General features: G+C 30.3%; 3 protein-coding genes across 4 annotated transcripts; all 3 read right to left on the bottom strand.

Moving 5' to 3' along the window:
• Positions 1–23,501: 23,501 nt before the first annotated feature.
• On the bottom strand, positions 23,502–32,089 carry LOC131847057 (serine/threonine-protein kinase STK11). Of its 2 annotated transcripts, XM_059196504.1 has the most exons (7): positions 31,323–32,089; positions 30,425–30,610; positions 29,780–29,916; positions 27,192–27,380; positions 26,029–26,189; positions 25,472–25,530; positions 24,159–24,235 (listed from the first exon to the last, which is right to left on the bottom strand). In XM_059196504.1, the coding sequence occupies exons 1-6, from the start codon at positions 31,866–31,868 to the stop codon at positions 25,472–25,474; spliced, it is 1,278 nt and encodes a 425-aa protein (XP_059052487.1). In that variant the 5' UTR covers positions 31,869–32,089; the 3' UTR covers positions 24,159–24,235. The 2 variants fall into 2 exon arrangements, with proteins under 2 accessions (XP_059052486.1, XP_059052487.1); XM_059196503.1 differs by lacking the exon at positions 25,472–25,530 and having other exon boundaries at positions 23,502–24,235.
• Positions 32,090–33,210: 1,121 nt separating this feature from the next.
• Positions 33,211–39,081, bottom strand: LOC131847021 (lambda-crystallin). Its single transcript, XM_059196461.1, has 6 exons — positions 38,987–39,081; positions 36,350–36,537; positions 35,062–35,252; positions 34,419–34,594; positions 33,554–33,718; positions 33,211–33,463 (listed from the first exon to the last, which is right to left on the bottom strand). The coding sequence occupies exons 1-6, from the start codon at positions 39,028–39,030 to the stop codon at positions 33,259–33,261; spliced, it is 969 nt and encodes a 322-aa protein (XP_059052444.1). The 5' UTR covers positions 39,031–39,081; the 3' UTR covers positions 33,211–33,258.
• A 3,746-nt stretch (positions 39,082–42,827) lies between these two features.
• On the bottom strand, positions 42,828–54,415 carry LOC131846922 (protein yellow-like). The gene is made up of 8 exons (XM_059196340.1): positions 54,350–54,415; positions 48,358–48,794; positions 48,069–48,190; positions 47,302–47,528; positions 45,553–45,667; positions 45,102–45,182; positions 44,163–44,273; positions 42,828–43,007 (listed from the first exon to the last, which is right to left on the bottom strand). The coding sequence occupies exons 2-8, from the start codon at positions 48,785–48,787 to the stop codon at positions 42,867–42,869; spliced, it is 1,227 nt and encodes a 408-aa protein (XP_059052323.1). The 5' UTR covers positions 48,788–48,794; positions 54,350–54,415; the 3' UTR covers positions 42,828–42,866.
• Positions 54,416–57,774: the final 3,359 nt, after the last annotated feature.

Below are 57,774 nucleotides of genomic sequence, written 5' to 3'. Positions count from 1 at the left end.
GCAACCCAGTCTGTAATAGTAGATTATGGGCTTATATTAATTACTGGGCATATATTAAAATTTATGCCCAGTGCCCATACACATTTATACGTTTACACAGCTTTATAAATAGAAAATTATAGTCAGTTAATTACTAGTGCTAGCATAAGTTATGTTTACTTCGTTATTTTCTAAAATAGAATACAAATGGGTAATGCTACAGTACTTGTTGAAAATACAGTACTTAATTAATTGAAGAATAATAAGATTGTATAATTACATTTGTTTCCATAGTTTGCAAAAATATAACAGAGAAAGATTTCACTGACGTTTCTAAAATTTTTGTTGTAGGTAGGTACACTCATGCGTGATTTATTATAAAAACTATAACGAGTATTATATGATATTTTTATTAAATGTAATTTCCTATTTAAATTAAGTGGATATGTTTTTTTTAATTTTTCAAATACCGTTTGATTTCTACGATCTAAATACATTACAGTTGTCCTCATATATCTTTGCATCGTAAATATTTATGCGAAAAATTCTCATAAATCCAATGCCGACCTTGTTTTGAAGATGTTTTCGTACTCTATTTAATAGTTATAATATAAGAACAAGTTTAACAACAAACATTTTAGATCTAATTTTGATACCCGAAATACATAATAACAAAAGATCATGTGGAGATAACGTTCTGTTTATATTTTAGTTCCGTGATGAAGTCACTTCATGCGGAGGTTGATGTATCATTAGGAACAATTTCAGGTCAGGCAACACGGATTTATTGCTTGTAGTTTTATAAATAGTTTGTTGTTGATGTGTCTGGAAATTTAAATAAGTAGGGAGTCAGGTTATTGGCGATTCACTGTTTAATATAAAACTTTATTAACTTTTATGATATTACTAGAGTTTCTAATCTGAAACAACTAGTAAAATCCACTATTATCACATTTATTGACTTATCGAGATGAGTAGAAATTCTATCCTCATTTCATCGTATGTTTGACATATGTATGTTATATTGCATATAATAACAATAACTTGAACTAAGTATATAATACATATACTCGTAATACGGGAAGCTAAACATTGTTCAGCTGTGCTGGTCATTAATTCTAATAATTATAGTCAATAAAATCTAATATATATCTGAAATACACTGAATACTACACAAATAGGTCACAATTACAATTTTAAAAGATGTATGTCACCGTAGATTTCTTGTTAATGATCTAGATCTGAGAGATATATTCTGATCAAAAGCAAAATTTTCACACGGTCGTTTGGCTGACCGAAGAATCTATCAGCCAAATTGCAGCCAATCCTAAAATACAAAATTTTAAACTAATTAATTTTACACATTTTCTATGGAACATTTTATAAATGTTAAAAAAATTAACCTAATGTTAATGCATTCTAGTTAAAAGAAAGTAATTATTGGCAAATTATCTGTTGTTTCAAATAAACGATATAACACTCGCGAACTCAGAGACGCAGATTTATTGCATAACTGTAAATGAGTTTTACACAAGTGCAACATGTACTTATTGTTCATTGTTGCTTATTATGAGAATATTTTTGAAAGACAATAATTCTTGTGATTATTTTTGGTATCTACGTTTAATGTAAATTTGAACTAAACTATCATATGTGGAATGTTGACATGTGAATAGCTTTATCTAAAATTATATTGCAATGGATAGCATATTAATAATCAATATTTTTTTTATTATCTATAAATTAAAAAAAAACTCTTGGATACAATTCAGTCCTGAATTCTGTGATTGTCCTTTTGAAGTATATTAACGTACATATGGAAATTAATTGGTTAATGTCATTGTTTAAAAAAGAAACATGTTCAACCAATACCTATAAATGGTTTTACGCAACCATTGCAATTTCCAACGCATTCATTCAAAACAGACAAAAGCCGATGAGTTTCGTCATTAGTAGAAAAAAAAACAATACATCATCAAATATTCCCCAACAGGTTGCTATACTAAGCTGACCGATATGCTCCGTTTGTTTACTCTGTCTTCAGGCCTCGATCATATACCGTGAAGAGTTTTTAGTTCACGGCCGTATCTGTATCGTCGTCGACATCCTTATTCAAATACCATTATCAGATTCTATTGAATTCCACAGAGATTTTTAATTTCAAATCAAATCGTGTTTTTAAAATATTAAGTAAATAACTATCATGTCAAATAAAGATAAAACGCAGACTCCTCAGAATACTGGCCTAATATTATTGTACCTAGAAGTCAATTAGAGCAATGATATGGCAATATAAGTAATGATAAAAAAACTCGTAATGCTATGAGGATACTTTTAAAAATATAGGTAAATAAATCCATGCATATTGTAAATACATATATGTTCTTTATATATTAAATCATCGACACTTATCACTGCTTCAGTGGCAAAGGAAGTGCAAACTTCATAAATTAGCGGAAGGAACTTGTTCTGCTAGAGTAAACAAAGCTAATGCAACGGAATTAACAGAACGTAATAAAAACATTCCAAGTGGAAAATTATATAACAGATTATTGTGACGCATATCTAAGTCATTAAGATTAAATAAAATAATGGTTACGCGTGTGAATGGAGTCTGGTATCTTCACTGACCCGCGTTACCTATTTCCTATTACAGAGATAACGTGACACACATTTTAATTCCGCCATTAATTAATAGATAATGAGTTTTTTCAATATTAAATTATATCCTTAATACTTAAATAAATAATTAAATAATATTAATAATAAAATATTATGCTAAGGTGACCGTAGTGTTAGCTAAACTGAGTGTTAGTGCCACGTTTTTATGGATTATATTTCTAAATAATAAAAGTGCAGATAAGAAATATAAATATATTTATAGTATGTGAAATCGCGATTACTTTTTTAATGTAATTGGAAAGTAAACTATCTGATAACTATCCACCTCATGGTATGTGTAAACATGTACTCCCTCTCATCAGTTGCCATTACGGAGGATATTTTTTTTATTTATATCAGGCAACTAGGCCCATATTATAAATACCTTATAGACTACCATATATAATGCCTTGGTATTCTGTAACTTCACTGATTTATCCCATCCAAAAACTGAGACATCATCGTACATCGTACTCGCAGACGACTTTGTAGGAAGTCTACCACGGTTAATCAAGCATTACTTGAACAATAATTAATTTAGACATTTAAATAGAGTACCTTGATCTTTTCTGTTCTGTTCACAGGTCACAAATAGAAACGTTTGATGTGATAATCAATTTAACACTTTTTTATTACATATTACAAATTTCTACTTTATGTCTAAATTACTCGTATTTTATAAGGATAACTGTGACTTACAATAAAGCGTTATTAATAGATTGATTTATTACGGTAACATTTAATCAGTTATAATTGTTTCTTATAAATAATTCCTTTAAATTAAAGTGTATTATTTTTAATAATAATAATAATAAATAAATAACCTTGGAGAACAACGCCGTCTAGTCCCACGGTAAGCAGAGATTAAGTTATGGGTACTAGACAGTTTTTTTGTAAATACACATATAATATACACAGACAATATTTTTTTTGTATTTGCACGGTGCGAGGAATAGAACCCACAACCATCGAAAGTGATGTGCTAAACCGCTTGCTAACAAGGCCGTCGGTGAGTCGAGATGTAGTTTTAAATTATACATAGATACCTAAATCCGGGTGAGGTCAACATAAAAACCATTATTATATGTAACTAGAATTAAATTAAAATTACATATAGAGTACGATTATAAATATAACGTCTCATGTTCAAAACGCTAATAAATATTAATAAAATGCATTAATAAAATGCTGGTAAATAATAATAAAAATACTAAATTGCTAACATGATACTGCTTTTATATGTATTCCATTATTTTCTTTCGCATAATGACATTACTATTGTGGCCACTGATCCTTCTATGAATGCTTATTGCCTAGTTTCCACGAGGTTACATTTATCGCAGATCAAAGTGGCATGTTTAATCTATGGTTCTTGGGTACTCGTACATTATAGTACAGCCTTATATTCTTCTCACGTCATGTTACGAGTATTTGCAACAAAGTTGTTAAGACAATAAAAATAGACAATAAAATTTTATTTCGTTTTACTAAACTACGAGTATATTTTTTAAAGTTTAATATATCACTATACTGTTTTAAAGAATTTTAATTGAATCGACAATTCTAATTTCTTTAATCAATGTAGAATCCTATCGCATATTGCTGGAGACCTAATATTCGGTTTTGTACTGTTGTTTCACGCATACATAGTCACGTAAAGAGTTAAAATATTTTATACAGAGTTATTAAAGAAAATTGATGCCATGTATGCATATATATCAATACCTACGGTTATTTGTGAATGTACTTATAATAGTGCAATGGTTTACGTTGTAATCATGACGATTTAGAGAAACAAGGTTAAATAAACAGTTTTCTAATACAAACAACCAACCACTTACAAAATCTTTATTAAGAATTGTGTCAGTTGTGTACGATTTAAAACTTTAAATCGTACACAACTGACACAATTCTTAATAAAGATATTAAGTAAGTAAGTTCAATAACTATTGAACATTGCGTAGGCCCAAAAATGCTAATGATTCATCTCAAATATTACAAATAACTACAATGCAGCACCTGTGGGTACATTATTTATATTACACGATTAAATGGGCGGAACTTGGGCGGTTCATGGCAATTCTAGATTTGCATATAATACAATTTCGGATCAATAACATCATATTGTATAATATTACAGTGACTGACACCTATTGTTTGAGAGTAAACTGTAGAATTACAAAAAACTGGGCGACAGGTCGCAATAGATATTATTATGGTTACGATGGGTTAAAGTTCACTTATGTAACTTTATGTGTCGACATAAGTTTCATTATATTATGTCATTATGGAGTTGCTTTTTGATTAGTGTGAATGAATATGAATTATGTAAAGCGATTGCCATGAAAAATGAACAGAAGCTGTTGAGTTTGGATTGTTAGATGTTATCTAAACGAACTACTGAATATTAAAAAGACAGAGTTTCCAAACAATTTTAAAAAGAGATCACAAATCTAAGTAGGACCAAAAGATTCATTCAATAAACTTTTCTTCCTTAACTTAAAGGAATGTACTCGAAGAAGTTAGTTACTGTACCTTTAAAAACATACCATAATTATTAATGAAATCTTTGAAATATGTAGATCAAGAAGAGTCGTTAATGAAGTAACTGCTCTACACTATTTGACTATTGCAATAAATATTCAAACACAGTGATGATATGAGCTTACTCAATTTGCAATTTCCAAATGAATACTTTAAAATAAGTATATATTAAGTAAGAAATAAATGCAAGATCTTTGCTAAATATATTAACTTAATAACCAATGTCAAGAATAAACTAGTAATTGTTTCAGAAATGATAAAAAAATTTTTTTTTGAGCCAAAGCAGGTATAGAATGACTAGGTAATTAAATTACAGTGGGCAATTGTTTATCCTGATAGTGTTAATTAACAATGAGTTGGTACATAATTGTTGTCATGACACAATGAAGGTGTTCGGTGCTTGATACTACTTACGCATTGTTGAATAGACTATGAAATAAAGAGTAATAAAATATATATCTGTTTACTAAACTGTCAAGAACAATAACGTTTAATTATTAGTAATAGTGGTTACCTTTGTCCTTTTATGAATTAAATATAAAATTTTAATAATCTTGTTAAACACATATGTACTATCTAACCGTCCTAAGCTGTTTCATATTAATTTATAATATTAAGTTTTGTTACGATTAATTTTATTATTTGAGAAATAATATCGGACTTAGGGCGTTTGATTTGAATCGATTCTGCTTATTCCATTGAGATTTACTTTGTTGAGTATGAAAATATCAGTATGAATGTTGCATTTAAATTTGTTGAAATTGTTAATAAATATACATACCTAACCCACTCAAAAGTGTATTAGGAAGTGTTTCATTAAATGTTTCTTTTTAAGTAATTTAAGTAATTATTATATACATGAAAAACAATATTTACGCAACATATAATAAGACACTTTTCTTTAAATGCTTGCTCGATAATTAAGTCATTCAATAGGCATGAAATTACAATCATCAGTATGAATACGGATTCAACTGTTGCTTAAGCTATCAATCAATTATTGTATTATACGGGTACAATAGCCAAATTTGTAAATAAATACCAGGTATACTATAGTATTATGTGTGAACACAATAGAAGAGAGCGGTATGGACTTCAGTCAATGACCTTGCGGGTTTATGTGCGCGTTCCTCTTCATTATTTAGCCCCGGATGTTAATGTTAATTTACAAAAAAAAGATTAATGATGTGCACTAATTAGCATTAGATTCAAGTGTGGGAAAAGTGTAGCTCTATATATAGAGCTAATATCAATACCGCAGTATGTTGTCTGCTAATGGACATTCTTTGAAATTGGAAAGGACTTACAAAGGTCAGAAGACTTAAAGATAAAAAGCATAACTATTATGTTTATGATTCATTAATTTTATTATAATTTTATTACGTACATTATGTATGTATTTACAAAAAAATGAATTTAAATATTTCTATCAGTTGTTTAGTACCCATAACACAAACTCTTCTTAGCTCGAAGCTACATAGATGGCGCTGTCTGAATTGTCCTTATAAAATTATGACGATGATATATGATGATGATATGATGACGGATGAACTAATACTCTAAAAAAAAATAACAATGAAATAATATTCAGAGTACTTTATACGGCACAATTTGGCTTATATTAATATATTTTTTAAATTTTGAAATAAAGAAATAAGTTTGACCATGAAAATGACCAAGAAATTATCAAAAGTTTGCCGCAAAATGCAGATCGGAATATTAAAGTTATGTGATGTTATTGATTTCAAAACTATACATTTAGTATACATTCATATTTCGCAAGCATGGTATCGCAGTAGTCTTAATTGGAATCATCGTCGTAACTAAAGGCTTGGCTTCCGTCTGTATACATTAGAAGTCAATATGCCCTTTTTTGTGTGGGTTCTAAATAAATTTCATTTTATGGCGATTGAATGAACAGAACTTGTCTATGAAATTAAAGGAAACTTCACAGCTGTTAGCTTTTCTTTTATTATTATTGTAAATAAATATAATAAACACTGAATATATTGCTCTATAGAAAAAGTGAACATTATTAGGAGAATAATATGAGTTTTATTTACTATGTATGAATTAAAAAAATAATACAATAATTGAAACGTTTATTTCATGTTTTTAATGGCTACTTTATAATACACACATGTGTTCCTAATATACTAGAGATTGAATTTCCTTGTAGTGTTGCTTTTGAAATATTCGTTGGATTGGAATGTTAGCATCCTACTGATTAAAGGTCACAACGAGGTCGAAATGAAGATGCTTGAAGGTACAAAGAGCACACAATGGGAACATTACAATTATGTAGAAGGTAAATTGTATAACAATATTACTATAGCGTGAACTGTTAAAAGTTTAATGGATTTTTAAATGGTATCTTTATGATACGTTCAATTTTCATTCGATCTGACCTCGCGTTTTATTTAAATTGCTTCCCCTGACTAAACCACAGTGTTCTTTCAGTCAGAATTTATTTTCTTTTTTATTATGTTATGAATTTCTCATAATTTTCTTTTCTGAAATAAGATCTTTTTGGGACTGAAAATCTTTTAGCAGTGTAAAATTAATAAAATTTTAAATTATTTCACACAGACACCTAACTCAGGTGACCTACTTATATTTTCTACCGCATCTACGTGTGCCTAAGCCGTAAATTGTGCAAGATGTACCAAATTGGACTATCACTTATCCAGCACATCAAATAGAGTACAACAGCGAGCGAGTTCGTGGACGGTCACGCGAGATGACCCCAGCACATCTCCAGCCAGACAGCTTCGCCCGCGGCACTGACGCAACTAAGTATAGCACCTTAGGGGTCAAATATAAATTACGTCACTCGTTAAGTTGGAGGGGTCGACAAAATGTGACATTTTACACAAAGGGTTGGTTTTTACCAGTCACAAACTAAAAATCTGGATCCCTCCTCCTTCTACAGCCTGTTACGAGGGATTTTACCTTTTAACATTTCAAATATGTCTGAAATTGGCGTGATGTAATTTATAGATCGCCCCTTATAAATGGCTAAACTCTGTACAACAGACTTTAGCCTCTTATAAAATACCAATAACGTAAGTAATAAAATAAATATATTGTGTAATTACAGTTAAAAATGTATTTTCTGAGGTATATTCGGACAAGAGTGCACTACAAGGTATTATTTTTTTAGGTATTTGGATTGATTGAGTTACAAATAAAAAATATTCTAATAAGACATGTAGTAAAAAATGCCGGACATGGATATCTAACCTTTTGCTAAGGTCAGGGAGCAATTACGTGCAATATGTTAAAAATATTTTTTATTAAAAATATACAGAAAAAAACTAATTCTCTAAAAGTTAACTAACATATTTAAAAAATAAAACCAGTTATTAAATATTACCTAAATCCATTCTCTTTTTTTTCGACACGTCAATAGCTAGGAGCTGCAGTTGCGTATATGTACATCATTTAAAAAAAATATTTACCTTTGTGCCGACCGATAAGTATAAAAGTGAAAATACTCTATTAATAATACCTATATATGGCAGTACAAGTGAATCATGCAATATATATAGTTAATTTCAATACAACTACGTATGTATAGCATAATTTAACTCCCCACGACGAACCATCAATGTACACCGCACAATCCGGCCTCACATAATTGCATGTTACCAGCATGTATGTATCTAATAGCTTCCATTTTAATAAAGGTCTTCTAAACACTTTTCAGACAATTTACGACCTATTGATGCACGCGACTATCCGAAAAAAACATTGTTTTCGGCCGCATTGCAACATGTTGGTGTTTGTTGTCGATTATTATTTAACTATAAGAGACAATGTTAGTCGCACGCCGGTTCGCCAAAGCTTCTCACGGCTGCCGAAGGTCGTGGATAACTTTGTTCTTACAACACGCTAAATAATTTGATTTCATAACTTTGGCGCCCCGAGATATACTACTTAACGAGAGACCGCCGCAAATATAGATACGTTTTTTCGAAAATTGCGCGTGATCTTTGACATGACATGACTGTGATGAGATACCTTATTGACAACTATATTTTGATTTACAAACAACTTTATGAAGTTATAAATTACAGAATGTTCAATGTTAATACAATAAATGTAACAATAAAATTATATACACTGTGGTCAACTATTAAGTATATTTAAATGTCATATCCCCTCCATATTTATGACTGTATACTGTACATAGCATTATTATAAAAATATTCAAATCCTCACAGCTGACTAATTTATATACTCTTATCTTAATAAAGAATTTTTAATATCTACCCGTCATATGCCCATTTTTAAATATGCGAATATAGAATGGTGTATCTGCCTGCGCTAATGGTATGATATATGCTGGCGAGACACAAGGCGAGTACAACTGGAGGATGATAGGATGAGCGTGAAGACAGGTCAGTTAATCCATCGAGGCATAAATTTACACCAGGAATTAACAACGATGGTTTCCAGGGAAGATGACATGGAGGTTACATTTACCTGTTGTTTATTACACATTACATACATTAACCTAATATTTATGTAAAATAAATTTTCATAGGTTTAGAAGAAAAATAAGTCAAATGTAATTTAGAAAGCTACGTAATATAAGATTTTGTTGAAAATTCGTGTCGGTAATGGTGAGATCGCAAACTTGCAAACGTAAACATAGGACGTCACGCTCCAGCTGTAACGTTGCAAAAAAATCTAAGCACTTAGTGCCTTCATCTGCAATACTTTATTACGGCACGTTATTATAAACACCGATTACACGATTACATTTTACATGGGAGAAAATGCATTTTTTGAAAATTAGTCGCGCATTTTATTCGTATAGGTTAGGTTGGTTGGTAATTTTTAAAAACATACCAGTCTGTTAATTTAAAAGTTAAAAATAAATTTCCAAATAAACAAGACTATCAAAAATTACCCGTAAACTTTCCTTCAATATACATCCCTATTACTGAATTGATCTACATGCTTATCCATAATAATTTAAATACTTGATTATATGATTATATCTACCTACATTCTAATCTTTTAATTCAGTACGTGGATAAATTACATGGGAGGTGATGGCCCTCATACAGATTGTACATCTCTTACGCAAACCGATGTCAGTACGTATGCGATAGACACGTACGTAGATATCTGAATAATTAATTGAACAGTTAGTATTAATTACTTTTGAAGTTGCTTAAACTTAGTGATGAGATTATTATTATTATTAGATGTTGACCGTGATAGATATCAAATAGATATTTGAAATAATGAACTGAAGAATTATAGGTGTATGCCTTACAAGCATTTTATGATATTAATGATGTAGGTACCTATATTGGCAATTAGTAACATTTAATGTAAATTAGATAAAATATTATAAGAGTTTATATTGGGTAAATTGATAATAGTATGACATATAATTCATATAATGTAGACATCGATATAATTTTTACATTAGATCCATACAATTAATAAGTACCTACTTTATACAAAATATATTTATATAATTGTGTAATAATTGTATTGAAGATATTACATATTTTTAATAAACCTTGTTTATGTAAAATTATAAACACAATAGAGAAGAATGCAGTAACTCTGTTAGGCGATAATACTATTATGTCTGTATGTATTTGTATTTATCTTAAATACTCCTCAAAAGTAAATATTGTTCTAAAAATTTCACTATGGGACAATATACTATAAAGTCATCACGAATTTCTTTAAAATAATATTCTTTAATTTAATTGCAGATAAAAAATAAAAAAATGCCCGGCTCTGAGGCATTTCTTATTTAATCTGTCTCATTATTATGTCAGAATGATCAGAACAGACAGCGCCAGACATTTAAATAAGCATTCAATAACACCTCTTAATCCCTGAGGGGACAAAAACCGCAAGCCTATAAATTACTTATTAAAAGTTGATCGAGATTCACGGCATTACTGCATTAACGTAATGCCACCCAGCTTGTCCCCTAGGGGTGGTTAGATAATATATGTACTGACAACCAGAAATATATTAGTTTAAAATAAACATTGCAAAAGTCTGGCTACCTAACTTTACTCATTGTTTCTTGATATAGCATATATAACTGGAGATTTAATATTTTCTACAAGTAATAAACGATATAATAATAATATTTCTGGACAATTAACATAACGTTAATATAAAAATATCATAATATGCAAGTATATATACATGTATAAATATATATATATATATATATATATATATATATATAAATAGGAAAAATAAATACCCAGACCAATAACCATACTCATGAATACTATATATATACTAATATTTACATTGTGCAAGGAATCGAAGCCGCGTTCATCAGAAGTAGGTAGTTGCATATATATGTATATATTAGGTATATCTGTATATCAACATATCCTTACAGTTAACATTGTACAATAGAGCATTCTTTAGTATTGTAATAGACTAATTAGTTTACTCATCGTATTATACATCCAGCACCTAAGAGGCGAAACCCATGATATTTATTAATTTAGCAAGTTAGCCTTTTTTTGTTTACATTTACTGATTTCATTTTGTTTATATATGCACAAAATCATCAATTTTAATGTATTCTTACACGTTCTAACTGTCTGAACATTATCCACTCTGCGAATTACTAAAATGTAAGGAGCAGATTTACATTATTTGCATATACTTACACCTATGAATAAATAATTCTTGCTTATTGTTTGTACTCAACAGTAGGCTTATCGCGTTCGATATCTAATAATAGATAATACATCTACAATAGAACATAATTACGTGACAAATACAAAAATGGTGATACAATTTAGAACTCGTCTGTACAATTCAGTCAAAGCGCGCTTTCACCTACGGTAAATCACGAGTTCGCGGCCCCCACCCCAGCAGACGCTTCCGCAAGCATCGCATCACTGCAATGCACCTAAACTTTGACCTGTAGCCCACACTGGATATTTATATCTTTAGTTTGCTTTCGATTAATAATACTACATTGAATTAATGATCAAAATACATTTTTCATTTATGTATTCCATATAAATTAGTATTAACTAGTAATTAGATGATAACACAACACATAAGTTGACAACAAATAATAATACGATTGACGATTTAATTTATTTGATTGACGCATTAAATCGTCAATCTTCAATTATATTCTAATATATTAGGCTCTAATTAGGCTATTAATCTATCTATTTATTTCACTATTTGATATGGCGTGTCGTTGGAATATAAGGATTCGTTTTATTTTTTAATAATTTCTCATATTACCTTCATACAGGAGTACTTGATTAAAAATAAATAATTAGTTATTACTTGACCATACACATAAACAGAACAAAAACTTAATAAAAATAATACTAGTAGTTAGTAATACGTTTATATTTATTACGTGTATATACATAAGCTTTATTTAAGTATATAAAGCATACATTTGCATTATTGTCTCTACCTAAAGCCCTGAAGCCACTTATTTAAACACACTTAGAAGGTATTTGGGGTCAATTGCTTATGCAGCATCAAAGAGATAAATATCTTACTAACAAATGTCAAGTATATACAACTTAAAATTAATGGAAATAATATATTGTAAATATGCTATGACACAATCATCAAAGTTCTTTGGAAGTACTATTGAGGTCGTGTACTTACTGTTTCAATGTAATAAATACCATCATAACATATGTAATCAAATGTAATTAATTGCGAATATTTATAAGTAACGTAGCTTTTAGATAACTATCTAATGTGATATCTGTTCAAGACATAATAACCTCTTTCTTGTTTTGAATTTGGGATGCGTAGCATTAATTTGTTTTATGGAAAAATATTAATATGTGAAAATACCATTACGGTGTTTTATTTAAACTTATTATTTTATAGAATATAAGATGGCTGTATCTGTTATACAAATGTGAGTGTAGCATATAATTATTTTTCTCTCTTACTAAAAAATAAATTTAAAACTGAAATGTATACAGTTATTACGTGTAAAATTGTGTGATTAAATCTACAACCTCCTAAGTTCAATGCTGATGATGACGATGACAATCCTATGTGGTGGTGGCGTTGTTGGTATAATTACTAAAATTTATATCACAGATATATTTCTAAATTTCTTTGTATACTGAACAGATTACGATACAAGTAGGCAATCCATATAACAGCTGTGAGTCTTAATTATGAATTTTGATATAAAGATAGATTGTATCACGAGGACGAACACAGGTTGTCTTTAATCTCAACTAGTTTTTTTTATAAATAGCTAATTAAGAATAGAACTCATTTAAAATTATTTGAAATAGTACAATCCTTATTTCAATGCACGAATTATTCGCACGCGATTCGTACACTGATTGACTCATTAATGAATTTTCAAAGAGTACAATGATATAATTCTTGGAATGAGAGTTTACATGAATAAAGAATATAGGTAATCACATGTATTATGATAATTCGTAGGATCGAATAACATGAATTCTTATTATTGAATTAAATATGAGTACGTACTTTGCATCTTCATATTTTGTCTATAAGAAATGGGTACAATAAAGTTACTATTTTCGTCCGAATTTTTCTCCGTTTAGCACATATTCTATACCTGTTTGCACTACCAGTTCTGGAATTTCTTGCGGAAATTTTATATGTACCTACCTATATTATCTGCATGTACAAATAGTTATAAATACGATCTCCGTAACAAATTACTCGAAAATTTTTCATGACGGACTAACTGGTGCCCCGCCTGCATTACGCAGAGGTGTGTACCATTCCATTATCATCCATTAAAAAAAACCCCTGAAGCAGAGCTAAGGAGAGTTGTGTTATGAGTAATGGACAACTAATAGATATACTTAAATATGGTTTGTAAAGACCTACACAATATACTTAGGAAACAACCTGGCCAACAAACAACAATCAAGAATACGCCAACATACTATCATGCTCATCGAACCCGTGACCATAGGAATTCAGGCTGTGTCTAAAGCGCTACATTGCAGAGGCCGTGTTTGTTTCTAGTTTCATCTATAGTCTAAAAAAAGATAATAACTAGAATTATCTTCTATGGAACAATATGTACAAACAGATAAGAAATTTTCTCGCATGAGTGCATCGCGTTTTTGCCTTTGATAGTCGTAATGACATGCATATGCAATCGTTTCGAGACGCATGCATGCACTCTACATGATACTTCCTACGGTTCCTGCCGGATATTACTGACTTTTCATAAAATCATGACGTAGAATATTTAAATAGAATACCCATAGTGCGCATGTCGCATTAGGTACAAAGCATTTTAGATGACAATGTTTAAAATACAATCTTAATATTAATCACTTGTTTCAATTACAACATGGCTTTGAAATTACTCGAATATTAAGTATTACATTTACGTACTTTTATGTATTTAACATTTCATAATTGCTTTTCATTCATTTAAACATATAAATAATTATTTTCATAAATCAAAATGAATATAAATGAGTTGAATTTGAATATTGGAATAATTCAATACTATCTTGAATTATTTCAATATCCAAATTCAACTTATTTTCGACTTTTGTATCTAGTAGATATTAGGTACAAAATATAATAATTTTTGATTTCACTTTCACACACATCTCAAAAGTTATATATGTATGTATAGATAGAGTAAAAGAATTTTATTATTTTTTATTATAATACAAAGAACACTACAAACTATTCTCTTAACGTCTGTATCGAAATTTAATCGTTTAATACTCTTAATAAAATATTATGATACCAAATGACGAAATATACGTATAAGCAATTATTGAATAACACTAATAAACCATCAAGTTATTGTAAAACGTTTGAAGCGATTGTGTTAGTCATGTGAGACACGAAGTAGGCAGATATCTTACCAGACGATTCCACCAACATACCATAGCTATTCGTATAAAACACATTAGTTGCATAATTCTTAATTCAGTGTCTGTTGATTCTGATTAATGGTATATTACATTATATTTTAAAGATAAATATTTAGTACCTTACAGATTTATTTTGTTGAGATCTTTTGACATTTGAAATTGGATGGTTTTTTAAAACCTTCATCGCTATTACCCTAGATGGAGTAGTCAGAGGCAATGTAAAATATCCAGGTCGTCAATGTTGAATGTAATCAACTTGCCAACATTGCGTTTAGTATATTTAGAATCTAACATGATAGTCTATCTGATTAATTTAATTTGTTATCGCTTTTTACTTCAAGGAATAGTATTTTTAACCCAATTCTATATCTTACCTTATATCGATCTGGAGATGAATTACGAAATATAAATCGTACTATAGGTGTAACGGATAACTGCATTCATAAGTTACGTATATATAAATAATTAATTCATTTCTGCATTTATAATCCATGAAGCACGTTCGTCGTGCAATGTTTACGTGATGAGCTAAAGAAGAGGCGACCAATGCAAACACGATTTTCATCACACCTTTGCACAATGGTTTTATAGCTAAAACTATAAATAAACAAGACATAACCAACCGCCTCATATTATTATTTTCCATAAATTTTTAGGACAGTGTAAGGCAAACCGTTTCATAAGAAGAATCACTTGTACCTACCTAACTCGGTGCATGTATTTGTTATGTATCATGGCAAGTGAATAATTAAAATTGTAACAAATGAAGAATATCTTTATTACATAGTAGGTGCAGAACTAAGGCGCCGCCGCTGTATGTTCGCTTATAGGTATCTTTTAAATTACGCAATGGATTTTAATGCACTTTTCAGCAATTGTAATCATGTATTATTATAATCACGCGTTATAATAGATATAGAACAAGCTCAGAAATTCAAGGATTTGTACATCCTTTGGAAGCCGTAGCGTGTAATACCTATAGATACCTACATATCTCGCGTTACAGTGTTTGTGCAGGATTTTACTAATTGTACTTAATATGGTCCAATTTAATGGAGTTTTTGGGAACTACGGAGAAAGCAACGCTTATATTTGTTGAATCTATGAAAGGTTTTGTAATTTCTTTCTCTCTACTTTTAAAAAATATTTAATTAAGCGAGGTTACTTTGTAAAAAGTCGCCTGCGATATCGATGCGATAAACCTGGAATCTATTCATGTAACTACTTACGTAATTTACATTCACATTTCATGCCTTATTAAGTTAGTCTGTGAGAGTTGAAAATTATGTTACTGGCTCTGCTCTGTTTTTGCTCTAACTTTACTCTGCATGTGTTATATTCTTGGAAATTTTACATCTTTCTTAGACAATTTCATGTAGATAGAATTAAGATAGAAGTTAATCTGCTTTATCTATGAGTTCTAACAATCAGTATCCAAAATAACTTTTCCTCTAGAATAACTATTTCAATTTTAGCTTAAATAGCGTAAGCATTACAATGCTGTGCTCAACTCAAAATATTTGACATGGAATTTCCTGAATAGAAAACAAACTTCCGCAATTTCTTTTACACTTAAATTTGCGCAAAATGTAGTAGGTGTATGTAAGGTTCTCATGTATTTAAATACCAAATGCAGAAAATAACAATGGGAAGATGACGTCACACTCAGTTATCGTCAATCTTGCAAATCAATCAGGCTCACAATAGAATTGTGCAGAGTCGACTTTCACTGCGCCTTGCTCTCGTCACCTATTGAGCATCATTTATTCGCCTGAGATATTGACCCCATCAATTACCACTCCCAGACAAGCATTGTGAGACCTTCTATCAAAGACTTTAAAAGAAAATTTACTATCAATGGCTGTATTTTTATGTAATATTACAACTCTCACAGACTAGGCTAGCAAAATGCATCATTTATCAAATTCTGTTCAGAATATACGCGTATTTCATATCTATTCAAATTTTATTAAAAAAGTTCTAAAGCTACTATAAACCAAATATTAATTAAAACAGTATCACATATGGAAGATATTTTTAGCATTTGTAGATGTTATTTCAACAACCAGAACCTGTTCAATAATAGTAATCTAAATATAATAACTAAAATAATAGTTATCCAAACCCAGATAGTCTCATCTAGACCCAATCTAGACGCAATGTTTGTAGTAATGTGTAGGTGTACAACTGTACACTATTAAACAACTGATAAAATATTAACATAATTTATATAAAAAATTAAATTCAATATAGATCAATATAAAACCATACAAATATATATTATAAAATACAGACGGCTACAGTAAAAATTAAATCTTTGTTTAAAAATCATCTTTAAACAACTAGGCAGATGGCAGGTTCCGCATACCAGTAATTTGCCATTTAATGCGTGACCTCTGTCTAAACAGAGTTCCTGAGAAAATATGTAGGTAGACACGTAGCCACCTACTTATCAAAACGCAGATGGCACAACACCATAATCAATATTGCGATACGAATTCAATAATACATTTATACATATCGTACTTTTGTCTCTTGTCATTTGTTATGCTTTTTATAGCATCTCTACTTTTTCATAAAACATGACTCACCATTTTTCCTTCTTTGCAAGCTATACTTACAAGTACGAACAGTACTCTTATAGGTATATGTAATGACACAAGTATCTAATACATTATTTAAATCTAATAATGCCAATCTATTGAGCAAACTCGGTTTCAGATTTCTTTGTACATTTTGCTTATTTCTTTATGACTTTAGGTCATCAAACAGTATCAATTATTTTGATAACTAAATGTTGTAAAAATTATAAAAAGTTGCAGAATATTATATTTGAATCCCACCAATTTCCTAATGATCTAAAATAGAAGGTAAAAAAATAGAACAACATATTTTATATATAGAAATACGCGAATTATCTCAGGGCATAGCTTGTTAATTATATAATATAGGATAAAAGATGCCAGTGAAATATAACAATTAGGAGCAAGGTCCGAACAAGACTATGAGACTATTCGTTTGTTATTTTCAAATTGTTTCATGTGAGGTATCTTTACGAATTTTCTCGTATACAATTGCTGAGGTCAAACGAGCAAATGATATGGTCTTAAATAAGTAAAATAGTGTCAATGCTAAATACAGCAAATCCAAATGTTGTTCGCATTGATATAATCATTAGGTAAATGTGTAGGTACAATATATTGATAATTGAATGGCTGGTATACTCGTATATAAGTAGCTGTGATGTGCTTTTGCCGTTTATGCTTCAAGGACTTATAAACGGCTGGTAATCGTCTTAGGTATGTACATCCTTTCACGATCTGCTAAAACATGAACGCAATAGTTTAATAATTTTACTACAGAATGTAACTAGAATGAGAAACCAGCTGGCGGCCCACGTGAGGGTAAGTGGCAACCGTCACCAATATACATGCATGAACAGCACAGGGGTATAGTGTTTGTATGTGCTGCCCGTAGTTGGCACCATTTGTTCAGGCTATTCCGGAGGAATAAAATGTAATGTCTCATTAACTGTTCAGCCAAATACATGTGTTAGTAATGTGAACGCTGACCCCATTACTAATACATATACCATGTCAAGTTGACTTCCACTTAGCTCCCTCTGGAAACCATCATGATAAATGCTTGGAAAATTTGTCAAGATGCATTAACAGACATGACTCCATGCTCATTTGAACTCTGGTGCCCCGCCAGTGTAAACCGCTAGCGCAGGCGGGAGCATCATTCCATTATATATTTTTAAGTGTTTTTACTTATAATAAAAATAATTATATTATGATAGACATATGGCATATACTGCGAAGCAACTGACTGCTAAGACTGAAGTTTCCCTAGTTCGAAGCTAGCGGTAACATAACGATAACATCACGATTGTAACATGCACGTTTTGTGAATAAACATTAGAATTATTATTATTTAGAAACTTGGAGATAATATTAATTAATACCTAGTAGTATAATCTGTAGATAAATGTCTTCATATGCCATTTCGAGATGGATGCATGTACAACGCAGCGGTAATAAGCGTCTTGTGAACTAGACCTTAAACTTATCATAATGTATCTTCTGTAGTAATGTGAACAGGTACTCATAGTTAACAGAAAACATATAGGTATTCATAGTGAAATATATAGCTGTAATAAATTGCAACCTTGAACTTTTCTTAGTTATAAAAACAATAATGACCTAACATCGACAACCCTTCACTTCGTTAGCTACAAACGACGATGGCAACATTCCAATAAAGCAGTTAGTTATGTACATGTACATACGAGTATGGCTACATATTATAAAGAATACATTTTTATAAGTGTAAAGATAAATTAGCTGAAGTCAACTTGATAGGTACCTACTCAATATCCTTACAAATATCACAGTATATAGGTAGACAGTAATATGTATTTTCATTTCGACACCTAGTCGAAATGAAAACGACCCGGTCAGGAAGGCGCCTATGTATATATTACCTGTTTATTTATAGTACCTACTATTAAAATTACCGGTATGCACATCACTAATTCGGAATAATCGGAAAATTATAATATCGGGTATTGTTCTCGATAAGCATAATGGTCTAATTGCAGTTGGACCTGATATAGCGGAAGGCGTTGGTTACACCAGCGGCCGACTTCCGCGCATTGTGGCTGTGAACCGGGCCGACTGGACTTGCGACACTACAAAGCCACACACTATACCTGCCAACATTTGTTCACCTGCAATAGCGTTTAGTATCCTCTAAGTATAAGACTACAGACAAGTATAGGTAGGAATATAAATATCTACCCATACTTTTAGGTCGTCACTATTGATATGGAACCTACATACCTATACGCAACAATTTATTTATTAACATTTTCAGATATTGCCTATATGATAGTAGGTAATAATAATAAGGTACGGTTATGAAGAAAAAGATGAAGAGATTATTTATGCGATAAGACCGCGATTTGTACATTATTTCTAATTTATGTTTGTTTTAATTTACTTCTACTGTAACAAACAATTAATCTATAGATATAAATTAATTAGAAGTGTTTATTATTTAAATAACCGTTTTTTACTACATGCATATGAATATAAATACGGTACATACATCAAAATAACATTTTTTATAATTTTTGTCTGTCTGTTTGTTCCAGTTAATCTCTGAAATAGATGGACCTATTTTGACGGGAAATAATTTTGGCAGGTAGCTGATGTAATAATGAAGGTAGTAAATCGCCATAATTAAAATAAAGGTGTTTCATGAATTAATTTATTGCACAATATTATATACTTTTATATATCGGTCTTGGTTAAATTACTATTTAATAATAATAAAAAAAAGTGCTAAGGTACCATATTTGTTATGTGCGACCTAAACAATCGTAAGGTGCATAGAAATTGCAATGTATGATATGTATAGACAACCTAATTTTTTTACTAGGATCGTCATCTAAGTTACAAAAATCAGCCAGCCTACCGAGGTACTTCGTGGGGATTAGCTTCATCAGATCAGAACACATAATAAATCTATATATGTATAGTCATATACCCATGTTTTTATAATGTTAACATTTACTTAATTTCACATATTACATTAGTTGTTTAAATAAAATTTACTGTCCAAATATTAGTTCTAATAAGTTTAGTAGTAGTAGTATAAGTTTAGTTTTTAAATGCGCTATCCGAACAAATACAATGTCGCTTACATTTCATTTTAGACCCTGTCTGCATCGTCTAAGTATACATGAACTTTACCAATGTTATCATTTGCCGGACTTTCCTGTCTCCTGTCTCCATACCCTATAATTTCACGTCGGTCGGTCTTTACAAAGCAAACTGCTCGGCAGCTGAGATACGTGAGACAAGGCTTTTAGAATTATCTCGTATTTACGCTGATTAATAATAATGGTAAAATGTATGATAATACAGATTATAGAAACTGATTGTATTAAATATTCCAATAAGATATGTTTAGGGTTGTAAATAAATAATATGCAAATAACGTCATTTTCTACCTTTTATTTACAATATATTAATATTCTCTTTTTCTCCGCATTTCCGCGCAGCTTCATCAGTTCAGGCACTGTACATAAATCTGTTTTAAGCGTAAACATATAATATTAAACAGTAATCTGTAAGACCTCACTTCTTTTAAAATTAATTAATTAATTAGTGCAAAACAATGGGTGAACAACTACCGCTACAAATACTTTTGCAAAGAAACGCCTTTGGCGATATGAGATCATCTGCGCAATAATCTCATGTACATATGGCTTAGTAAAATGGTTAACCTACCTACTAACTAGCATCCATCCAACTACGGTTATTGCACAACAAAACAACACGTGTTAATTTAGCGCAGAAATGTTATTTAGAAAAAAAAATTAAATTCTACTTCCTAAAATTACCGTAATGCTTTATTCCCATTTCTTCGCAACTTGTTCTAAATTTCCATTCAACATTTGATCAAAAATAAGCCAAATAATACAGGAAATAAAAATACTCTTATTGTCAACTAGTATGCAATTTTATAAAATTATATATATATATATATATATAATAATACCAACAGTAATCAGTCCAGCAGAAGAAAATAATGAGAATAAACCATCTGTTGACTGAGATTACACATAGATAGTAATCTGAACATGTCTAGCAGGTACACTGTTACTTTGACAGATATACAAATATGGATCTTATCATCTAGACGTTAAGTCAAAAATTCAACAAACATGTAAATAGGTACAACTATGAATGAGGGCACACAATAGGGTACGTTAACACAGTCTGTATTAGCCTATTTAATTAAACAATATTTGTTCTACATACTATTAATATAACTATATATAACAAACTTGATGACATCCAATTTAACCAATTTCCAAATTAAATATACAAAAATGACAGAGATTGGATTTCATATTGCACTTCTATTAATTTTGCCTCAAAAATAACATTGGTAAATTTTGTGAGAATCTGTCATTTTCACTACTAGTCTTTACTTAAAATTAACAGACAGTATTAAAAAGCGTTGCAAAATTATTATTAATTTGACCTACCTAACCTAATGTGTTTTCACAAAATAATAATATAAAGAGTGAGGTCCATGTTGAGATATATTAACAAATCGATGCAATGGACAACATAATGCATCAGAACTGCACTGTGCAACAACAATTACACTGTGACCAATGAGTACATCAGCATTCATATTCAGTCACTACAACTTGTACTTTAAGTCAAAATAAGAACTCTCAACAGAATCATATTCAAAACTCCATTATAGTTATAATACTCGAAAATAATTGCCACATTCACACAATTCATTAAGTATGTTAGACGAAATTCAAAAGAAATGGCTTCTATATAATGTGAAGTAATATAAATCCTTCATCATAAATTTAAAATTCACTACTATATATTTCTCAATACAAAAATATATCTTTATTGCCACTTCTTATGATTCAGATGTGAGAATTCTCTATACGAGAAGAAAGAATTTACACATGCACCCATTATTGCCTCAAGAAAACAAAATGTGTGCAACATACATCACTCATTCAATCAAATCAAAACATATTAAAACAATCAGTTATCATTCATTTTGAAAGAAACAAATTATTATGTTATGATCACTCATCATAAAGTAGCCAATAGCGTCAAAATCTAACTTAAAAAATTGCCAATCAACAACAGATCGCGAATAGAACCAAGTAGATTGCTATGCCATAATTATTATGTTCTGCATCTATTGGGTACTTAATTATTATTTTTCTAGTTTTTGACGCTGTCGACTCGTTTTAACATATTAATATTATTTTAATTTCTCTAAATAGTTATTAATTAATAATGAATAGACAGGGCTAGAATGGTTGGTGAACACCGGCACATAAAGATCTTTCGCAAGTATTAATCTAATGGCAATTAAACTGTAACATTATAATAACAAGTGCCAGAAAGATTATAAAGTATCAAGACACTAAATGTATTTAAGACTTAGTAAATTAACCTAACAAAACAAGAAACATCAAAAACGTTAAAGTGCTATTATTATAAAACATTTCACATTGATAAGGTATGGGCTTAGAGAGGGTATCTATTATATAATAATATTAAGAAGACAAAAATATGACAAACGATGATTATGACGATAATGAAATTTACTCACAACAAACCAATAGTCATTGACAAACTGTATGTTTATATTTAAACAGTTTAAAAATTTAAATAACATAGTCGTTAAATAAATAGATAATCTTGTATTAAATTTCCTTGGAAACAAGTTAAATGTACTTTCAGAAAATAATCGTTCGCGCGCTGTGTTATTTCTATTCATACATTCGGTAGACAGATTTTGAATTCTATTGAATATTTGTAATGTTCTTGCTATGAATATTTTGTTTAATATTTTATTCTATGAATATTATGTTTTATAAGCATTATAATATTGCGACACGTGAATATAGCGAGCCACGATATTAACATAACTGCCAAAATACTGGTATGGTTAATTTTCATCACTATATTAATCATGGTAAGAACCCTTTAACTATGTATACTAAGTGGATTAAGAACCTCGAAAGCCTTAAAAGTTTTGTATTATAATATTTATTCTCTTTTATATTCTATTCATAAAAAAATAATGGTCATTTTAGTTTACTAACGCTGAGATTAGGTACGTGTTTTGAAGTATATAAGATTTGTCTAAAGCCGTTGACAGACATAGCTTCAAATACGCCAATAAATTAAAAATGGCTAATTTAATAAATTTTTGAGCAATATTTTATCTTTGCCATTTCATGTCGGTTTCTGTACATACATCAATATATTGACAAGTGAATGCGTAAATGTAGGCATAGTATGCTTTATTTCCGTAACATACAGAACAAGCGTAGCAAGCACTTTTTTATTATTTGACGATTTGTGTTCAATTATTTTATGAAAGGTCTTCAAAAGTGTTCAAAACTTCGAAACTATGTCTGGCGCCGGGGTAAAGAGCATGGTGGCTCTTTGTATAGTATCATTCTGGAGATCACGTGAGGCGGCAAGATGGGAGGCGTCCGCAAGAAGAATGCCACCGGTGTTTTCGACGAGACGACTCCGCGTCTGATAACTCGGCAGTTGACAGTGTTCGGGAACCACCATCGCCCAACTCTGGAACGGTCCAATTTAGAATGTATTTAAAAAATAGGGCTCTCAATTAAACTGTTCTTTTTATTGAGTTTAGTAATATTTTATCTGTCAAGGGTTTTAATGCTTGTTTTTAAACACCACAAGATTATACCCCATTCTAATGTTACAACAATGGAAGTTTTTTATGAACCTTAAAATATTCATAAATAAGTGGTATTTATGAATATTTTAAGGTTCCGGCGACCTGGTCCGGCTCCTAATTGAGTAATGAAGCGTATTTTAATGTTCTAAATAAATTTTACAATTCGTTCGCGTAACACATGGTTTTCCTACGTATGTTTACTATTCCTACGATATGTATTTGATTATTGCCTTCGTCTCACCTATTTCAGCCACAAAGCAGCTCGTTCTGTAAACTGTATTTTCGTTGCATAATTAGATAAGGAAGCTAATCAAGATAAGAAGCATGACAACTTAGTCCTCCGCAATGACAACGCATTAGTAGTCTCTAGCGTCACATGATAGTGTGTTTGATATTAATATATATAGGCGACGGTTACCACTTCAGTTACACTTTGATCATATTTAATTATTTCCAATAATTGTGTTTTGACCCATTCAAATTTCTATATCTTACATTAGCAGTTCACATAAAGCTATTGGCAAATTTTGTGAAAATTCTAAGTTACTATGCATAAAACATTTCAATTCCATACAAAGTTCCTTATTATGTAAGGTAAGGTACAAACATCACTAAAATCATGCAAGGTATTCAATAATCATGCGAACTTAAATATCTCACGAACAATAATGTCCCAAATGTGTCATTCATTATCATATGTTAATGAAATGATTCACCCAATTTCAATTATTCAGTGATTAATATTGTTCGATATTCAAGGACGGCATAGTAATTGTAAAGTCATGTTTTTTAAAGTGACTAGATGACATGATATTTCGACATCGACATCTGCACCCTCATGCAACAACCTACAGATATGGATATATAGATCACGCAACTGCAGATACCTTACCTCGCATGTCAATTTTTAATACTAAATTACGCTTACATGGATTTCGAAAACAGAAAAAATTTTTGAACGTGGATAACACATTATTGATAAAATTTCAGTGCAGTATGGAGTTTGTTACCAATAGCAATTACAATCAAGGCAGTAGTCAGGAAATGACACGCATTATTTCATACAATTTGAGGTACTTGCGTAGTCTATCTATATCTATGTCTATGCAACAAACCTAACTCAGTGAGCAAATACGAGCCCGGACCATGCCGGCTACGCGCACTTCTCCAACCTCTGGAAAATTGAGGGGCTAATAATTTAAGTCCTACCAGTATAATTTATATGAATTTAATTTATTATAAAAAAATAATTTATGTATAATATGTATTGTGAATTCCAGAAAAATAATACGCTATTTTCTAATTAACTTCCATTAACCAATATTGTATTCTTCAAATGTACAGATTTTTATTATGATGCCATACCACCAATTCTAAAATTGGAGTTAAGAATGAACGGATAACAATTAAAAATTAAGCCAATTAGCCAGATATTATATTTGTTAGCAGTAAGATCGATATCATAGTCCCCATAACTATCAAATTCGAGAATATGCTATTTGTACGAATTGACATAAGATGCAAGGTGCATACTACTGGTATTGCGCCCTTTTAGGGACAGTAACCATTAAATAAAATAAAAAGATGAGTTTGTAATAATAAAATATTAAATTAGAAATTGTTTTATAAGGAACGATAGCATTAAAAACATTATCAAATATAGTGTACTCACCGTGCCTAAGATCCCTTTCAGTAAAATACTCCTGCGCCGAGGCGTAATGTTTCTCGACCAGGTACGGTATAACAGTAGAGTTGTGGAGTTCGTCTGAGCGCCGAGACCGCGGACTCACGAGCCGCTCACCGGCCTGCAATTGCGGCTGGGCTCGTACCCAACTGTTAAGTTATACCATAATTAATTTTTGACATAACAAATTATATGTTCTTCATTGCACTTATTTACATTATTAGGGATATTATTTTAATTAATTCAATAAATAATTTAATAAAAAATGACATAAATAATTAAAACTAAATATAAAGATATAATTAAAAATTTATTAAAAAATAATTATTCAAATCTTAGATTATCAATTAAAACATGGTCTGACATTCAACTGTGTTGTTCTAGTTATGCTTTTAAATACTGAATAATTTGACGAAAAGAAAATATGATCATAATACCTACATCTGCCTACGTCCTCATTTATTATCCTTAAATAATGGTGTATTCGTCAGTCAAATAAACATAACAAAGCTTAAATTAACATAACCAGATTAAAGATACCTGCTATTGTAGTTATCTAGATAAAGAAAAGTTATTGCGCACAAATAGTTTTTACAATGTAGTACAATCATAGAATACCTAACAATACTATATTCTTTCAAATATGGGATATATTTAGTTGAATATATCCCATATATGAAAGAATATAATGTAGTATATAATATAACATATATAATAGAATGTAGTATGTAGTTGTGTAAAATAAAATTATAAATATACTTTTAGAATATATCGACATCTAATATTGCATATATTTTTTTAATTAAATAATCTGATAGCCTGTGAAAATAATAAGTACACCATAGAATGCTCTTACAGGGCGTCTTCATAAAAAGTAGAACCTACAATCCTATTTTAATTACAGAGTTTTGTCACAATCATTTAAACATAGAAACTAGTTAGTAACAAAAAGGCAACTCAGTTTAATAGCTAAAACAGGTTTAAAAGAAATTTGGCATCTTTAGTAATAAGGAGATTAGTGTCTAGAAGAAATAAATATTGAAGAAGTGCCGCTTAAATTTCTTGAGATACATTTCAAAATTAAAAAATATACATTTTGCTTCTCTTTCAATTTACTTCAATTATTTAAATTCATAGTTATGTATACATACGGATGCCTCTTAATTTGCTGGACAGATGGCCTCAATTGGGGGTCCCTTTTTAACATATGAGTGAGTAGATCCCCAAGAGAAGGTCCCAGCGATTCCGGTGGTGGAGCCGGCTCTCCACGTCCAATTGCCTCCAATAACCGATATACATTGTCACCTTCAAAAGGATACCGCCCTGTTGTCATATTGTATCTGAAAAAATAGAGGCAGTTAATTAGTATAGTAATGAGTACAGAGACATTAAATACAATTACATAAAAACATAATGGATTGCAATTTTCAGAAAAATATTTTAGGTATAGATAATATATAGAATATGACAATGACTTTGCCATTCCAATAAACTTATATTGGCTATGTAAAGTGGAAGCACTATTCATAGTCAGATCCGAATTGCAATCAATGAAAAATTATTTGGATTTTCTTCCAAAATATTTACAAAAATGTTTTTCATATTGGAACTAAAGAACTAAGGCTTAACAGTGTATAGGAAATTGACTGTTCATATTTTGTGACTAATAGTAAAAAAATATTTAATTGGTTTAGTATATTTTGTCAAGAAAATTTGTACTAATAACATTTTACGTAATGTAATAGACTTCTGCAGAACAAATACAGTAACAAAAAAATTAAGAATTTAGCATCAGTCATACAAGTAATATATCCTTGCACTTTTTTTCTGCATGGTAAACAAAGTCATCCTTACTAATATTATAAATGCGAAAGTAACTCTGTCTGTCTGTCTGTCTGTCTGTCTGTCTGTCTCGCTTTCACGCCAAAACTACTGAACTGATTTAAATGAAATTTGGTACCCATATAGTCTAGACGCCGAGGAAGGACATAGGCTACTTTTTAAAAAAAAGGGTTGTAAGGGGTTGAAAATGGTAATGCAAGGTTATCTTTATGCGGTTGAATACACACTTATTATAATAATGGCTTAACTAAAAAATTAGATATTTTGGAAAGTCTACTTTATAATTGTGTCATTAAGTCTATTTTCAAAAATTTTTAATTTCTGAATTACACCAGTATTGTACTAGATATGCGACTTATTAACGCTCATATGTCATAAATAAACATATATGTCATTTGTATAAGCAGCGCGTTGCGCGCGCAACTGATTATTGTCAATCCGTTGTCTCCTTATGAATTTAAATGAATAAACGTTTGCTCTGCAATTTTATTTTATAAATACATAAATATAATCCTGGTATAGACTATAACTGATGACCCTGCTCTTGGACAAGAGCGTAAGAACATATTATTAATATTTTTGAAGAATAAAACAACATATAATATTAAAAATGTTGTCAATACATATGAACAACATTTCCTTGGAAGAAACAACATCTACCGTTCCATCCGAGCTATTCAGGTTCGGAATACGCGTTTCTTCATTCTGGCCAGTAGAGTCAGAGATATGGTTCGCGCAAGTAGAGGGATAGTTTGCAATTTAGAATATCACATCTATTATTTTGATTTAACAAAATTTTATTATGTTATTGGCCAACTGGACCACCAATTTTCAAAAGAATTTAAAGAAATCTTTAAACTGTTTATTAAATATAAATAAATATGACATTTAAATTTGTAAATATCACATTGTCACCATTCAAGGGGTAAAATAAAATAGCAGATAAAAGTTGTTATGGAAATTCGTCATATTTGAAGCTAGAACGATGAAGCTTTTTTCTTACGCTTTTTTTGGGTCAGTTTATTTAATAAATACCTTACTAATATTATGAAAGTGAAAGTGACTCTGTCTGTCTGTCTTAAAAGCCAAAACTTCTGAACTGATTTAAATGAAATTTAAAGTCTAGATCTTGAGATAGGACATAGGTTACTTTTTAATGCTAAAAAGGGTTATAAGAGACTAAAAGAGGAATATTTTAAAAGTTTAAGCTTCAATCTTATTTTTTTGCGTATTGATTAAATATAATTAACGAAAATGGGTTGTAAGGGTCAAAAGGGGAGTTAAAATGTTGTATGCATGTATTGTCATTTTTTAAAGCTAGAAACTTGAAACACATTTTTTATAGAAAATATCAGAACCTACCGCCACAGGCCTCAGCCATAAATGGTTACAGTATAGCGACATCTTATCATTGGTACATGATGACACTAATATAAGTAGCATTAAAAAAAAACAAGAAAAAGGGTTATAAGGGGTTGAAAGGGGTGATGTAATGTATGTATGGTATGTATGGAAGTATCTTCATTTTAAAGATAGTAGTTTGAAACTTAGTTTTTGGCTGTTGATTGAATTGTATGGAATTATGTATGGAAATTTCATTTTTGAAGCTAGAACGATGAAACTTTTTTATTGGGTTAGATTATTAATATATATTTTTTATTTTTTGCTCAAGGTCACTATTTTACGCGGATATATATATATATATATATATATATATATATATACATATATATATATATATATATAAGAATTAGTATACATACTAGTAGTAGTCTGTAACCAATAGTAATAGTATCTAACCTATATAATGAAATTATATCAAGAAATTATAATAAAATCATCAATTTTTAGCAATTGTTTCGTAAAATACACAATAGGAAAGATCAGCTGCACTTACAATGTAACTCCACTGCTCCATATATCAACTTTAAACCCTGAGAATTGTTCAGCACCATTTGCAATTTCTGGTGGCTGGAAGGCAGGGGAGCCTTGACCTGTATAACATGTATCCTCCGGAGAAAACATGTTTAATTCCTAAAAATTATCAAAGTTACTTATGTAAAACTATAACTAGAATAACAATCCTGTACTTATAATATATTTAGTAACTTCAACAACCATTTTATCGTCTCTGTATTACTCTTTATAAATGTAGACTTTGACAAATGCCAGTCTTGAAAACACTTGACTTTTTCCTTAGAGTATGTTGCACATGAAACAGCAATATTATGTAAGCATTAATATGATTTGTTACAAACAAGATGTCAATAGGTGTAATATGATAATAATTTTCAACACATTTATAATATTTAATTTGTATCTACACTTATAGGTTTATTTCTCAACTGTATATTTGCACATTTTAATATTTACAAACATCTAATATATGAAATGAATGAATTCTGTAAGAATTGTGAAACCTGTTAAAAGTAGGTTCAAAATTTTTGTGATGGAATTTTCCAACTGCAGGTGTTGTTTGGTGTGAATTAAATTTAAATAACAATAGTATACTGATAGATTTCTTAAATTTATTTTTATTTACCTCTGCTACTCCAAAATCGGTGATTTTCAATGTCTGATCAAGTGTCAATAGAAGATTTCCTGGTTTAATATCTTTATGCACTACTCCTTGTCCATGCAGGTATTCCAACCCATCCAGCAGTTGAGTGAAATAGTCATGCGCTTGTTTCTGAGGAAATTTCTTACCAGGACTTGACTCTAACATATCCTGAAGCATTAATGATTAACATGTATTTTACACTTAGGAAGATATAATGGTTATATTCTTCTGATTACAATTAAACCCAATAGTTGGGATGTAGATGATATCTTCATCTCAGCCATTTGGTTGCATAATGCAGCACAGTATTGTCAGTTAATAGTATAGATTTTCCTATTCCTTTTTAAAAGTTAACCCCAAGGTTGTATACAGTATTTTTATATGAAACATTCTAAGAAAAATAATAAATTTAAAAGATTCTGATTCACAGGTTAGCTTAGTTACAAATACAGTTTTTAATTTTTTTTAAAACAAGATTTAATTTTGTTCCATGTTATAATGCAAATTTAGAATAGTCTCTAGATGTCAGAGTCTGAATTTCAAGTAAACATGTATTCTGTAAAAAACTTAACCAGCTACAACTTACCGTCTAATTTCACATACATATTTGGGTCAGAAATAGATCTCAAACTTCGTTGCACAATATTTTATTTATAGATTATTTGGATTACGATATATGAAAATTAAAAATGAAGGTATATGGCAAATATAACCCAACATTTATACCATTACATAAAGTTAACTCTACATTTAGAAAACACTAAAAAAAGGAATTAAGAAAAGGCATAAGTATTTTATTAAATGATAGACTATACAATAGTATCAAATATAAATATGATACATAATATTTCCAGAGCAAGAAAATAGTAAACACTCATACCTGTAGAACACCAACACAAAATTCCATTACAAGGTACATTTTTTGTTTTTCATCATTATACATAACATCGACTAGTTCTATCACATTTTTATGCCTTAGTATACGGAGTAATTGGATTTCTCTCTGTACATTCTGCTCTCCATTTGGTATTCTCCTCAGCTTTCTTTTCTTCAATATTTTCACAGCACGCCGACACAAAGATTCCGAATCCAACATTTCCTTCACTTTGCCATAGGAACCTTCTCCTAACGCATCCCCCATGACATATTTCCCTACCATTTTACATTTTTTCTTTTTACTTCGGTATATTATATCTGCACTATCAACTCTATGAAAAAACAGGTTAGTTTGGTCTATATTAAGATCTAACTCGTCAATTTGATCATCGTCCAGCCAAGTCACAGAGTTAGGCTCCGGACTACCTTCTATCAAAAAGTTCTCCTCACTCTCTTGCGGTGCAATGATGTTTGATACTTCATATTCCACATTTTCAGTATCTGGAAGACTTTCACTACTACTGATTTTTCTGCACATTCTTGGATCCATTATCTATCAAAACAAAACATTTGGAAAACTGTCCGATCTATGCGTGTTGCAAGGTCTTTTGTCATGAGATTTTGTCGTAGGTATCAAATTATATTTATACATATAGAACACTTTTCTTAAAATTTCCACTGACCAAAAATACTACATATTTTTTTATAAAATTAAAAGCTTTATCTATAAAAATATGAAAAATTAACGAAAGACTAGTTCGTCAAACACAAACCACCATAAGACAAAAACCACAGACGACGGACCCGAAGAGTATATATCGCACAGACAATCAAATAAAATGTACTCTGTGCAAAAAATTGACAGTCCCCCACCGAGCAAATGATCATTACGTCCAGTCAGTACAATGTTATGATACGTTATATAAGAGAAGTATTTTCATCTCCATCATGGTTGATTAGTTACAAGCTTTGTCAACTGTCGACATAGTATTGAAAGAAAGACTTTTGTTACATGACCATATGATTTCACTGTATCAATCTATCATGTTATGGGGGTATCGGTTAAGAGAAAACAGTCTATGGTATTAATTTGATTAAAAAATCAATCAATTAAAGGTGCTTCCGACATTTAAGAGCCAGTAAGTTACGTTGTGGTCAAAGTTGGAGTAGGTAGTAATACTACTTTTAGTTTTATATGTTTTTCTATTGTAGGAAATATCAAATTATTACAACTAGGTATGTCATTCACAAAATCTAAAACTATGTTCGACACGATTATGGGAAAACTTATAAATGATTATTAGGGTTGACCAGACTGAAGCAGAAGCGATATGACTCTGAAATTCTTCTTCACAATCTTATGATGATAACCACATATTGCGCTAGAGGAAATGCCATGGCGCAGAGTACTACAATGGCTACAAAATACAATATATAGAGAATGTGATGAACGATGTCGTATAGCGCAGATCTGTGATTGTCTTCGCCATCCGTTACTATAACCAACCGTCAGTTGAGCGACCATTTTTACCCAACTAAAACGAAGCAAATAGGAGGGTTATGGTGGTTATGAATTGTACCTATAATTGTACTAGATATTAATTGAAAAATATTTTCAAGAACTTATAGTGCATTTCCTAAAAATTCCAATAGTCAACAAGAAACTGTAGGTAATAATGTAAAATCATATACATAACTCGAATTTATAAGTAGGTATGTAGGAAGGAGCTAGATATACCTACCTATAGTAATTGGTAATTTTGTTTCTTTACTAATCTCCCTTCCTCCTTGTTATTAGTAGCTACCAACTAGACACTAACACACATCTAAATATTTTCATAAACTGTATCTTAGATTATTGATAGTCAATATTCAGAAATAGATCTTTATTTATTCTATTAACAAAAAATTTTTTATTCGACTAATGTTTATACACATATTTATTGCTTATACTTTGTGTTCATATCCCTTTTAAGTACGGAGAGACGAGTGAGACAAGCGTCACGCCAAGCGCGTCTCTCGGGCAGCCTTTCCAAAGGTACCATATTATTCAGTTGCTGGCAAATCGTAAATGCACTCCTATTCTGTGTCATGCGAGGGACATCGCCGAAAGTTTGGCTTACATTGTAAATTGTTTCACCATATCTGTAATGAAATACAAACGTATAAACCATCAAACAAATATATTTATTGAAAGTAGGCACTTTTTTTACAGAAATTAGATTATATTATTACCTCTCAATATAGTTTTCCATTCCTTCTGCATTCAAATGTGCTGTCTCAAACGCGCCAAGGAAAGCATATCGCATACCTAGGCCTTCGGACATCACAGTATCGATGTCTTTTACATCCACTACTTTCTCCTCAACTAGACGCCAGACTTCGTTCAAAATTGCGTACCTACCAAAAGTATATTATTACAACACAAATATAACACTCCCGACCAGTAATAGTATAATGTATTCAGTATTATAACAGATATACTACCTACGTATTTTAAAACAAACAACCAACAAATGCTAAATATGTCCTACATGACATCATTTTAATGTGCGTTTATTACTTATATCATTAATTTATGCATTTTTTAACACGAAAATGTTGATATAATTCTTTAAATAAGCACAGAATATTAAAGTTCTTAGTAACTAAGCTTCACTGCTAAAATACGGTAATGATTTACCAACTTACTTAACTATAGGTATTATATAACTGATAAAATACTGTTATGAATTGCAGCTTCATTGCATAACTATTAGTATGCAAGTAATTTGCATTGCATCTTATATCAATTCTACACCGTTATTTCTACATAGGTGAAAATCTATGAGATACGAGTTTTTTAATTTTTTTACTCAAAAAGAGTAAATTGAAAAATGAAGCAATAGATTATTTTAATTATATTCTCTTCTGACCATATCTTTGCATTAATTTATTAAGATTGCTCATTAGTTTTACGAAATTTTGTACCTATTAGGTATAAATTATAACGGTATTCTTAATTACATTGTGCAAATATTGCACCATCAAATAACTACGCAAAACTTATTGTCTTATTGTGACAACATAAATAAATACATGTCGTATTGCGAGTACTTACTGGATTCTATTTAACACAAATCCATCCAGTTCTCTTGAAAGAGATACAGGTGCCTGTCCGATTTCCTTCATTATTTCCCTGGTTTTTGCTGCCACCTCTAGTTTTGTCCAAGGTGCAGGCACTATCTCCACTAAGGGGACATAATAAGGCGGGTTTACTGGGTGGGAAACTATAACCTAAAAGGAAAAATAAAATCTATTGAGTTGAGATCGATACATAGCTACTTGATATTTACTAATTGCATATATGATTGAAAAAGTCTTAAAAAATATACTTTTTATTAAACTTTCTCAATTTTTAATAATAAGTATATTTATATAATCTGGTTATTCTCTAATACTAACATAATAATTTCCTTAAAATAAAATAAAATAGCCATGCACAGGCACTATATGTTAACGTGATTTCTATAGTGCTGATTATAAGTATCTATACAGTGGTAAGCACTTACCACTTGCCATTAGGTGTGCTGTCGCTTGTTTGCTATTCACAAGACGGTTCATGAGATGGATAGGACCAAACGTCTTAAAACTAAAGAAAAGTTGGTTAGTCAACTCCATGTAATGAAAGATCGGCTCTACCGATTGTATTATACATTAGGATGTGTCATTATTAGACTATCTATATGACTACTAAGTTTTACCTGTGACCTGTGCTTCAGATCTTCAGAAAATAATGAAGGCAATATGCAACTGGTCGAACTGGACAATATTGTTTTATTATCCACTATCGCGTCCAATTCTTTATACAACTTCTTCTTAAGATCCAAATTCTCAGGAACACACTCTTGAATAAATATAGCATTTTTGACAGTGGCAGATAGATCTGTTGAACCTGAAACATTATTTTTTGTTTCTAGAAAATAACTATCTTGAGTTTACAGGTAAGTACCTACTATACGTAAATCTAACGATGCATCCCATCCTGGATTGTCCAAATGGATACAACATATGTGATAAGTAAATATTTTTTAATTTGACGAATATGAAAATTTTTCGTGTTATTTTGAAAAAAGATACATAGTAATGTAAAATGCAAAAGGGAGAACTCCACTAGAACAAATAGACACGAAACATAAGTTTTTTCTTTAATGTCTTTTTTACAAAAGAATTATATTCTGATAAAAAAAAAATTGCATTATTTATTTAAGATAGGTTCTCCCATAAGTCGCTATATTGAGTTTTGTAAAAATAATTCAAAAATACTTAATAAAATTAAGTATTTGGAACTAAGTAGTTTCATGTGACAGTTTTATAATGTAAATTAGCCTTTAATATTTACCGATTATTTTAACGTTGAAAATTTCCATTTAACCTCTATTATTTATATTTATGAAACTCGCAGCGTGAAATAACTAACATGATGACTAATCAACAAACATCAAACATGTTTATTTGTTAATTATGTGTAAAACTTGTACAAAGACTACTCGTATAAACCTCGTGTAACCCCTACAATGAAAGGTTTTGTAGAGAATTCATTTACAACAGGATAACTAACAAACATACTATTCATGACTCTTACGTAAAGAAATACCTACTAATATAGATATGTATAATAGCGAATCGTATGTTGGTTGTATAATTTTAAGAACCTATGCTTCACATAGCCATTCTATTATATACTTATTTAAAATTTCTAATTGAATAGTTAAAAAAATCATAAGGCTTCTAAATACTATTCTAATTTACGAGTATTTTAAAAATAAAAATATATCAGTCGGTATACTTTAAAATATATACGTTCAACATAATTTTTATTAGATATTACTGGTATTATGCAAATACCTAATTGTCTTATAAATAGGTAAATATCTACTAATATATTTTACCTACAATTTTATACAAGATCCATTTGTAAATATTCTGTATATTTATAGCATATAATTTTAAAAAATATATAGTATAGTAGTATACATAGTATGTAGATACCTTTTATACATTGGAATTGCTCAACAGCATTTAGTTTGCCTCTCAATAAACCGTCATTTTGCAATGTTATGAGTTGTTTTCTGATGTCTTCAAGGGCGTCAGTAACTTGCTTGGGCACAATGTCGAACAATGTCACTTGATAACCCACAGAGGCAAACAGCATCGACCATGACCGCCCAATCAGACCACTGGAATATAAAAAAATATATAATAAGTGCCACTATTATATACAGGTGTGAATCATATTCATTACAATATATAGTGTTTATACTTTCATTCTCTGGACTGATTTATTTCTACGATAAATTATAAAAATCCCTCTTTTTTGTAACTGGTCACCTGATGGTAAATTACAACTGAGGCCTACGTACATGAATATCACCACACATATCAGGCAGGCAGATGTACCTACTATTATATTCTATGCCTATAGTAGAAAGCCATTATTCCATACTAACAATATAAAGTCGAAAGTGTGTCGATCTGCCACGTTTTCATGGCTAAATGGATCATAATTAAATTCAATAAGACGATAGATTGAATCACAAGGAAACATATATCAGCAGAGGAAATATTTTTTTAGTCAGTATATTTTGAAACTCAATTGAATTTTTTATTTTATTTTATATTCTAAGAATGATTGAAAATATAAGGATTAATTGTTTCAGTAGGCATGGCCTACGCCACTGACTCAAGTTAACTTTTTATAATTAATTGACTCGGCGAAGGATCAAACCTAGATTTTATTTATACGAAGTAACGTAAATCACTTGGGTTTTTTTCTGAAAGAATAGATAAATACCTGGCACCCCAATAAACCCTAATAAATACTCCTTAAATTGAATAAACCAGTAATAAAAGACAGGACCTTTCCTGCTATTCCAGGTTATTAGGTCATTCAATGAGACATCGCTGACAATGGTGTGCAAGTGTGTGTGCGTCCTACTTGTTTAAAGGGAATTTAATAATTCACTGTTTACATATAGACGTATGTAACATATAAAAGAATCGTTATTATTTTAAATTATGTAATATTTATTGGTACCTAATATATTAACTTATCGTGACTCCCAGATACAATTATCGTTCAATACAGATAGGTACCTATAATAAAGAATAACAACAAATGATCTCTTGTTGTTATGTCTATGTTAGTACTAATAGGTACCTATATCTAATGTATCACTATAATTTGGGCAAGAATTAAATTCCATAGGATCTTCTATCTTCTATAAATTCAATAGGAAAACTATATAGATATTAGAAGATGCATTCAAAAATCTTATATTTAAAATTCTCATGTCACAATGTCAGTTACCATACTCCTCCGAAACGGCTTCACCGATTTTTATTAAATTTTATATGTAGGTCTGAGAATCGGCTACAATATTTTTTTATACCCCAAGTAATAAGAGTTATCCTCTAGTAATAAGAGTTAACCTCTAACATTTCCTTTAATTTTTTGAACATAATTTTACATAGAACCCTAAATTTTCATCCGATTTTAATTTATATGGCAAAATAAAGTTTGCGGGGTCAGCCAGTAAGAGATATATTTTTTCACGTGTTCATTCAGATATTGACCACCCCCACCTGATATGATATCTATATATATGTATCGTTTTCATTTATGCTTACCTTGAATAGCTCAAAATAAACTTTATTGTATTGGAAGGTAAAGTGCAGTTACGCTCTCCTATGCAGCTCCACGCGGTTATTAATTAATTATCATATACAAAAATGGAAGTCGACCTAATAGATTATACTGATAGTAATGGGATCAAAAGTCCACAATATTAATATTCTCTCTCATTTCTTTAGGGTCATAAATTGGAGTATTACCTTCAAGGCAAATACAAAGCCGACAATCAAATAGATTTTGGTATAAGTAGGCACTGTGATTTTTAGATACAATGGTTTATAACACAAATATAGTCACTTATTTACAGCTAATTAGACAAGGAAGTTAGTGCAACCAAAAATGAGGAAAGAAGACAATAAAATGAGTATTGTAACATTTTCCTTGAAAACAAAATTTATTTATTTTGTAAGAATACGACTGTACCTACTCCTATATGTTATGTTAAGGTATGTTTTAATTAATTTAAATAACGTTCATTGACATTGAATATTTGCTAGGCCATGAAATTTGTGCTACATTCTTTTTTGCAGCTATAGCTATACCTATTATTATTATTATTATACGAATAGTAGGTAACTTTTATAGCTGCCAAACAATAAAAATGTATAACGTATTTGATCATAACACTGAGCATGTGGTAATGTATAGTGGAAAACTTATTATTTTTTATTTATAATCCACAAAAAATAATGACAAAACTAGTGTTGTAGAAGATTAAATATATATATGTTGGAAAATAAAGTTATTAAAATTAAATATACATGCGGACAAATACATAATTAATGAATTTAAGTAACAGATACTGAAGTAGATCTAGACTATAATTATTTTTAATCTAAACATATAGTATAGCAGTGCAATATTGAAAAGAAGACAGTTGCATTGATCTTAAAATTCAATAATTATAAATGATTGATATGAACTAAAGCTCATTATTAAAATAGTGATAGGAAATTTGGAATTAATATTTGAGACAATGTTTAAAAAGTACATACCTCCCGACGATTCCGACTTTTTCGGTTTTGTTTTTAGAAGCCATCGTGTGAAAGTCGTAGCGTGCGTTGCTTGCAATACAAAAGTATTAAATGACACCGAGGCACCCCGCTCCTCTTATAAAATACCGCATTTAACTACTTATCGTCAATGTGAGACTGTAGACATAGCTGTAGATCAGTTTCTTATTATGTAACAAATTATGAAGTTTGAAGCTAAGACACCACGATTCAATTTCCTTTGAGAAAACAACGTAAATAAAGCCATCTTTGTTATGTTGTTTTAGACTTCCTGCATGTTATCAACGTACAGTGGAAAGTACTGTATATTAGGATGATGATATTGTATGTAAACCAGAAATGGTCAGTATTTTTAACTTGATAATTATCATTACTAAAATGATATGGATATTTAATTTTTTGTTATCTGCCTTAACTTTTCACATGAACAACACTGCGGATGTCACGTTATCACGTGACCTCCGTGAATTCACTCATGCGTCAATATTTCAGAGGATTAAGATTTCATGCCTTTTATCCCGGAATTTTACTGCCACATCTGACCTTTCTACTGAAACACAACTTATAAAGAAAATTGCTTGGCGACAGATATAGACTGAGAACTTTTTACAAAGTCTATCTTAGTGTAGTAAATTCGAATTTAATAATTACATATTATGGAAACGAAAGAGTTGTGGGAAGTGGGTATTAAGTTAATTATAGTATGTTCTGTGATTTTGGATGTTAGTTCTTTTTTATCTCTTAATGGTATGTATGGATGACGGGATGGTTATTTCTTTCCATGTGGTAAGTTATATTTATTATTATTAACGTTTTAGCTGCATAATTTGGTATTGTTTTGTTCTAAATAAAATAAATCTCTAAATAGATTTTTGTTCATACTGTTATTGTTATGTATATATGTTACATACGAAACAAAAGTAACATTAAATTGTTTTTCTTATACCTTACACAAAATATATATAGTGTTCCATAAAATAAGAACAATCTATAGAATTTACATACATTACGAAACAATGTTTGTTTATGGGGGTCTTCCTATGTGACGGCCTGTTTTTTAGGGATATTTTAGGATTTTTTTTCTACGACCAGTAAATATTTAGAGCTTCAAGTTTTTTATCATTTATTAACACATATTTGGACAGTATAAATATAAAATTTCAGCTAAAAATATTCAGTCAAACTAGAGTTACAGCGCTCTGAACACCCCCGCCTCGAAAAAAAGAGCTCCCACTTCCTCCACGATTCCGGCTGATCGGCTTATCTGAAAAAAAAAAAAATGGCGTTATAATTTGTAGGCTTAAAAGCACGGAATGACCTATAATCAAATGAATATAAAAAAAATTGGATTTTTGATAGACATTTGAAATAAAAGTTGCAAATTAGGCGTTTTTTTTTTTGTTTTTTGCTATAAAAAAATCGAAGTTTTGAAAATTTTCGATTGATAATAGTTCATTCTATGCGTTTACATATATTGAGTGTGCCCTGTAAATTTCAAGTAATTCGGTCCAGCCGTTTCTGAGATACAATGGAGGAATGTTTGAAAAACACAGTTTTGAGAAAAACGCGTTTAAAGTTTCAAGTCCGTTAAAAACCATTAAAATATCAACTCACTAATCGGCGATGCCTGGTCCATAGATTATTCCTTCCTCTTCCGCGGGAACCTCTTTTAAAGCAGATTGTTCAGCTCTTGAGTCAATCCTGGCTTGTTTAACGACATCACTTACGGGCCGCTCAGAGCGTAAGATTCGCTTTTTATCCCGTTTCTCAACATACGCTTGGGCTTCACGACCAACAGGGCATCCCATAATCGACATAACTTTTAAAATACCTTGAAAACATTCATTAAAGATAATAACTGCTAAGTAGCTAGCAATTTCAACAACTTTGGGACCAGAATGAAGATATCCAAATCAAAGAATTCAAAGATTCGTTATTGTTTTGTGTCTCTGCTCCTAAACAACGAATATATATAGCTGGACTTGCGGAATTAGAGGTGGTTTATCGTGATGAAATTGGTCCAGTTCATTATTAGCTTCAGCCTTACGCCATTTACACCAACTGTCTTCGCCTTCTGGACAAAATTGATGCTGAGGGTTTTCATCAGAAGAACCAATCCACTCGTACTTCCTTTCCGTCCACTCATTATGAAAAAAAATAATTTGTAGCTGTTGCTCTCTTCGAAGTTTAAAATAACTTCGGTAAAATATTATAACAATAGAAATTTCTGTTTAAGTCTGTAGAAACGTGTCTAAACTTGTATAAACAAATATATTAATAAAAGGGAGGCCAGGTATAAAGCCGACGGTACACAATAGGCCCGGTCTCTAACTGCCAACTCACCGCTCCGAACCGCTCTTTCTTTTACCTGCTGTATCTTTAAAACGACTTCGAATTTTCTAAAATCGCTTTACTACCGTATTCTAGACATGTTAAGGGAGCAATTTATGAAAAAAAAAATCGATTTTTTCAACCCATCACATAGGAAGACCCCCTTATATATGTTCGCGATTGTCTCAAAAACAACTGAATGGGTTTCAAGCTGTTTTAAAATATTTTTTTCTGAGTGGAGAAGAGTTAGTTCGAAAAATTACATGTTATTATCATAGTACATATTAGATATAAGAGATCGCAAACCATGTAGCCTCATTCTAAGCTTGCTTTCAAATTGTATTCACTTTCTCTGGAAGAACCGGAATTTTTCCTCTAGTCTACGCAAACAAAAATCGAGGAAAATCATATACTCACTATGACCTACTATTACGGGATAGAAATTTTAATGTGATTTGTTTTAATAGTTGTTGTTTGGTGTAATTTTGTTTTAATTGTTGTTTTTTATTATTTGTCGACGGCGTTCTTTTGTTTCAAACTAAAGAGATAAGACAAACAATAGAATCACAGATACAATGGCATAACTTCAGTATCGGATTGTCTGGGAATTATATCTACCTTATTTAGTTTACATCGCAGCTAGGCAGCAGTATCTACTTCGAACATTTGTACGACATAAAGAATCAGTGTCAAACAAGGGTCAAGGGGTAAAGACCCGATAAACAAAAGTGTCTACTATATTAACCTCGGAATATCATACCATCAAATATATTTTAATTCAATTGGGTTATTTGATTATTATTTTTTTATGTATCTAATTGGAATAGCAAACAAGCTGACAACCCAACTGTGGTAAGTGGCAACATGAACAGCACCACGGAAATCACGTTATCATATCACGCACGTGATAACCCTTATAAATTACCATTCCTGAGGAAAAGGTGTTATGGCTCCTTGCATTTCTGTGTGTGTATCGTACAAGATAGAAATAAATATGTAAAATGTTTTCTTAATATTTATTTTTTCATTAAAATTAATTGTACATGTAATACTATAATTTATTCTATACTTAACGTTTTTTTTATATTAAACATTTCATAAAACATAAATATTGTTGTTGTGAACTATTTTTTGATACCGGTAAAAATATTGGTTATAATGATCGGTGGTTACACATGTCATTGAAACTTTAATTTAATTCTATACATACACACCAAATATACCATATTTTATGATTCCAAAATAATTAAAAATACACTGAAGTCACACACAGCTGATAGTGAAGCGTAGCTGTCAAATAAATAAAATAGACACATTCCGTTCTTTTATATCAAGTAAACAATCTTAGCATGTCATTTTATTGAAATTATAAACATTTACAAATAAACCAGAATAATAATAGAATCATACAAACATACTTTTTATACCATTTGTTTATATATTTTATGAAGTTTTTATTTCAATAAAAATATACATAAACTCGTAATACGTGAACATATATGCAGACAAGTGCAAGTTAAATATTGCTATATTATTGGCAAGTGGTGCCTGCAATGGCTTCAGTGGTACTAATGCTGAAAATCCTGAAGTTAATGTCATTCAAGTCCAAATTAGAGTAGATGAACCGCGGCATTTTGTCAGACAGCATCCAGAGATTGCTTTCATTGTCCACCTGTAATGTTAATCCTGATTAGTATTTGCATACCTATTTATGCCCATTGCCGGATAGAACCAACACGGGTCTAGTGCAAATTCTTTCAAGAAGCCCTTAATTTCTCCTTCTGAGCGTCGAGGGAAAGATTTACATGTATTTTTTAAAAACTGGTTACAATTCTTATTTCTATTATGTATGTGCAGAAAGAAGTGATAGCGTGGGGAACTCTTTACGCGGTTCTATAGCACTTGCTACTCTTGCTATTAGCCTAAACTGACAATGCTACTGTCAACAATTGTAAATACCAAATTTAAAAAAAAATGTACATTTATAAGATTCAAGTATACTTAGAACTAGCTGTACCCGCGACTTCGTCCGCGTGAAATTTTATTTTATTTTTGTAAAATAAAAGATTGTTTCTAAAATAAATCTAGCCTAAGTTACTCCTTATTACATCAGCTACTTGCCAAAAACAGTCCCGTCAAAATAGGTCCAGCCATTTCAGAGATTAGCCGGAACAAACAGACAGACAAAAATTATAAAAAATGTTATTTTGATGTATGTACCGTATTTATATTCATATGCATGTAGTAAACAATTTTTATTTTAATATTACAAACAGACACTCCGATTTCATTTATATGAATAGATATAAAATAAAATGTGTACATAATACAAAACACAAGCGGACTTAATTATCACTTAGTAAATCACTTCAAGAGGCGAAAATGAGAAACTGTACATATGTATGTACAAGAATAATCAAAAAATTTATGAGATCAACCAGTATCTCTTGTATTTATAATATTAACAATGCTGTAAATTAAAAATATAAATTAATAACAGAGACTGTTTTTACTGAAAACCTAATGTTTCTTTATAATGAGTGCGATGTCCTCTGACATAATGGATGTGACTACACAGGACACAAGCTAGCATTTGTCCTGTGTTACAAATAACTAACTATAACGTATAACTCTGTTACTTGAATATGCGGATAAGAAATGTTTTGTTAAATTCCATCATTCAACTCTACCTAATTACTTTAGAGTGAAAGTTAATTATAATTAGTACCTATTTATTTGGTATCTCTTGGTGTTGTATTTGTACCAGCCATTATTTCTAAATACATATAACTTTAACTGTTTTCAATTGTTATACAATATAACTTACCTTAATATCATTAGTAAATTCAAAGAGCTTAGGATCGGTGATCACTATAGGGTTATTTTCAGGAGTATATGGCTTGTTAGAGTTCCAGCAAGCAACACCGTCTCGATTAACCTGTAAAAAATATTAATGTTCCTAATATATGGTATACAATAATTTATTGTAAAGAATTTTTAGCTATTACATTACTACTAATGAAACGGAATGGAACAATTGTTATGCATAGGATATGGCTATTTGGTATTACATTTTTTTGTGACAAAGTACTCTTTAAGTATTCCTGAAGATAAAAAGCAAACTGCATTTTGTTTGTATATTTACTTACGTAAAATTCTTAACTTTTTATATAGAGGTTGTATATACATTAATATCAATATAAAAACTCCTTAAATATATTTTAATATCGAGTTAGTTCGATAATGGAAATTATAAGTAACCAACAAATATATAAGTAAATCAATAAAGTTGGTATCAAAATGCAGTCGCGTTCTGCTTACCGTGTATTCATAATAAATACAGACCGTATTTGTATCTTTAGGTAAATCAAGTAATTATAGATGTATATCTCTGAATAAAACCTAGTTATTCTCAACTAGTATTGTGTTATAGTTTTAGAAATTAATTATGTGCATATTTATTTATCAGATTGCCCACGGCGACGTTGAATTGAAGGTTAAATATCATTGAGAAATAGAACACACAAGAGTGGATACCACTCACCACACAACAAATTAATATACCTACTTAACTATATCAAACTTATGAATAACAAATACAAGATAATATAGACAAATATTGGCAGTAAAATAAAGAAACTTTATTCGTTTTATCTAAATTTCAACGAAATAATCAAGACATTTGATTTTCATTTATTGAAAAAGTATATGTTACTTCTACTAGTTATAGGTACCTATATTAGTTATGGACTCACACAACACTTACCTGCGTATAGAAAAGTACTTTTGTTTTTTCATCAAAATAACTAGCAGAAGATTGCGTGTTTTCACCTCGATCGCCCAGCAGCTGTAAAATATTTATGTTAATAAATAGGAGTTGAGAGTAGAGACCGCATTAACCAAATATACAACTTGAATAAAAATAACACTTGAGGGCTAAGTTTAAAAATACTAAACCCTAAACTCCAGTAGTAGAATTAATGAGAGTTTATTGGTGTAGGTTAAAACGAAGTGACTAGAATTTGCGTATCAATAGACAATTTTAATATAATTTTATTTGTTACTAATCAAAATTACAATATTTAATTAAATTTATCAGGTTACGTTAATTAACGTAAGGCTTCACTAACTTTAACACTTCGATATTAAATAATTAGCCCAGATAGTTAATTAATTAGCAACAATGATTGTTATCAACTTGTCACCATCAAACGTACCTTGAAATCGTGGAACGCCTCAGACTTGTCAAGCTTGGTGTAATTCCGTAACAACTCTGTGGATACACAGAATTCCTTTGTACTGGACATTGCATGGAAGAATGCTGTTCTGTATCTGTAACGTAAATTACAAACTGTCAGTACCTGTCTAATTATTGCGATCAATATAACGTTAAATGTTCTAATATAATTTAGTTTTTTGTGTTGTGCATTGAATAATTCGCTGAAAGAACGTTCAACAATGTCATTATGTGGATGAGTAATTGTATGATGCAAATCGTTGTTGTAAAATGAAGACTTGAGGGTACGTAAACATTTATGTAATGGCAATTAAATATTTTTATACAATAATAATAAGTGGGAGTAGGCCAGGATGCACTCTGAAATGTCACACTCTTCACATATTGAATATCAAGAGACGGGTACCGATATCATGGTAGACCAAAACTGATACCGCTACCGGTACCACTTTGCTGATGAATGGGACAAATTTGTTGGTATAAACAAGGCTTTTGCCCAGCATTGAAAACAGAAAAGTAGGCTAAAATAACTGAAAATATGAGGATTTGTCTTTGCTAGTTGTCAATATGCGATTACAGGATATCCACTATATACTGTAATCGCATATTGTTTCTTTATCCACACAAATAAATATTTTTTATTTACCTTTATTAATTTCATAGAATATTTTATAACGAATTAATTGATTAGCTTAAAATGTAAATATAACATACTTAAGACTCTGTATATTTATCGTTTTCCTTGTTGTTAATGAGTATATTTAAGTTAAGCCGTTAACCAAACGGATCAAATAACCGTTAATAATATTAACTGTAACTGTATTTGACTCTATACAGTTAAATTTTCATTTAAACTTGTAATTTTATCTTATTGTTCATAATTTCATATTCCAAAACTTGTAAGTTATAACAACCTTGGACTATTTCGAAAGTTACTTGTACCTACTAAACATGACGATAAAATATAATAAAGGAACCTACTAGTACCTATTTGTCAACTAGTTATATTTTATAGCGCGACCTCCATTAAAATAACGACAAATAAATTATATCTCATGAACCTTATTATTGACATACCATCAACATAACTTTTCGAATGTCATTTGTTAATTATTTTCTTGAGAGAATTAAATAATGTAGTTTGTTTTCTTGAGAGAATTAAATAATTTTTTCTTTTTTATAAATCATTACAAACATAAACTGTTGTTTGTTAAATACTGAACATAATGAACATATTTTATTAGGACGTCAAAATTACGTATAAACCAGTGATAGGAAAGTATATTTACATACATTTATTAACTATATATTTAACTATGCCTACATATATATATATATATATGAGACATACGAGTATGTTAAAATACTTTCCTATTACGGGCTTATATCATACACATGAAAATAAATATCTCTATCTACATTCAGGGAGATATCTCAATAAAATTTGTATATTTGAGTATACGGAATTCGAAAAAATTTAATTCTGTTTGAAAATAATTATGTTATGTATGGATATCAATAAATTCATTGCTATTGGCAATATGTTTACATTCCCAAAGAGGCCACTACGGTATCCCTCTTGGCAGTATAATAAAATATAAGGGCCGTTATAATAATAGCTCAAGTTTAACTAAATTTAAACGTTTTTGCACGCCTACAGTTATTTTTTATCTCCGATCGTACGTGTTCCAATAAAGACTAAATAATTAAGGTCATTCGAGTCACTCACCCGTTCTCCCGGGGCTCTGACAAAGCCACACTAAACACACCATCGGTCCAGTGGAACTTGATTCCAGCCACGTTGTAGGAGCCAAAGAGCGGCTCGAAGAAGAAGTAGTGATGCGACACGCGCCAGGATGCATCCTGCTTCAAACTGTACACGACGACACCGTACCCTCCCAAGTCAGATAAATATGCGAATGCATTGTCACAAGTGTTTTTGTCCACATCAACAACCTGCAAATGTCAATATTATTTATTTACATATGCATGCAGATATCTCCATAAGCTTTGAAATTTTTATACAGATGAATCAGCACTGTTAAATTTGCAATATTACGTAGGTTTTGACATATGTTACCATTTAATTTTCCTGCTTTTTATAGGTATCGATTAAGAATTACCTGTAATGCATAATAAATTAAATTAAATTATAATAAAATACATACCTGACAAAACATACAACCTTAATGTTATATGCATACAAATCACATAAAAATCTCAAGTTTCTTAGACCGTGCCATAATGCATGCATTATGGCGAGTAGTTATTACATTGTGATAAAAACAATTTTACAAATTATTAATGCTAAACGACACCTTATGTCAATGCAAGAAACGTAAGTTATTATTACATATCTAACTAATATTTTTTTCACATAGGAAGTACCTACAACAACTTTATTAAATTTTTGCTTTATAAAATACCTACATTTATTGTTATATATAAAATCATAGATACTTTAAATAATATTATCATTTATAATAATATACTTACGATATTAGCAAAAAAGCTATCCTCTTTCATATCCTCTGGTTTGAGAAAATACCGATGTAACAGTTGATCAGTATTCAAATCAAAAATGATTATAGATGGCTCAACAATGAGATTTCCAGCTCCTAAAATATAACAATAAAATATTATTAAATCGCTGAAATCGCTGAATCTGCATTTATTGCAAAAATAACGAACCTCGTATTTAAATTACATAAATCGCAAATAAAATATATCGTAGTAAAATTTTACTCAATTTGTAATACCTATACAATAAATCAAATTAGCTCACCGGATATATCTGCAAATCCTGTGTCCATAACCCATAGTCTGTCGCACGGATCTACGTGTACTCTGAATACCGATATTACAGAACTGTTCGAAGGTGGTGCCTTTGCACTATCAGGGACCAGGTTATCTTTGAATGAGGGATATGGCTTTAACAGTTGGTCTGAGGGACCATCCAAATCCACGTAGTTCAAAGAAGAAGCTACTCCACTTTTCCATCTTGGAACTGTAACGAAGACCTTATTTTTCCATCGAGCTAAACCAACTGGAAAGTTATTTTTCTGATCAAATATGCCATCTTTAATGGCGTTTTCACGATCGGCGGGTGAATCCCAAGTGTAATCTATTTGTTTCCATGCGAAGCGCAGCTGGGGAAGTGCCGCTTTACATACTGATATCAATGCAAGGACGACGGTAATACTTAATGCCCTCATTTGGAATCTGGAATAAAAACATACAATTACTACTAAACACTAAAATGAAGAAATAAAACAATTATTGTTTATTCTTTACCAAATCTAGACAGCCTTTATACTTTACCATTCTCTGATATGTTTTTAAATGCAGAGTTTTCGGTAATATATTATTTCATAGAAATAAAATACGAGTATAGGTATTATATACCTGTTTGATGACATTATTTCATAAAGCGAAGAAGTTGATTTCACAGAAAGTGTAATATAGAAATACAAATGGCCATGCTATGTGGATTCGAGGATGTGATAAGAATATATAATAAACTTCTGTTGAAATAGATACACATACATATAATGAGAAAATCGAAAATAGAGGTACCGGCGTAGGCTACAGTGATTTGACAGATCGTCTTGATCATCTCAACGAACTTGCGGGATAAAAGCTAGATAGAGTTTTATGTTATTCCTTTGTTTACGTTTAGCTATAGAAGTGCAAAAGTGTAACTCCTTAACTATAATATTTACTCCTATATAACAATAGGAAAACATACGATTTTTTTAGTGTATATCACTTTTTTGGTCAGATTCACTGAAAATCCTTTCTGGCAAGATCCTATCAAATATAATAATAATAACCCAGGGTACACACAGCACCTCGTCCCAAGCTAAACAGAGCTTGTGTTATAGGTACTAAACAATTGAATATCTCTAAAATCTTATATTGACACAAATTCCACTACATATTCCGTGAAATTACGTAACACCTTAATACAAAAGCAGATAATCAGACAGTCTAGCCTCATCAAGACTACGATTTTAATACATTTGAAGAAAACGAATATAGAAAATAGGAATAAGGAAGTAATCGATTTACCTACATAGGTAGCATAAATTTAATCAATTCCGCACGAATTAATTATTAAAACTCTAGTGTCTATTAAATCCTTTCATAATATTTTACTGAATTTGCCTTATATAACACATTTGGTATGTTACGGTCACTAATAAAACAGTTTGTTTTTATATTATTTTTTCACAGTTACTTTAAACAATTTCGATATCAAGTTTATTTTGTAATTTCTATTTTATATGTTACCCTCAGACTTCATATATAAATAAATAATCTTAGGCGTCTTAAAGTGGAAAAATAACATGGAATAATTATAAATTTATATAAACATTTATAATAGAAATTAAAAAAATTGTTGAACAAAAATGTTATTGCAATTTCTTGTATTTTTTATACAAATAAAATACTTCATTGCCTTTAATATCTACAGATACTTCATTATATAAAAATAGATTTCAATATGCACATATTTATAAACGGATTTGGTGATAATGAAATTAATAAGAGTGCGGTTAATACCATACTATATATTTATTATCTGCAGTCGTTACTTTTTAACTGCACATGATTTTAAGAATGCCGAATAAGTAATGGCTTTATATATCTGGATTGAATTATTAATAATTATATAAGTTAATTAAATATAACATAATTTTAACATTCCAGCAATTGATTAGAATCCATGAATTTCATTACGTAGTTTACCTACCAACGGGAGACCTTGACTTGCGGCAAAAACTCGTGACTTGCCACAATCTCTTCCCTTGCCATTGCAAGACATTTCGGATGCAGTTAATTACAATTTTATTCAATTAGATCCATAATAAATTATTATATTTACTTTTTAAATAGATAAGACATGATTACAATCTTTTTTCGTTACGGTTAAAAAATTTTGCGGTTTCATTAACACCTATATTTACCTACATTAATACCTATGTTACATATTTTTTTCCTTAGACGGGTAAAGAAATATAAATCTAAACGGATATATAGTATTACATTATACTTCTAAAGTATATATAATAACTTCGTAAAGATTTAATCTAGGTAATCTTTTTCTTTATTGCAATCAAAGTATTAAACTATCATCTGGAGTTAAACTAAGTGTTGTCCTCTTAGCACTAGAGAGAATATATATCTTTGAAATATTTTTTACAAACATTTATTTCTGTCTTTTGTTAAATACCTAAATATTATACATATTTTTAATTTCATATTATTAGTTGATCGAATATCTATTTGTATTTATTTATTTCGACTAAATTCGATGCCGTATAGTGAAAAATTAAACATCAAAAACATAATTTAGTTATAGTAGGTAAACCAACATACTTACGTTATGACTAGTATACCGCCAAAGGTAAGTCATGCTAATTATAACTTATTTTGATAGTAATTTTTTATTTTGTTGTAAATCCTTGAAATTATTTTGATACTTCATTAACTACATACCTAAACTGGTTTAATTCCCACAGCAGATCAAATGTTGTTTCCATTTAATTCTCATTACGTTATGGTTGACTACAAAAAGTGACAGAATATTTTTGTTCTAGTGAAGAATCCGTATTGAACTGATTTTTTTTCAATCTGTGACATAGTTTCTTCTAAATATAAATACTCATAATTATACAAATGAATCTGTTATAACAGTCAGTAAATTAATCTTATTTAACTATTTATTAGTTATAATTGCATGTATATATATATCCATTAAAAATATATAAATAATTAGATTAGATACATTTTTAATTATTATTATCGTTTTTAAAGCGCTCTGAAATTTTATGTGGATGTCATAGTGAATTTTTAAAGCCTGCTATATATAGAACATCTATATATATAATATCTATATATAGATAGATATAGAATGTTTTCGTGTATTTTTTGGTTATTTTTAATCTTATGTATTTTTTAAATACTGTCGCTAATCCAACTTTGACCATTGAGAATAAATGCTTCATAACATTTACACATAAATAGAAGGTTGATATTGAAATTAATAAGTACAGAATGAATATGAGCATTATATTTGATTATGAGCATTACAAATTAGGCATGTAATCTCGTTCTTTACTTACAATCCAACATTAATTATTGTTGCATATTGTATAACGTTCATTGTCACAGTTCCCAAGCAATCCGAAGCGGTACCTACCTACATAACGAGACTGATTTGAGATAAGGAAGAGTTTGTCAGTAACTACCATCTGCAGGCTGCACCCCAGCCTGTTTCCCCATAAAAAGATCACAAGTCATCTGCAAAAACGTGAGGAAACTATTATAATAGCGTTTGAGATACTCTGCTTCACAATACTGCGTCATTACCATGTTACAACATCGTCAGATGTACTACAAGATGTCTTTAATGAAAAATGAGTAAATACCAAATTTATAAGGTAATCTCAAGCAATTTTCTATGATATGATCATACAGGTAGATTTGAAAAAATGTCCAAACTCATAGCTAAGTCGACTAATTAAGTAATTAATCTAGTACAGTCGTTAACGAACTGGATTTTTTTGTTACTGCTATTTTAAAATGAATAGTATCACTTTAATTTGTTTTTATTTTACAATTGTAATTGTAAGAAAAACAAATTTGATTGTTACCTCATAACGCTTTAACGCTGAATCTTAAATTTTTCCTACATAAATTATTTGAAGTTAATGCTCTTAGATAAGTAGGTAGATCTTATAGATTGCTTATAAAATATTCTTAACTGCATTTAAAAAATATGTAATGTATATTGATCATGTATAACTACTACAACTATACAGTTGAGCATACTAAAATTGTTCATTTAATACAGTTTTAACTTTACCTTAACAAAGATTACAGTTACAAAAATATAAATATAAGCTAATTGTTAAAAGTATACTTTATATGAGTCACGAGAACAGATGTTTTATTATATTTAAATAGTAATTATTGCATCGAAAAGGTTATAATATGGGCAAATTAAATTTTAGTTTTCTCAATCTCATGTCTTGTCTAAGTACATATGAACGATGTTATACCTTTGAACTATATTAACTATCTTTTTGTCTCAGTCTTTACGTACACTTAGATTCTTCAAATTGAACGACAAATTCCTTTTCTATATTTATTTTCAAACAATTTTGTTATAAACTTTAGATAATCTGATCAACACTTGTACAATCGGTGCTAATATATTTTTATTACATCATCCGAAAAGCCTTTCAAGTGTAATTTTTAATAAAAAAAAATTGAAATCCAATCTACAATAATGATAAAAAGTCAGTAATAATGACTATAATAAGTAAAGTATGTGAGAAACCCACTAATATAGACTATTAACTATGTACTATTGGGTTTTACTAACGCAGATGACATAATCTACTTCTGTTATTGACAAATCATTTGAATAAAACTATTTAAAAAATATTTATCCTCTTCCGTGATACAGATATTTTTATATTCACCTAAGAGTTTAATGCCTCTCATAAATCAACAATTATAGATATGACTTTTAGTCGCGAAATAATTTCACATGTATCTACTGTTTGCAATGAATGTTTATAAATACATTTATCTGCTAAATACGAGTTTTATGTAAAATATAAAAATAACTTTTAAAACGGTGCTAATATGCACCGGTGAGTACACCACTGAGCATTGAAACGCCTCGCGTGCTGGATAGTTTAATTTTCATTTCAAATAATCTTTTACTCTTATTATATGAATCAATATTAGTTGCATCAGACTATTATATAATTAAGTTTTCTTCAATAACTTCAAATTATTCAACAAGACAATTTATAAAATCACAACGTTCTGTGTAGAAATAAAATGTATCATACTTTTAGTATCTATTTATATACGTAATCTTACTTCAAAGTGATTTTTCCCTAAGGATAAAATATGTTATTATCAAATAAGTATAGATTGATTAATAGCTATATTAATAGATAATTTACAGTATTTCTCAAACAATTAAAAAAATAGACCAATTATCCAAAATAAAAATAAAGTCGAGCCGTATTTAAAAGGACCTTCGTGATTATTTGCCAATCAGAATATTTGAAATCTCGTGGGAGTCCATTATGTACTATATTTGAAACCATTACAGTCTTATGTTCAATAAAATTTAAAATTCTGCGAATAGTACATACATTTTTAATATAATATAAAATACCTTCTGGTATTGTCCTCTTGTTCTGTTCCTACTATTGTGAAAAATATAATATTTTTATTTTATTAAATTTGTTATACTCATACAAATAATATAAAAAACTTTGCTTTTTAACTGACCAGTAAGTATAAAATATATAATTATGAACCCGCATAAACTTTCAACTGCTCCATGTAAGTTCTTTAAGAAATAAAAAACTACGGTGACCGGAACACACAATAAGCCTTATATATAAATCACGTGCACAGATAGTACCTAATTGAAATTACACTTCCATAACACCTGTGATAAAACATAATGTCGTGTGATGACCATGGAGCACGGAACCAACAATGGTAAAAGCCTCGACTTTGTACCTTTATGTCATTATTTTAATGAAAAAATCAATAAGGACAATGCCTATATAAATTTCAATAAAGTATACCACGTTCCAGAATATTTATATAAATAATAGGTATAGGTGTATAGAATCACCTTCATCACAATATTTTGGAATCGCAGGCTCTATTGAATGGACGACTCCTAGGTGTTGAAAGCGAGATTTAATGCATGCACTATATAACTTACGACTTACGTGCAAGTGATTGAGCGTCAACCGATGGTTCAGGCGACCGGTTCTACGGGGCCGCGCTCTCAGACTAAACAGTTCGAGGTCTTGGCAGCTTTTATATGTGTATACATAATACTTTGAAAAATGAACCGCTTGCTTGCTTTTACCAAAATTCACCGCTAAACAAAAATGTTTAATTATACACATTATAAACTCCATATAATCCTAATATTAATGTGGGCGGGGGGAGGAAGATAATGTCAGAAATGAGAATGAGTGGTTCCGTTTGTAGCAACAGTATCATGTTAGGTTCACCCTCCACACGGGAGGCCTGTACCTTGGACTTTATGCTCATCCTATCAACTCCACTGGTGACCCTCCAACGTGTAGGTATACCGTTAGTGCAGGCGGGAGCAGCATTCCATTATAATCTATAAATAAAATATACTAATATGAAACTGACTTTGTAGGTGGATTATGATTGTTACTTCTTCAGCCCTTAACGATTTAGCTAGAAGAAGAACGAAGGCATCTGTCTATCCCAATTAATTAATAAGTCGTTTGAATGGGATATTCGTGTAATTTTTGTTCTTACAACACCATTGCTTTTTTATTGTTTAAGCGACTTAGTTGCTCCAAAAGAAATAGATACTAACAATTAAAGTTATTTCTCCAGTATTTGTTTGTATAGGCCAACAGTAGTCCAATACGAATAATATAAAAGTTTTGATTTCTCGTTTTCTTTGTAATGTAACTTAATAAATGCTTATATTCCACCCAGGCATCGCTGTAAGATATAACTAATAGTTTGATAAGTATCAAATTTGAACTATAATGTCAATGAAGATTTAATTTCGCTCTATGAAATTCAAACTTGTTACTCAGTCAAAATGTAATAGATGTAAATTGAAGTCCAATTAAAACGAAACTATAATAGAATTGAGCAACAGTACTATTGTCATCAATTGACTGGCACTATAATGCATGCTGTCACGTATGTACGTATGTAAAATCAAATTGGACGCCTGCACGGGTGCGATGTTGTGAATTCGACGCGCATAATTCAAGGTTTTACTTTACATCCCATGACCGGTACATCCGCTCAATGGATACACACTAATATGGTAATTTTACAAATCACTCGAAAAACCCATCCAAAATGACAATGGTACTTAACAAATTGGATGTTAATATCCGTAGACAAAGTTTACTATTTTGAATGAGTCATGTATCACGTTTATTTAAAACTTTGTGGTTCGTGGTCAATACATTAGGTCTTTTTTATAAGTATAATAATAATAGATGTAAGATAACAAGATGTAAGTTCTATATTTAAACGAAAAATAAACAAACAACTAAACTGCAAAGAAACGACGATGATGTGAAGACTCTGTATTAATAATAATAAATATAGCTATAGATTTTAATACTGATATTTTTTTAATGGATGATAAAGGAATAGTGCTTTCGCCTGCGCTACGCTAGCGGGGCACCAGTGGAGGATGATAAGATGAGGTCAGGTCAGTTAGCCCGTCACAGCAAATTCACTAGTGATTTGATATGATGGTTTCCAAGGGGAACCGCGTGGAGGTCCACCTGACGTGGTATATTGCATGAAGTTATTAACCTACATTACTAACAATCCCCTTCTCCCCAATACTGATATTGTAATCTATATAAGTATGTATACATATGGAAAAAATATTTAGTATGCGATATTTTCAATAAATAACGTAGCTATACTTCTAACGTTAATATGTTAATAGATCATAAATCGTAAATGCATTTTGATTAGGTATATTCAAGAATCACAAGCTTTTTTGGGTACTTTTTATCCGAGATTTGCTTAACTACAATAATTACCATTTGTATACATTATCATAACATGACAAACTTAGAATAGTCACAAAAATATTTTAAAAATGCATACACTGGTCCAAGACCTTGTGTACTTGTGGGAAAGGTGTCATCCAAAGGCCAAAAACTTAACAAAAGTCGAAACTAAACTCGTGAGCAACAACCGCTGACCATGACCCCTAATTCAATTGGTCGGTACTATTATTTAACTTCACTACAATGTTATAAACTAGCAAGGACGCTGCTTTCTTTGTAAGTAAGCTGTCTTTGATGGGCTCATCTTGTTTGATTTTAAAAATCATAACGACTACTTTTTTTTAGTTTTTTCTATTTTACCGGGTGTAAGTCGCAACTGTTGGTTATAGACATCGGTGAGATATACCCACGTAGTATACTATGTAAAACATCTAAACGTTTTGTAGAACAATGATTGTAGATTCTATATAGTGAACATTGAATAGCAAAATATACTACAAAATTAGGACATAACTACATCCTTAGAAGTTAATATTTGTATGCCACAGTTTACTCGAACATGTGTGTAACAACCAATGATAGCAATATTTTATAATAAGCATGCATGAGTATCTTTGCGTACAAATTTCTGTCAGGCAATCTGTCCCGTCTGTCAATGAGAGAGTTTTTTTTACTACAAAACTAGGTGTGTTACTAATTTTAGTAGAGATGCAACAATATATACCTATAATATAATTCGTAATTCGTTATGAATTCAAGTGCATTCAAAATTATCCGTTTATCATTACTATTGTAATATTAAATAAATTTATTATTTATTAATAATCATAACACATAAAGACAACTCAGACTAATTGTGCACAGTATTTTTTAATATACAATTATTTTAAAAAAATACTGTACAAATAGGTTTATGCATCTGTTGTGATGAGTGTTTAATCCTTCATTAAGGAATTATTAATTCCACATAATTTTTATACCTTATTTCACCGCCTTCCATATATGAGGGTAACGCAGCTGAAGTCGAGTCACAACGCGAGTTTCAAAGCGTTTGTGGCCCTGGTCCCCACCGACTTGCTGCCCACCTTCATGAAAGAGGACTACTGGCCGAAAGGTGTGGTGTATCGGCGCTACCGGGCAGATTGCCGTCTTCAGTGCCGTGATCACACAGACAATATCGTTGTATTGGTTTTTAAATATTATATTATATGTATGTTAGTCTATAAGGTATTTATAATATGGGCCTAGTTGCCTGAAATAAAAGAATGAATAAATATATTTTTTTTTTAAGATAAAAGATATATCCTGATGACATAGGCTCTATCTTCACATTCGTCTTCGTGTTCATGCAGTCATCTGGTTATCGTGAAAAAGTTACTGGAGTGAATAGGTAGAAAGGACAAAAGGAGCTCACCGGTGAATTCTTTCTTCGACTTCTCCCGATGATTCTCGGCGCTGGTTCTCTTTCTATTCACCAAGACTAATATTTTTATAATGTTTTTCTTAAAACTTCTTGATTAACAAACACAACACATTACGGATTTATTCACACTTTATACGTTTATTATATAATAGTTTTGTACAGGCGGATAGCGAATTGAGCAGCGTTAGCGATG

Source organism: Achroia grisella, unplaced genomic scaffold (genome assembly GCF_030625045.1).
Source record: "Achroia grisella isolate CSIRO2021 unplaced genomic scaffold, CSIRO_AGI_Agris_v1 utg515, whole genome shotgun sequence".
NCBI lineage: Eukaryota > Metazoa > Arthropoda > Insecta > Lepidoptera > Pyralidae > Achroia > Achroia grisella.
Note: the sequence above shows the minus strand (reverse complement) of the source record. Positions and strands in the feature narration are given on the sequence as shown.

Excerpts from the sequence above, each read along its gene's own strand:
- LOC131847057 (XM_059196503.1), bottom strand. The coding sequence starts at position 31,868 with ATGGATCCAAGAATGTGCAGAAAAATCAGTAGTAGTGAAAGTCTTCCA. Across the intron at positions 29,917-30,424 it reads CCGATTTTGGAGTAGCAGAG|GAATTAAACATGTTTTCTCC; the intron begins GTAAATAAAAAT and ends GATAATTTTTAG. Across the intron at positions 26,190-27,191 it reads CAGCAAATTAAGAGGCATCC|TTGGGTACGAGCCCAGCCGC; the intron begins GTATGTATACAT and ends ATAACTTAACAG.
- LOC131847021 (XM_059196461.1), bottom strand. The coding sequence starts at position 39,030 with ATGGCTTCTAAAAACAAAACCGAAAAAGTCGGAATCGTCGGGAG. Across the intron at positions 34,595-35,061 it reads ATCTGAAGCACAGGTCACAG|GTTATAGTTTCCCACCCAGT; the intron begins GTAAAACTTAGT and ends TTTTCCTTTTAG. Across the intron at positions 33,464-33,553 it reads ATGGAAAACTATATTGAGAG|ATATGGTGAAACAATTTACA; the intron begins GTAATAATATAA and ends ATTTCATTACAG.
- LOC131846922 (XM_059196340.1), bottom strand. The coding sequence starts at position 48,787 with ATGAGGGCATTAAGTATTACCGTCGTCCTTGCATTGATATCAGTATGT. Across the intron at positions 45,183-45,552 it reads AGGCGTTCCACGATTTCAAG|CTGCTGGGCGATCGAGGTGA; the intron begins GTACGTTTGATG and ends AATATTTTACAG. Across the intron at positions 44,274-45,101 it reads AAGTACTTTTCTATACGCAG|GTTAATCGAGACGGTGTTGC; the intron begins GTAAGTGTTGTG and ends TATTTTTTACAG.